General features: G+C 45.3%; 8 non-coding genes across 8 annotated transcripts; all 8 read right to left on the minus strand.

Annotated features, from left to right (window-relative positions):
• Window positions 1-2,738: 2,738 nt before the first annotated feature.
• trnak-uuu (transfer RNA lysine (anticodon UUU)) lies at window positions 2,739-2,811 on the minus strand. Its single transcript has one exon. It is a non-coding gene; the product is annotated as a tRNA-Lys (tRNA).
• Window positions 2,812-9,306: 6,495 nt separating this feature from the next.
• trnak-uuu (transfer RNA lysine (anticodon UUU)) lies at window positions 9,307-9,379 on the minus strand. The gene has a single exon. It is a non-coding gene; the product is annotated as a tRNA-Lys (tRNA).
• Window positions 9,380-14,055: 4,676 nt separating this feature from the next.
• trnak-uuu (transfer RNA lysine (anticodon UUU)) lies at window positions 14,056-14,128 on the minus strand. The gene has a single exon. It is a non-coding gene; the product is annotated as a tRNA-Lys (tRNA).
• A 6,492-nt stretch (window positions 14,129-20,620) lies between these two features.
• On the minus strand, window positions 20,621-20,693 carry trnak-uuu (transfer RNA lysine (anticodon UUU)). The gene has a single exon. It is a non-coding gene; the product is annotated as a tRNA-Lys (tRNA).
• Window positions 20,694-25,368: 4,675 nt separating this feature from the next.
• trnak-uuu (transfer RNA lysine (anticodon UUU)) lies at window positions 25,369-25,441 on the minus strand. The gene has a single exon. It is a non-coding gene; the product is annotated as a tRNA-Lys (tRNA).
• A 4,675-nt stretch (window positions 25,442-30,116) lies between these two features.
• On the minus strand, window positions 30,117-30,189 carry trnak-uuu (transfer RNA lysine (anticodon UUU)). Its single transcript has one exon. It is a non-coding gene; the product is annotated as a tRNA-Lys (tRNA).
• Window positions 30,190-36,168: 5,979 nt separating this feature from the next.
• trnak-uuu (transfer RNA lysine (anticodon UUU)) lies at window positions 36,169-36,241 on the minus strand. The gene has a single exon. It is a non-coding gene; the product is annotated as a tRNA-Lys (tRNA).
• Window positions 36,242-61,432: 25,191 nt separating this feature from the next.
• Window positions 61,433-61,505, minus strand: trnak-uuu (transfer RNA lysine (anticodon UUU)). Its single transcript has one exon. It is a non-coding gene; the product is annotated as a tRNA-Lys (tRNA).
• Between the last annotated feature and the right edge of the window lie 10,584 nt (window positions 61,506-72,089).

Raw genomic sequence — 72,089 nt, forward strand, 5'->3', positions numbered from 1 at the left:
CGCTCTACTCGGAAATCCTTCATGGCAAACGAGCCAAAGGTGAGCAGAGGAAACGTTACAAGGACACCCTCAAAGCCTCCTTGATAAAGTGCAACATCCCCACCGACACCTGGGAGTCCCTGGCCAAACACCGCCTTAATTGGAGGAAGTGCATCCAGGAGGGCGCTGAACACCTCGAGTCTCATCGCCGAGTGCATACTAAAAGCAAGCGTAGGAAGCGGAAAGAACGTGTGGCAAACCAGTCCCACCCTCCCTTACCCTCAATGACTATCTGTCCTACCTGTGACAGGGACTGTGGCTCTCGTATTGGACTGTTCAGCCACTTAAAAACTCATTCTAAGAGTGGAAGCAAGTCTTCCTCGATTCCAAGGGGTTGCCTCTGATGACTACCACAATCATTTATAATTTTGAACACCTCTCTCAAATCTCCTCTCAACCTTCTCAGCACTAAGAAGAACAAACCAGCTTCATTTAATCATAGATTATATCGGATTACATCGGATTACACAGGATATACAGTGCAGAAACCGGCAATTCAGCCAAACTAGTCCATGCCACCGGTTATGCATCACTCGACTCTCCTCCCGTCTTTCCTCATCTCAAAATATCTATGCCGGCACTCCAGTGCAGTGCTGAGGGAGTGCTACACTGTCGGAGGTGCCGTCTTTGTAACGTTAAACGGAGGCCCCCGTTTGCCCTCTCAAATGAACGTAAAAGATCCCATGGCACTACTTCGAAGAAGAGAAGAAGGCCAATATTTATCACTCAATCAACATAACAAAAACAGATTATCTGGTCATTGCTGTGTGTGGGAGCTTGCTGTGTGCAAATTGGCTGCCGTGTTTCCCACATTACAACACTGACTACACTCCAATTACTTCATTGGCTTAAAAGTGCTTGAGACGCCCAGTGGTCGTGAAAAATGCTATATATATCCAAGCCTTTTCTTCTTTCTTTAAATGTAGGGGGTATTATTAAGATATTTGCAGATAATACAAAAATTGGTCATGTTTTATACAGATCAAGCAATAAAGGCGAATAAAGGAAAGCATTCTGTATACCTTCTTAACCACCTTATACACCTCTCCTGCTACCTTCAGGGATCTGTGGACATGCACTCCAAGATCCCTCTGTTCCACTAATGGAGCATCAGGAATTATTATGAGGGTCTCGGTTCCAAGTCCCTGTGTGACTGCTCCTTTTCTCAATGAAGACAACACCCAATTTACACTTGAAAGCAGTGACATTAGAAAATACCCTCTATTTAAAAGAAAATTGGGCAGTGACAAATAGAAACATAGAAACATAGAATATAGGTGCAGGAGTAGGCCATTCGGCCCTTCGAGCCTGCACCACCATTCAATAAGATCATGGCTGATCATTCACCTCAGTACCCCTTTCCCGCTTTCTCTCCATCTCCCTTGATCCCTTTAGCTGTAAGGGCCATATCTAACTCCCTCTTGAATACATCCATTGAACTGGCATCAACAACTCTCTGCGGCAGGGAATTCCACAGGTTAACAACTCTCAGAGTGAAGAAGTTTTTCCTCATCTCAGTCCGAAATGGTCTACCCCTTATCCTAAGATGGTGTCCCCTGGTTCTGGACTTCCCCAACATCGGGAACATTCTTCCCGCATGTAACCTGTCCCGTCCCGCCAGAATCTTATACGTTTCTAAGAGATCCCCTCTCATCCTTCTAAACTCCAGTGTATAAAGACCCAGTTGATCCAGTCTCTCCTCATATGTCAGTCCAGCCATCCCTGGAATCTGTCTGATGAACCTTCGCTACACTCCCTCAATAGCAAGATCGTCCTTCCTCAGATTAGGAAACCAAAACTGAACACAATATTCCAGGTGAGGGCTCACCAAGACCCTGTGCAATTGTAGTAAGACCTCCCTGCTCCTATACTCAAATCCCCTCGCTATGAAAGCCAACATGCCATTTTGCCTTCTTCACCACCTGTTGTATCTGCATGCCAACTTTCAATGACTGATGAACCATGACACACAGGTCTCGTTGCACCTCTCCTTTTCCTAATCTGCCGCCATTCAAATAATATTCTGCGTTCGTGGTTTTGCCACCAAAGTGGATAACCTCACATTTATCCACATTATACTGTATCTGCCATGCATTTGATCACTCACCTAACCTGTCCAAGTCACCCTGCAGCCTCTTAGCATCCTCCTCGCAGCTCACAGCGCCACCCAGTTTCGTGTCATCTGCAAACTTGGAGATATTACACTCAATTCCTTCATCTAAATCATTAATGTATATTGTAAATAGCTGGGGTCCCAGCACTGAGCCCCTCCACTAGTCACTGCCTACCATTCCAAAAAGGACCCATTTATCCCAACTCTCTGCCAAGCAATTCTCTATCCACGGCAGTACATTACCCCCAATGCCATGTGCTTTTGATTTTGCACACCAATCTCTTATGTGGGTCCTTGTCAAAGGCCTTTTGAAAGTACAAATACACCGTTTCTCCCTTGTCCACTCTACTTGTTGCACCCTCGAAAATTCCAGAAGATTTGTCAAGCATTATTTCCCTTTCATAAATCCATGCTGACTTGGACCGATCATGTCACTGCTTTCCAAATGCGCTGCTATTTCATCCTTAATAATTGATTCCAACATTTTCCCCACTACTTGAAGATACATTAATGATATCAGCGTGAAAGGCACATCTTTTGTGGGGTTGCCTGAAAGAGAGAATTGAGAACATTGAATTAAAAGCATCGCCCGAATAGGGACTTGAACCCTAGACCCTCAGATTAAAAGTCTGATGCTCTACCGACTGAGCTATCCGGGCTCTTAGGTGAAGTGAGACACAGCGACCTTCTCTAGCTGATATTGCACATTACATCTTTCACATCTTTCCATACTGATCCGATTTCTCTCAGACACCCACACTTTTACAAATACTCTCTGGTTACCCACCCTACTGCCTTGCCACTGGAGACAATTTCTCTTTATTTACTCTATCAAAACCATTCATAATTTTCAACACCCCGATCAAATCTCCGCTGAGCCTTCTCAGCAGTAAGGAGAATAATCCCAACTTCATGTAATGATAGATTACATAGAATTACATAGGATATATGGCACAGAAGAGGCCATTCGGCCCAACATGTCCATGTCGGCATTTATACTCCAATCGAGCCTCCTCCCGTCTTTCCTCATCTAAAAAAACTACACTGTCTTTCAGATGAGATGGTAAACCGAGGCCCCATCTGCTCTCTCGAGTGGACGTAAAAGATCCCAAGGCACTATTTCCAAGAAGAGCACCGAAGATATCCCTGGTGTCCTGGCCAATATTTATCGTTGTATCCAGATAACAAAAGAAACGGATTACCTGGTCATTAACACATTGCTGTTTGTGGGAGCTAGCTTGTGCACTAATATGGCTGCCGTCTTTCCCACATTCCAACAGTGATTACACTCCAAGTACTTCATTAGCTGTAAAGCGCTTTGAGACGTCTGCAGGTCATGAAAGGCGCTATATAAATGTAAGACTTTCTTTTCTTTAAATGTAGGGGGTATAATTAAGAAGTTTGCAGCTGATACAAAAATTGGCCGTGTGGTTGAGTCATAGAGTCATCGAAAAATTACAAAACAGAAGGAGGCCATTTGGCCCATCGTGTCCGTGCAGGTCGAAGTAGAGATACCCAGCCTAATCCCACCTTCCAGAACTAGGTCCATAGCCCTGTAGATGACAGCGCTTTAAATGCACATCCAAGTTCTTTGTAAATGTGATGATTCTTGATGCCTCTCAACCAGCGAGTTCCAGAGTCCCACAACCTCTGGGTGCAGACACTTTTCCTCAGCTCCCCTTTAATTATTCTGTCAATCACTTTAAATCTATGCCCCCTGCTTATTGACCCCTCTGGTAAAGGAAATATATCCTTCCTATCCACTCTATCCAGACCCCATTTCTCAAGCTCCTCAGTTCGAAAGAAAACAACCTCCACCCATCCAATCTTTCCTCATAGCTAAAATTCTCCAGTCCAGGCAACGGCCTCGTAAATCTCCTCTGTACCCTCTCCAATAGTGGAAGGTCAAGTAACCAAAGGCAAGAAACAAAAAGGGCCACACTACATCATAATTCTAAAAGGACAAAGGGTGTTAAAAAAAACAAGCCTGAAGGCTTTGTGTCTTAATGCAAGGAGTATCCGTAATAAGCTGGATGAATTAACTGTACAAATAGATGTTAACAAATATGATGTGATTGGGATTACAGAGATGTGGCTCCCGGATGATCAGGGCTGGGAACTCAACATCTGGGGGTATTCAACATTCAGGAAGAATAGAATAAAAGGGAAAGGAGGTGGGGTAGCATTGTAGGTTAAAGAGGAGATTAATGCAATAGTTAAGAAGGACATTAGCTTGGATGATGTGGAATCTATATGGGTAGAGCTGCAGAACACCAAAGGGTAAAAAACGTAAGTGGGAGTTGTGTACAGACCTCCAAACAGTAGTAGTGATGTTGGGGAGGGCATCAAACAGGAAATTAGGGGTACATGCAATGAAGGTGCAGCAGTTATCATGGGTGACTTTAATATGCATATAGATTGGGCAAACCAAACTGGAAGCAATACGGTGGAGGAGGATTTCCTGGAGTGCATAAGGGAAGGTTTTCTCGACCAATATGTCGAGGAACCAACTAGGGGGGAGGCCATCTTAGACTGGGTGTTGTGTAATGAGAGAGGATTAATTAGCAAACTCGTCATGCGAGGCCCCTTGGGGAAGAGTGACCATAATATGGTGGAATTCTACATTAGGATGGAGAATTAAACATTTAATTCAGAGACCATGGTCCAGAACTTAAAGAAGGGTAACTTTGAAGGTATGAGGCGTGAATTGGCTAGGATAGATTGGCGAATGATACTTAAGGGGTTGACTGTGGATGGGCAATGGCAGATATTTAGAGACCGCATGGATGAACTACAACAATTGTACATCCCTGTCTGGCGTAAAAATAAAAAAGAGAAGGTGGCTCAACCGTGGCTATCAAGGGAAATCAGGGATAGTGTTAAAGCCAAGGAAGTGTCATACAAATTGGCCAGAAATAGCTGCGAACCCGGGGACTGGGAGAAATTTAGAACTCAGCAGAGGAGGACAAAGGGTTTGATTAGGGCAGGGAAAATGGAGTACGAGAGGAAGCTTGCAGGGAACATTAAAATGGACTGCAAAAGTTTCTATAGATATGTAAAGAGAAAAAGGTTAGTAAAGACAAACGTAGGTCCCCTGCAGTCAGAATCAGGGGAAGTCACAACGGGGAACAAAGAAATGGCAGACCAATTGAACAAGTACTTTGATTCGGTATTCACGAAGGAGGACACGAACAACCTTCCGGTTATAAAAGGGATTAGAGGGTCTAGTAAGGAGGAGGAACTAAGGGAAATCATTATTAGTTGGGAAATTGTGTTGGGGAAATTGATGGGATTGAAGGCAGATAAATCCCCAGGGCCTGATGGTCTGCATCGAAGAGTACTTAAGGAGGTGGCCTTGGAAATAGCGGATGCATTGACAGTCATTTTCCAGCATTCCATAGACTCTGGATCAGTTCCTATGGAGTGGAGGGTAGCCAATGTAACGCCACTTTTAAAAAAAAGAGGGAGAGAGAAAACAGGGAATTATAGACCGGTCAGCCTGACATCGGTAGTGGGTAAAATAATGGAATCAATTATTAAGGATGTCATAGCAGCGCATTTGGAAAGAGGTGACATGATAGGTCCAAGTCAGCATGGATTTGTGAAAGGGAAATCATGCTTGACAAATCTTCTGGAATTTTTTGAGGATGTTTCCAGTAGAATGGACAAGGGAGAACCAGTTGATGTGGTATATTTGGACTTTCAGAAGGCTTTGGACAAGGTCCCACACAAGAGATTAATGTGCAAAGTTAAAGCACATGGGATTGGCGGTAGTGTGCTGACGTGGATTGAAAACTGGTTGGCAGATAGGAAGCAAAGAGTAGGAGTAAATGGGTACTTTTCAGAATGGCAGGCAATGACTAGTGGGGTACCGCAAGGTTCTGTGCTGGGACCCAGCTGTTTACATTGTAAATTAATGATTTAGACGAGGGGATTAAATGTAGTATCTCCAAATTTGCGGATGACACTAAGTTGGGTGGCAGTGTGAGCTGCGAGGAGGATGCTATGAGGCTGCAGAGTGACTTGGATAGGTTAGGTGCGTGGGCAAATGCATGGCAAATGAAGTATAATGTGGATAAATGTGAGGTTATCCACTTTGGTGGTAAAAACAGAGAGACAGACTATTATCTGAATGGTGACAGATGAGGAAAAGGGGAAGGTCAACGAGACCTGGGTGTCATGGTACATCAGTCATTGAAGGTTGGCATGCAGGTACAGCAGGCGGTTAAGAAAGCAAATGGCATGTTGGCCTTCATAGCGAGGGGATTTAAGTACAGGGGCAGGGAGGTGTTGCTACAGTTGTACAGGGCGTTGGTGAGGCCACACCTGGAGTATTGTGTACAGTTTTGGTCTCCTAACTTGAGGAAGGACATTCTTGCTATTGAGGGAGTGCAGCGAAGGTTCACCAGACTGATTCCCGGGATGGCGGGACTGACATGTCAAGAAAGACTGGATCAACTGGGCTTGTATTCACTGGAGTTCAGAAGAATGAGAGGGGATCTCATAGAAACGTTTAAAATTCTGAAGGGTTTAGACAGGTTAGATGCAGGAAGAATGTTCCCAATGTTGGGGAAGTCCAGAACCAGGGGTCACAGTCTGAGAATAAGGGGTAAGCCATTTAGGACCGAGATGAGGAGAAACCTCTTCACCCAGAGAGTGGTGAACCTGTGGAATTCTCTACCATGGAAAGTTGTTGATGCCAATTCACTAAATATATTCAAAAAGGGGTTAGATGTAGTTCTTACTATGTTGGGGATCAAGGGGTATGGTGAGAAAGCAGGAATGGGGTACTGAAGTTGCATGTTCAGCCATGAACTCATTCAATGGCAGTGCAGGCTAGAAGGGCCGAATGGCCTACTCCAGCACCTATTTTCTCTGTTTCTATGTTTTTCCTCGATTCCGAGGGACTGCCTATGATGATGATGAAGATCTAATCCATCACAACCATTCATCATTTTCAACGCCTCTATCAAATTTCCTCTCAACCTTCTCAGCACTAAGGAGAACAACCCCAGCTTCATGCAATCATAGATTACATAGGATTGCATTGGATATACGGCACAGAAACAGGCCATTCGGCCCAACTAATCCAAGCCGACATTTATGCTACACTCGAGCCTCCTCTCGTCTTTCCTCACCTGAACAAATCTCAGCTGACACTCCAGTGCAGGGCTGAGGGAGCGCTGCACTGTTGGAAGTGCCAAATTTCAGATGAGACGTTAAAGCGAGACCCCATCCGCTCTGTAAAGTTCACGTAAAAGATCCCATGGCAATATTTCGAAGAAGAACAGGGGAGTTATCCCCGGTGTCCTGGCCAATATTTATCTCTCAATCAACATAACAAAAACAGATTATCCTGTCATTATCACATTGCTGTTTGTGGGAGCTTGCTGTGCGCAAATTGGCTGCCACATTTCCTACATTACAACAGTGACGATAGTCCAAGTACTTCATTGGCTGCAAAGCGCTTTGAGATAGACGCTGGTGGTGAAAGTCGCTATAGAAATCCAATCTTTCTTTCTTTAAATGAAGGGGATATTTGCAGATGATACCAAAATTGGCCGTGGGGTTGAATCATAGAATCATAGAATCATAGAAAAATTACAATATAGAAGGAGGCCATTTGGCCCAGCGTGTCCGTGCCGGTTGAGAAAGAGCTACCCAGCCTAATCCCACCTTCCAGCACTTGGTCCATAGCCCTGCCGATTACAGCGCTTTAAGTGCACATCCAAGTTCTTTGTAAATGTGATGATAGTTGATGTCTACCACCCTTTCAGGCAGTGAGTTCCAGACCCCCACAACCCTCTGGGTGAAGACATTTTTTCTCAGCTCCCCGATAATCCTTCGATCAACTACTTGAAATCTATGCCCCCTGCTTATTGACCCCTCTGGTAAAGGAAATATGTCCTTCCTATCCACTCTATTTCTCAACCTCCTCAGTTCCAAAGGAAACAACCGGAGCCTATCCGATCTTTCCTCATAGCTATAATTCTCCAGTCCAGGCAGCATCCTTGTAAATCTCCTCTGCACCCCCTCCAGTGCAATCGCATCTTTCCTGTAACGTGGTGATCAGAACTGCACGCAGCACTCTAGCTGTGGTCTAACTAGTGTTTTGTACAGTTCAAGCATAACCTCCTTGCTCTTGTATTCTATGCCTCGTCTAATAAAGGCAAGTATCCCGGATGTCTTCTCAACCACCTTATCGACCTGGCCTGCTGCCTTCAGGGATCTTTGGCATGCACTCCAAGGTCCCTTTGTTCGTCTACACTTCTCAGTGTCCTAACATTTAATGTTTATTCCCTTGCGTTGTTAGCCCTCCCCAAATGCATTACCTCGCACATCTACAGATTGAACAGTTTGAAGAATGGCATTTCTTGCCAATTTTTTGAAGTTCAGCATATTAATATATTCCATGGGCTTCAGACTGAACTTTCTGAAGCTGCCAATTGGTAAAGAAAATGTTGTGCAATATAACGGAATCAAACAATGTTGTTAATATCATGTATCCTACATGTTTACTGCTTGTACTATTATATATGATGTGCCACCAGAGGGCACTACTATGGGAAATTTGTACAGCAGCTGCTTTTTTCACTAAGGTATGCCACCAGAGGGCACTGCAGTGGGAGACTTGTAGCTTACCTGTACAGGTGTGCCTGGCTGAGTGTAAAAGGCAGGCCACCAGGTGTGATCCTCACTCTGGAGTTATGAATAAAGGACTAAGATCACTACAGTTCAAGTACAACACATTGCCTCGTGGAGTCATTATCAGAGCATCTAAAGACATAACAATTAATATCTTTCATCACGACATTATTAGCTGTAGCTAAAAACTAGTAAAGGAATAATTGTATGATACAAACGGATGAATACCAGGTTGTAAACCTGTTTAATGTTGAATACATCCAGTAATACAGCATCAGGATTTATTATGAGGGTCTCAGTTCCAAGTCCCTGTGTTAGCCGTTGCTTTTCTCAATGAAGACAACACCCAATGTACACGAGAAAGCTGTGACATTAGAAAATACACTCGATTTAAAAGAAAAATTGGGCTGTCATAAAACTTTAAGAAACATGAATGAGATCAGCGTGAAAGGCTCATCTTTTGTGGTGTTGTCTGAAAGAGGGAACTGAGAATATTGAATTAAAAGCAACACCCAAATAGGGACTTGAACCCTAGACCCTCAGATTAAAAGTCTGATGCTCTACCAACTGAGCTATCCGGGCTCATGGAAGAAAGGAGACAGCATTACATCGTTCTCCTTCTGCACTGATCCCGTCTGAACAGCACATTTCACTCACACACCCACACTTCACAAATACTCCCTGGTTACAGACCCTCCGGGCACTGGAAACAGTTTCTCTTTATTTACTTTAGCGCAGCATTCGGTCGCCTGAGAAGAAGAGTGTTTTGAAGACCAGGCCCTCCAATCTACCACCAGGCTCATGGTCTACAGGGCTGCAGTAATACCGCACTCCTGAATGGCTCAGAGACATGCACCATGTACAGTAGACACCTCAAGTCGCTGGAGAAATACCACCAACGATGCCTCCGCAAGGTGCTACAAATTGCCTGGCAGGACAGATGCACCAACATTAGCTTCCTCGACCAGGCCAACATCCATAGCATTGAAGCACTGACCACACTTGGTCAGCTCCGCTGGGCAGGCCACATAGTTCACATGACAGACATGAGACTCCCAAAGCAAGTGCTCTACTCGGAACTCGTCTCGGAAAGGAGACGTCTTTGAGACGTTAAACAGAAGCCCCATCTTCCCTCTCAAATGAACGTAAAAGATCCCATGGCACTATTTCGAAGAAGAGAAGAATGCCAATATTTATCTCTCAATCAACATAACAAAAACAGATTATCTGGTTATTGCTGTGTGTGGGAGCTTGATGTCTTCTCAACCACCTTATCTACCTGGCCTGCTAACTTCAGGGATCTGTGTACCTGCACGCCAAGGTCCCTTTGTTTCTCCACACTTCTCAGTGTCCTATCATTTATTGGTTATTCCCTTGCCTTGTTAGCCCTTCCGAAATGTATTACCTCACACATCTACAGATTGAACAGTTTGAAGGATGGCATTTCTTGCCCAGTTTTTGAAGTTCAGCTTATTGATATATTCCATGGGCTTCAGACTGAACTTTCTGAAGCTGCTAATTGGTAAAGAAAATGTTGCACACTATAACGGAATAACACATTGTTGTTAATATCTTTCATCACGACATTATTAGCTTTAGCTAAAAACTTGTAAAGGAATGATTGTATGGTCCAAACGAATGAATACCAGGATGTAAACCTGTGTAATGTTAAATACATCCACTCATGGAGCATCAAAATTTATTGTGACGGTCTTGGTTCCAAGTCCCTGTGTCGGCCGTTGCTTTTCACAATGAAGACAACACCCAATTTACACGAGAAAGTTGTGACTTGAGAAAATACCCTCTATTGTAAAGAACAATCGTGTTATGACAAATCTTGAAGATACATTAATGAGATCAATGTGATAGTCCCATGTTTCATGGAGCAGCCTGAAAGCAGGAATTGAGACTTTTAATTTAAAAGCATCACCTGAATAGGAACTTGAACCCTTGCACTCTCAGGTTAAAAGTCTGATGTTCTACCGACTGAGCTATCCAGACCCTTGACAGAAAGGAGACAGCGCCCTTCACTTGCTGACATTGCACATTACATCGTTCTCCTTCTGTACTGATCCCATCTGAACAGCACATTTTTCTCACACACCCACAATTCACAAATACCCCCTGGTTACACGCCCTCCGGCCACTGGAAACAGTTTCTCTTTATTTACTCTCGCGCAGCCTTCGGCCGCCTGAGAAGCAGAGTGTTTGAAGAGCAGGCCCTCCAATCTACCACCAAGCTCATGGTCTACAGAGCTGTCGTAATACTGCCCTCCTATATGGCTCAGAGACATGGACTATGTACAGAAGACACCTCAAGTCGCTGGCAAAATACCACCAACGTTGTCTCCGCAAGATCCTACAAATCCCCTGGGAGGACAGACGCACCAACATCAGTGTCATCGTCCAGGCCAACATCCCCAGCATTGAAGCACTGACCACACTTGATCAGCTCCACTGGGCAGGTCACAGAGTTCGCATGCCAGACACGAGACTCCCAAAGCAAGCACTCTGCTTGGAAATCCTTCATGGCAAACGAGCCAAAGTTGAGCAGAGGAAACGTTACAAGGACACCCTCAAAGCCTCGCTGATAAAGTGCAACATCCCCACCGACACCTGGGAGTCCCTGGCCAAAGACAGCCCTAATTGGAGGAAGTGCATCCGGGAGGGCACTGAGCATCTCGAATCTCATCGCCGAGTGTATGCAAAAAGAAAGAACGTGTGGCAACCCTGTCCCAATCTCCCTTACCCTCAACGACTGTCTGTCCCACCTGTGACAGGGACTGTGGCTCTCTTATTGGACTGTTCAACCACCTAAAGACTCATTCTAAGAGTGGAAGCAAGTCTTCCTCGATTCGGGGGGATTGCTTATGATGACTGTCACAACCATTTATAATTTTGAACACCTCTATCAAATCTCCTCTCAAACTTCTCAGCACTAATAAGAACAACCCCAGCTTCATTTAATCATAGATTACATCGGATTACACAGGATATACAGCACAGAAACTGGCAATTCAGCCAAACTAGTCCATGCCACCGGTTATGCATCACTTGAGCCTCCACCCGTCTTTCCTCATCTCAAAATATCTAATTCCGGCACTCCAGTGCAGTGCTGACGGAGTGCTGCACTGTCGGAGGTGCCGTCTTTGAGACGTTAAACCGAGGCCCCGTCTGCCCTCTCAAATGAACGTAAAAGATCCCATGACACTACTTCGAAGAAGAGAAGAAGGCCAATATTTATCACTCAATCAACATATCAAAAACAGATTATCTGGTCATTGCTGTGTGTGGGAGCTTGCTTTGTGCAAATTGGCTGCCGTATTTCCCACATTACAACAGTGACTACATCCTGTTACTTCATTGGCTTTAAAGCGCTTGAGACGCCCAGTGGTCGTGAAAAATGCGATATATATCCAAGCCTTTCTCTTCTTTCTTTAAATGTAGGGGTATTATTAAGATGTTTGCAGATGATACAAAAATTGGCCGTGTTTTATACAGTTCAAGCATAACCTCCCTGCTCTTGTATTCTATTCTCAGCTAATAAAGGAAAGCATTCTGTACACCTTCTTAACCACCTTATCCACCTGTCCTGCTACCTTCTGGGATCTGTGGACACGCACTCCAAGATCCCTCTGTTCCACTAATGGAGCATCAGGATTTATTATGAGGGTCTCGATTCCAAGTCTCTGTGTGACTGCTCCTTTTCTCAATGAAGACAACACCCAATTTACACTTGAAAACAGTGACATTAGAAAATACCCTCTATTTAAAAGAAAAATTGGGCAGTGACAAATAGAAACATAGAAACATAGAAAATAGGTGCAGGAGTAGGCCATTCGTCCTTCGAGCCTGCACCACCATTGAATAAGATCATGACTGATCCTTCACCTCAGTACCCCTTTCCCGTTTTCTCTCCATATCCCTTTATCCCTTTAGCCGCAAGGGACATATCTAACACCCTCTTGAATACATCCATTGAACTGGCATCAACAATTCTCTGCGGCAGGGAATTCCACAGGTTAACAACTCTCAGAGTGAAGAAGTTTCTCCTCATCTCAGCCCGAAATGGTCTACCCCTTATCCTAAGATGGTGTCCCCTGGTTCTGGACTTCACCAACATCGGGAACATTCTTCCCGCATGTAACCTGTCCCGTCCCATCAGAATCTTATACGTTTCTATGAGATCCCCTCTCATCCTTCTAAACTCCAGTGTATATAGGCCCAGTTGATCCAGTCTCTCCTAAATTGTCAGTCCAGCCATCCCTGGAATCTGTCTGATCAAACTTCGCTACACTCCCTCAACAGCAAGAACGTCCTTCCTCAGATTAGGAAAACAAAACTGAACACAATATTCCAGGTGAGGCCTCACCAAGGCCCTGTGCAATTGCAGTAAGACCTCCCTGCTCCTATACTCAAATCCCCTCGCTATGAAGGCCAACACGCCATTTGCCTTCTTCACCACCTGTTGCATCTGCATGCCAACTTTCAATGACTGATGAACCATGACACCCAGGTCTCGTTGCACCTCTCCTTTTCCTAATCTGCCGCCATTCAGATAATATTCTGCCTTCGTGTTTTTGCCACCAAAGTGGATAACCTCACATTTATCCACATTATACTGTATCTGCCATGCATTTGCTCACTCACCTAACCTGTCCAAGTCAACCTGCAGCCTCTTAGCATCCTCCTCACAGCTCACACCGCCACCCAGTTTCGTGTCATCTGCAAACTTGGAGATATTACACTCAATTCCTTCATCTAAATCATTAATGTATATTATAAATAGCTGGGGTCCAAGCACTGAGCGCTGCAGCACTCCACTACTCACTGCCTCCCATTCCGAAAAGGACCCGTTTATCCCAACTCTCTGCCAAGCAATTCTCTATCCACGGCAGTACATTACCCCCAATGCCATGTGCTTTTGATTTTGCACACCAATCTCTTATGTGGGTCCTTGTCAAAGGCCTTTTGAAAGTACAAATACACCACATCCACCGTTTCTCCCTTGTCCACTCTACTTGTTGCATCCTCGAAAATTCCAGAAGATTTGTCAAGCATTATTTCCCTTTCATAAATCCATGCTGACTTGGACCGATCATGTCACTGCTTTCCAAATGCGCTGCTATTTCATCCTTAATAATTGATTCCAACATTTTCCCCACTACTTGAAGATACATTAATGATATCAGCGTGAAAGGCACATCTTTTGTGGGGTTGCCTGAAAGAGAGAATTGAGAACATTGAATTAAAAGCATCGCCCGAATAGGGACTTGAACCCTAGACCCTCAGATTAAAAGTCTGATGCTCTACCGACTGAGCTATCCGGGCTCTTGGGTGAAGTGCGACACAGCGACCTTCTCTAGCTGATATTGCACATTACATCATTCACATCTTTCCATACTGATCCGATTTCTCTCAGACACCCACACTTTTACAAATACTCTCTGGTTACCCACCCTACTGCCTTGCCACTGGAGACAATTTCTCTTTATTTACTCTATCAAAACCATTCATAATTTTCAACACCCCGATCAAATCTCCGCTGAGCCTTCTCAGCAGTAAGGAGAACAATCCCAACTTCATGTAATGATAGATTACATAGAATTACATAGGATATATGGCACAGAAGAGGCCATTCGGCCCAACATGTCCATGTCGGCATTTATACTCCAATCGAGCCTCCTCCCGTCTTTCCTCATCTAAAAAAACTGCACTGTCTTTCAGATGAGATGTTAAACCGAGGCCCCATCTGCTCTCTCGAGTGGACGTAAAAGATCCCAAGGCACTATTTCCAAGAAGAGCACCGAAGATATCCCTGGTGTCCTGGCCAATATTTATCGTTGTATCCAGATAACAAAAGAAACGGATTACCTGGTCATTAACACATTGCTGTTTGTGGGAGCTAGCTTGTGCACTAATATGGCTGCCGTCTTTCCCACATTACAACAGTGATTACACTCCAAGTACTTCATTAGCTGTAAAGCGCTTTGAGACATCTGCAGGTCATGAAAGGCGCTATATAAATGTAAGACTTTCTTTTCTTTAAATGTAGGGGGTATAATTAAGAAGTTTGCAGATGATACAAAAATTGGCCGTGTGGTTGAGTCATAGAGTCATCGAAAAATTACAAAACAGAAGAGGCCATTTGGCCCATCGTGTCCGTGCAGGTCGAAGTAGAGATACCCAGCCTAATCCCACCTTCCAGAACTAGGTCCATAGCCCTGTAGATGACAGCGCTTTAAATGCACATCCAAGTTCTTTGTAAATGTGATGATTCTTGATGCCTCTCAAGCAGCGAGTTCCAGAGTCCCACAACCTCTGGGTGCAGACACTTTTCCTCAGCTCCCCTTTAATTATTCTGTCAATCACTTTAAATCTATGCCCCCTGCTTATTGACCCCTCTGGTAAAGGAAATATATCCTTCCTATCCACTCGATCCAGACCCCATTTCTCAAGCTCCTCAGTTCGAAAGAAAACAACCTCCACCCATCCAATCTTTCCTCATAGCTAAAATTCTCCAGTCCAGGCAACGGCCTCGTAAATCTCCTCTGTACCCTCTCCAATAGTGGAAGGTCAAGTAACCAAAGGCAAGAAACAAAAAGGGCCACACTACATCATAATTCTAAAAGGACAAAGGGTGTTAAAAAAACAAGCCTGAAGGCTTTGTGTCTTAATGCAAGGAGTATCCGTAATAAGCTGGATGAATTAACTGTACAAATAGATGTTAACAAATATGATGTGATTGGGATTACAGAGATGTGGCTCCCGGATGATCAGGGTTGGGAACTCAACATCCAGGGGTATTCAACATTCAGGAAGAATAGAATAAAAGGGAAAGGAGGTGGGGTAGCATTGTAGGTTAAAGAGGAGATTAATGCAATAGTTAAGAAGGACATTAGCTTGGATGATGTGGAATCTATATGGGTAGAGCTGCAGAACACCAAAGGGTAAAAAACATAAGTGAGAGTTGTGTACAGACCTCCAAACAGTAGTAGTGATGTTGGGGAGGGCATCAAACAGGAAATTAGGGGTACATGCAATGAAGGTGCAGCAGTTATCATGGGTGACTTTAATATGCATATAGATTGGGCAAACCAAACTGGAAGCAATACGGTGGAGGAGGATTTCCTGGAGTGCATAAGGGAAGGTTTTCTCGACCAATATGTCGAGGAACCAACTAGGGGGGAGGCCATCTTAGACTGGGTGTTGTGTAATGAGAGAGGATTAATTAGCAAACTCGTCATGCGAGGCCCCTTGGGGAAGAGTGACCATAATATGGTGGAATTCTACATTAGGATGGAGAATTAAACATTTAATTCAGAGACCATGGTCCAGAACTTAAAGAAGGGTAACTTTGAAGGTATGAGGTGTGAATTGGCTAGGATAGATTGGCGAATGATACTTAAGGGGTTGACTGTGGATGGGCAATGGCAGATATTTAGAGACCGCATGGATGAACTACAACAATTGTACATCCCTGTCTGGCGTAAAAATAAAAAAGAGAAGGTGGCTCAACCGTGGCTATCAAGGGAAATCAAGGATAGTGTTAAAGCCAAGGAAGTGTCATACAAATTGGCCAGAAATAGCTGCGAACCCGGGGACTGGGAGAAATTTAGAACTCAGCAGAGGAGGACAAAGGGTTTAATTAGGGCAGGGAAAATGGAGTACGAGAGGAAGCTTGCAGGGAACATTAAAATGGACTGCAAAAGCTTCTATAGATATGTAAAGAGAAAAAGGTTAGTAAAGACAAACGTAGGTCCCCTGCAGTCAGAATCAGGGGAAGTCACAACGGGGAACAAAGAAATGGCAGACCAATTGAACAAGTACTTTGATTCGGTATTCACGAAGGAGGACACGAACAACCTTCCGGTTATAAAAGGGATTAGAGGGTCTAGTAAGGAGGAGGAACTGAGGGAAATCATTATTAGTTGGGAAATTGTGTTGGGGAAATTGATGGGATTGAAGGCAGATAAATCCCCAGGGCCTGATGGTCTGCATCGAAGAGTACTTAAGGAGGTGGACTTGGAAATAGCGGATGCATTGACAGTCATTTTCCAGCATTCCATAGACTCTGGATCAGTTCCTATGGAGTGGAGGGTAGCCAATGTAATGCCACTTTTTAAAAAAAGAGGGAGAGAGAAAACAGGGAATTATAGACCGGTCAGCCTGACATCGGTAGTGGGTAAAATAATGGAATCAATTATTAAGGATGTCATAGCAGCGCATTTGGAAAGAGGTGACATGATAGGTCCAAGTCAGCATGGATTTGTGAAAGGGAAATCATGCTTGACAAATCTTCTGGAATTTTTTGAGGATGTTTCCAGTAGAGTGGACAAGGGAGAACCAGTTGATGTGGTATATTTGGACTTTCAGAAGGCTTTGGACAAGGTCCCACACAAGAGATTAATGTGCAAAGTTAAAGCACATGGGATTGGTGGTAGTGTGCTGACGTGGATTGAAAACTGGTTGGCAGACAGGAAGCAAAGAGTAGGAGTAAATGGGTACTTTTCAGAATGGCAGGCAGTGACTAGTGGGGTACCGCAAGGTTCTGTGCTGGGACCCAGCTGTTTACACTGTAAATTAATGATTTAGACGAGGGGATTAAATGTAGTATCTCCAAATTTGCGGATGACACTAAGTTGGGTGGCAGTGTGAGCTGCGAGGAGGATGCTATGAGGCTGCAGAGTGACTTGGATAGGTTAGGTGCGTGGGCAAATGCATGGCAAATGAAGTATAATGTGGATAAATGTGAGGTTATCCACTTTGGTGGTAAAAACAGAGAGACAGACTATTATCTGAATGGTGACAGATTAGGAAAAGGGGAGGTGCAACGAGACCTGGGTGTCATGGTACATCAGTCATTGAAGGTTGGCATGCAGGTACAGCAGGCGGTTAAGAAAGCAAATGTCATATTGGCCTTCATAGCGAGGGGATTTGAGTACAGGGGCAGGGAGGTGTTGCTACAGTTGTACAGGGCCTTGGTGAGGCCACACCTGGAGTATTGTGTACAGTTTTGGTCTCCTAACTTGAGGAAGGACATTCTTGCTATTGAGGGAGTGCAGCGAAGGTTCACCAGACTGATTCCCGGGATGGCGGGACTGACATGTCAAGAAAGACTGGATCAACTGGGCTTGTATTCACTGGAGTTCAGAAGAATGAGAGGGGATCTCATAGAAACGTTTAAAATTCTGAAGGGTTTAGACAGGTTAGATGCAGGAAGAATGTTCCCAATGTTGGGGAAGTCCAGAACCAGGGGTCACAGTCTGAGAATAAGGGGTAAGCCATTTAGGACCGAGATGAGGAGAAACCTCTTCACCCAGAGAGTGGTGAACCTGTGGAATTCCCTACCACAGAAAGTTGTTGATGCCAATTCAGTAAATATATTCAAAAAGGGGTTAGATGTAGTTCTTACTATGTTGGGGATCAAGGGGTATGGTGAGAAAGCAGGAATGGGGTACTGAAGTTGCATGTTCAGCCATGAACTCATTCAATGGCAGTGCAGGCTAGAAGGGCCGAATGGCCTACTCCAGCACCTATTTTCTCTGTTTCTATGTTTTTCCTCGATTCCGAGGGACTGCCTATGATGATGATGAAGATCTAATCCATCACAACCATTCATCATTTTCAACGCCTCTATCAAATTTCCTCTCAACCTTCTCAGCACTAAGGAGAACAACCCCAGCTTCATGCAATCATAGATTACACAGGATTGCATTGGACATACGGCACAGAAACAGGCCATTCAGCCCAACTAATCCAAGCCGACATTTATGCTTCACTCGAGCCTCCTCCCGTCTTTCCTCACCTGAACAAATCTCAGCTGACACTCCAGTGCAGGGCTGAGGGAGCGCTGCACTGTTGGAAGTGCCAAATTTCAGATGAGACGTTAAACCGAGACCCCGTCCGCTCTGTCAAGTTCACGTAAAAGATCCCATGGCAATATTTCGAAGAAGAACAGGGGAGTTATCCCCGGTGTCCTGGCCAATATTTATCTCTCAATCAACATAACAAAAACAGATTATCCTGTCATTATCACATTGCTGTTTGTGGGAGCTTGCTGTGCGCAAATTGGCTGCCACATTTCCTACATTACAACAGTGACGATAGTCCAAGTACTTCATTGGCTGCAAAGCGCTTTGAGATAGACGCTGGTAGTGAAAGTCGCTATAGAAATCCAATCTTTCTTTCTTTAAATGAAGGGGATATTTGCAGATGATACCAAAATTGGCCGTGGGGTTGAATCATAGAATCATAGAATCATAGAAAAATTACAATATAGAAGGAGGCCATTTGGCCCAGCGTGTCCGTGCCGGTTGAGAAAGAGCTACCCAGCCTAATCCCACCTTCCAGCACTTGGTCCATAGCCCTGCCGATTACAGCGCTTTAAGTGCACATCCAAGTTCTTTGTAAATGTGATGATAGTTGATGTCTACCACCCTTTCAGGCTGTGAGTTCCAGACCCCCACAACCCTCTGGGTGAAGACATTTTTTCTCAGCTCCCCGATAATCCTTCGATCAACTACTTGAAATCTATGCCCCCTGCTTATTGACCCCTCTGGTAAAGGAAATATGTCCTTCCTATCCACTCTATTTCTCAACCTCCTCAGTTCCAAAGGAAACAACCGGAGCCTATCCGATCTTTCCTCATAGCTATAATTCTCCAGTCCAGGCAGCATCTTTGTAAATCTCCTCTGCACCCCCTCCAGTGCAATCGCATCTTTCCTGTAACGTGGTGATCAGAACTGCACGCAGCACTCTAGCTGTGGTCTAACTAGTGTTTTGTACAGTTCAAGCATAACCTCCTTGCTCTTGTATTCTATGCCTCGTCTAATAAAGGCAAGTATCCCGGATGTCTTCTCAACCACCTTATCGACCTGGCCTGCTGCCTTCAGGGATCTTTGGCATGCACTCCAAGTCCCTTTGTTCGTCTACACTTCTCAGTGTCCTAACATTTAATGTTTATTCCCTTGCGTTGTTAGCCCTCCCCAAATGCATTACCTCGCACATCTACAGATTGAACAGTTTGAAGAATGGCATTTCTTGCCAATTTTTTGAAGTTCAGCATATTAATATATTCCATGGGCTTCAGACTGAACTTTCTGAAGCTGCCAATTGGTAAAGAAAATGTTGTGCAATATAACGGAATCAAACAATGTTGTTAATATCATGTATCCTACATGTTTACTGCTTGTACTATTATATATGATGTGCCACCAGAGGGCACTACTATGGGAAATTTGTACAGCAGCTGCTTTTTTCACTAAGGTATGCCACCAGAGGGCACTGCAGTGGGAGACTTGTAGCTTACCTGTACAGGTGTGCCTGGCTGAGTATAAAAGGCAGGCCACCAGGTGTGATCCTCACTCTGGAGTTATGAATAAAGGACTAAGATCACTACAGTTCAAGTACAACACATTGCCTCATGGAGTCATTATCAGAGCATCTAAAGACATAACAATTAATATCTTTCATCACGACATTATTAGCTGTAGCTAAAAACTAGTAAAGGAATAATTGTATGATACAAACGGATGAATACCAGGTTGTAAACCTGTTTAATGTTGAATACATCCAGTAATAGAGCATCAGGATTTATTATGAGGGTCTCAGTTCCAAGTCCCTGTGTTAGCCGTTGCTTTTCTCAATGAAGACAACACCCAATGTACACGAGAAAGCTGTGACATTAGAAAATACACTTGATTTAAAAGAAAAATTGGGCTGTCATAAAACTTTAAGAAACATGAATGAGATCAGCGTGAAAGGCTCATCTTTTGTGGTGTTGTCTGAAAGAGGGAACTGAGAATATTGAATTAAAAGCAACACCCAAACAGGGACTTGAACCCTAGACCCTCAGATTAAAAGTCTGATGCTCTACCAACTGAGCTATCCGGGCTCATGGAAGAAAGGAGACAGCATTACATTGTTCTCCTTCTGCACTGATCCCGTCTGAACAGCACATTTCACTCACACACCCACACTTCACAAATACTCCCTGGTTACAGACCCTCCGGGCACTGGAAACAGTTTCTCTTTATTTACTTTAGCGCAGCATTCGGTCGCCTGAGAAGAAGAGTGTTTTGAAGACCAGGCCCTCCAATCTACCACCAGGCTCATGGTCTACAGGGCTGCAGTAATACCGCACTCCTGAATGGCTCAGAGACATGCACCATGTACAGTAGACACCTCAAGTCGCTGGAGAAATACCACCAACGATGCCTCCGCAAGGTGCTACAAATTGCCTGGCAGGACAGATGCACCAACATTAGCTTCCTCGACCAGGCCAACATCCATAGCATTGAAGCACTGACCACACTTGGTCAGCTCCGCTGGGCAGGCCACATAGTTCACATGACAGACATGAGACTCCCAAAGCAAGTGCTCTACTCGGAACTCGTCTCGGAAAGGAGACGTCTTTGAGACGTTAAACAGAAGCCCCATCTTCCCTCTCAAATGAACGTAAAAGATCCCATGGCACTATTTCGAAGAAGAGAAGAATGCCAATATTTATCTCTCAATCAACATAACAAAAACAGATTATCTGGTTATTGCTGTGTGTGGGAGCTTGATGTCTTCTCAACCACCTTATCTACCTGGCCTGCTAACTTCAGGGATCTGTGTACCTGCACGCCAAGGTCCCTTTGTTTCTCCACACTTCTCAGTGTCCTATCATTTATTGGTTATTCCCTTGCCTTGTTAGCCCTTCCGAAATGTATTACCTCACACATCTACAGATTGAACAGTTTGAAGGATGGCATTTCTTGCCCAGTTTTTGAAGTTCAGCTTATTAATATATTCCATGGGCTTCAGACTGAACTTTCTGAAGCTGCTAATTGGTAAAGAAAATGTTGCACACTATAACGGAATAACACATTGTTGTTAATATCTTTCATCACGACATTATTAGCTTTAGCTAAAAACTTGTAAAGGAATGATTGTATGGTCCAAACGAATGAATACCAGGATGTAAACCTGTGTAATGTTAAATACATCCACTCATGGAGCATCAAAATTTATTGTGACGGTCTTGGTTCCAAGTCCCTGTGTCGGCCGTTGCTTTTCACAATGAAGACAACACCCAATTTACACGAGAAAGTTGTGACTTGAGAAAATACCCTCTATTGTAAAGAACAATCGTGTTATGACAAATCTTGAAGATACATTAATGAGATCAATGTGATAGTCCCATGTTTCATGGAGCAGCCTGAAAGCAGGAATTGAGACTTTTAATTTAAAAGCATCACCTGAATAGGAACTTGAACCCTGCACTCTCAGGTTAAAAGTCTGATGTTCTACCGACTGAGCTATCCAGACCCTTGACAGAAAGGAGACAGCGCCCTTCACTTGCTGACATTGCACATTACATCGTTCTCCTTCTGTACTGATCCCGTCTGAACAGCACATTTTTCTCACACACCCACAATTCACAAATACCCCCTGGTTACACGCCCTCCGGCCACTGGAAACAGTTTCTCTTTATTTACTCTCGCGCAGCCTTCGGCCGCCTGAGAAGCAGAGTGTTTGAAGAGCAGGCCCTCCAATCTACCACCAAGCTCATGGTCTACAGAGCTGTCGTAATACTGCCCTCCTATATGGCTCAGAGACATGGACTATGTACAGAAGACACCTCAAGTCGCTGGCAAAATACCACCAACGTTGTCTCCGCAAGATCCTACAAATCCCCTGGGAGGACAGATGCACCAACATCAGTGTCCTCGTCCAGGCCAACATCCCCAGCATTGAAGCACTGACCACACTTGATCAGCTCCACTGGGCAGGTCACAGAGTTCGCATGCCAGACACGAGACTCCCAAAGCAAGCACTCTGCTTGGAAATCCTTCATGGCAAACGAGCCAAAGTTGAGCAGAGGAAACGTTACAAGGACACCCTCAAAGCCTCGCTGATAAAGTGCAACATCCCCACCGACACCTGGGAAAGACTGGCCAAAGACAGCACTAATTGGAGGAAGTGCATCCGGGAGGGCACTGAGCATCTCGAATCTCATCGCCGAGTGTATGCAAAAAGAAAGAACGTGTGGCAACCCTGTCCCAATCTCCCTTACCCTCAACGACTGTCTGTCCCACCTGTGACAGGGACTGTGGCTCTCTTATTGGACTGTTCAACCACCTAAAGACTCATTCTAAGAGTGGAAGCAAGTCTTCCTCGATTCGGGGGGATTGCTTATGATGACTGTCACAACCATTTATAATTTTGAACACCTCTATCAAATCTCCTCTCAAACTTCTCAGCACTAATAAGAACAACCCCAGCTTCATTTAATCATAGATTACATCGGATTACACAGGATATACAGCACAGAAACTGGCAATTCAGCCAAACTAGTCCATGCCACCGGTTATGCATCACTTGAGCCTCCACCCGTCTTTCCTCATCTCAAAATATCTAATTCCGGCACTCCAGTGCAGTGCTGACGGAGTGCTGCACTGTCGGAGGTGCCGTCTTTGAGACGTTAAACCGAGGCCCCGTCTGCCCTCTCAAATGAACGTAAAAGATCCCATGACACTACTTCGAAGAAGAGAAGAAGGCCAATATTTATCACTCAATCAACATATCAAAAACAGATTATCTGGTCATTGCTGTGTGTGGGAGCTTGCTTTGTGCAAATTGGCTGCCGTATTTCCCACATTACAACAGTGACTACATCCTGTTACTTCATTGGCTTTAAAGCGCTTGAGACGCCCAGTGGTCGTGAAAAATGCGATATATATCCAAGCCTTTCTCTTCTTTCTTTAAATGTAGGGGTATTATTAAGATGTTTGCAGATGATACAAAAATTGGCCGTGTTTTATACAGTTCAAGCATAACCTCCCTGCTCTTGTATTCTATTCTCAGCTAATAAAGGAAAGCATTCTGTACACCTTCTTAACCACCTTATCCACCTGTCCTGCTACCTTCTGGGATCTGTGGACACGCACTCCAAGATCCCTCTGTTCCACTAATGGAGCATCAGGATTTATTATGAGGGTCTCGATTCCAAGTCTCTGTGTGACTGCTCCTTTTCTCAATGAAGACAACACCCAATTTACACTTGAAAACAGTGACATTAGAAAATACCCTCTATTTAAAAGAAAAATTGGGCAGTGACAAATAGAAACATAGAAACATAGAAAATAGGTGCAGGAGTAGGCCATTCGTCCTTCGAGCCTGCACCACCATTGAATAAGATCATGACTGATCCTTCACCTCAGTACCCCTTTCCCGTTTTCTCTCCATATCCCTTTATCCCTTTAGCCGCAAGGGACATATCTAACACCCTCTTGAATACATCCATTGAACTGGCATCAACAATTCTCTGCGGCAGGGAATTCCACAGGTTAACAACTCTCAGAGTGAAGAAGTTTCTCCTCATCTCAGCCCGAAATGGTCTACCCCTTATCCTAAGATGGTGTCCCCTGGTTCTGGACTTCACCAACATCGGGAACATTCTTCCCGCATGTAACCTGTCCCGTCCCATCAGAATCTTATACGTTTCTATGAGATCCCCTCTCATCCTTCTAAACTCCAGTGTATATAGGCCCAGTTGATCCAGTCTCTCCTAAATTGTCAGTCCAGCCATCCCTGGAATCTGTCTGATCAACCTTCGCTACACTCCCTCAACAGCAAGAACGTCCTTCCTCAGATTAGGAAAACAAAACTGAACACAATATTCCAGGTGAGGCCTCACCAAGGCCCTGTGCAATTGCAGTAAGACCTCCCTGCTCCTATACTCAAATCCCCTCGCTATGAAGGCCAACACGCCATTTGCCTTCTTCACCACCTGTTGTATCTGCATGCCAACTTTCAATGACTGATGAACCATGACACCCAGGTCTCGTTGCACCTCTCCTTTTCCTAATCTGCCGCCATTCAGATAATATTCTGCCTTCGTGTTTTTGCCACCAAAGTGGATAACCTCACATTTATCCACATTATACTGTATCTGCCATGCATTTGCTCACTCACCTAACCTGTCCAAGTCAACCTGCAGCCTCTTAGCATCCTCCTCACAGCTCACACCGCCACCCAGTTTCGTGTCATCTGCAAACTTGGAGATATTACACTCAATTCCTTCATCTAAATCATTAATGTATATTGTAAATAGCTGGGGTCCAAGCACTGAGCGCTGCGGCACTCCACTACTCACTGCCTCCCATTCCGAAAAGGACCCGTTTATCCCAACTCTCTGCCAAGCAATTCTCTATCCACGGCAGTACATTACCCCCAATGCCATGTGCTTTTGATTTTGCACACCAATCTCTTATGTGGGTCCTTGTCAAAGGCCTTTTGAAAGTACAAATACACCACATCCACCGTTTCTCCCTTGTCCACTCTACATGTTGCATCCTCGAAAATTCCAGAAGATTTGTCAAGCATGATTTCCCTTTCATAAATCCATGCTGACTTGGACCGATCATGTCACTGCTTTCCAAATGCGCTGCTATTTCATCCTTAATAATTGATTCCAACATTTTCCCCACTACTTGAAGATACATTAATGATATCAGCGTGAAAGGCACATCTTTTGTGGTGTTGTCTGAAAGAGGGAACTGAGAATATTGAATTAAAAGCAACACCCAAATAGGGACTTGAACCCTAGACCCTCAGATTAAAAGTCTGATGCTCTACCAACTGAGCTATCCGGGCTCATGGAAGAAAGGAGACAGCATTACATCGTTCTCCTTCTGCACTGATCCCGTCTGAACAGCACATTTCACTCACACACCCACACTTCACAAATACTCCCTGGTTACAGACCCTCCGGGCACTGGAAACAGTTTCTCTTTATTTACTCTAGCGCAGCATTCGGTCGCCTGAGAAGAAGAGTGTTTTGAAGACCAGGCCCTCCAATCTACCACCAGGCTCATGGTCTACAGGGCTGCAGTAATACCGCACTCCTGAATGGCTCAGAGACATGCACCATGTACAGTAGACACCTCAAGTCGCTGGAGAAATACCACCAACGATGCCTCCGCAAGGTGCTACAAATTGCCTGGCAGGACAGATGCACCAACATTAGCTTCCTCGACCAGGCCAACATCCATAGCATTGAAGCACTGACCACACTTGGTCAGCTCCGCTGGGCAGGCCACATAGTTCACATGACAGACATGAGACTCCCAAAGCAAGTGCTCTACTCGGAACTCGTCTCGGAAAGGAGACGTCTTTGAGACGTTAAACAGAGGCCCCATCTTCCCTCTCAAATGAACGTAAAAGATCGCATGGCACTATTTCGAAGAAGAGAAGAATGCCAATATTTATCTCTCAATCAACATAACAAAAACAGATTATCTGGTTATTGCTGTGTGTGGGAGCTTGATGTCTTCTCAACCACCTTATCTACCTGGCCTGCTAACTTCAGGGATCTGTGGACCTGCACGCCAAGGTCCCTTTGTTTCTCCACACTTCTCAGTGTCCTATCATTTATTGGTTATTCCCTTGCCTTGTTAGCCCTTCCGAAATGTATTACCTCACACATCTACAGATTGAACAGTTTGAAGGATGGCATTTCTTGCCCAGTTTTTGAAGTTCAGCTTATTAATATATTCCATGGGCTTCAGACTGAACTTTCTGAAGCTGCTAATTGGTAAAGAAAATGTTGCACACTATAACGGAATAACACATTGTTGTTAATATCTTTCATCACGACATTATTAGCTTTAGCTAAAAACTTGTAAAGGAATGATTGTATGGTCCAAACGAATGAATACCAGGATGTAAACCTGTGTAATGTTAAATACATCCACTCACGGAGCATCAAAATTTATTGTGACGGTCTTGGTTCCAAGTCCCTGTGTCGGCCGTTGCTTTTCACAATGAAGACAACACCCAATTTACACGAGAAAGTTGTGACTTGAGAAAATACCCTCTATTGTAAAGAACAATCGTGTTATGACAAATCTTGAAGATACATTAATGAGATCAATGTGATAGTCCCATGTTTCATGGAGCAGCCTGAAAGCAGGAATTGAGACTTTTAATTTAAAAGCATCACCTGAATAGGAACTTGAACCCTGCACTCTCAGGTTAAAAGTCTGATGTTCTACCGACTGAGCTATCCAGACCCTTGACAGAAAGGAGACAGCGCCCTTCACTTGCTGACATTGCACATTACATCGTTCTCCTTCTGTACTGATCCCGTCTGAACAGCACATTTTTCTCACACACCCACAATTCACAAATACCCCCTGGTTACACGCCCTCCGGCCACTGGAAACAGTTTCTCTTTATTTACTCTCGCGCAGACTTCGGCCGCCTGAGAAGCAGAGTGTTTGAAGACCAGGCCCTCCAATCTACCACCAAGCTCATGGTCTACAGAGCTGTCGTAATACTGCCCTCCTATATGGCTCAGAGACATGGACTATGTACAGAAGACACCTCAAGTCGCTGGCAAAATACCACCAACGTTGTCTCCGCAAGATCCTACAAATCCCCTGGGAGGACAGACGCACCAACATCAGTGTCATCGTCCAGGCCAACATCCCCAGCATTGAAGCACTGACCACACTTGATCAGCTCCACTGGGCAGGTCACAGAGTTCGCATGCCAGACACGAGACTCCCAAAGCAAGCACTCTGCTTGGAAATCCTTCATGGCAAACGAGCCAAAGTTGAGCAGAGGAAACGTTACAAGGACACCCTCAAAGCCTCGCTGATAAAGTGCAACATCCCCACCGACACCTGGGAGTCCCTGGCCAAAGACAGCCCTAATTGGAGGAAGTGCATCCGGGAGGGCACTGAGCATCTCGAATCTCATCGCCGAGTGTATGCAAAAAGAAAGAACGTGTGGCAACCCTGTCCCAATCTCCCTTACCCTCAACGACTGTCTGTCCCACCTGTGACAGGGACTGTGGCTCTCTTATTGGACTGTTCAACCACCTAAAGACTCATTCTAAGAGTGGAAGCAAGTCTTCCTCGATTCGGGGGGATTGCTTATGATGACTGTCACAACCATTTATAATTTTGAACACCTCTATCAAATCTCCTCTCAAACTTCTCAGCACTAATAAGAACAACCCCAGCTTCATTTAATCATAGATTACATCGGATTACACAGGATATACAGCACAGAAACTGGCAATTCAGCCAAACTAGTCCATGCCACCGGTTATGCATCACTTGAGCCTCCACCCGTCTTTCCTCATCTCAAAATATCTAATTCCGGCACTCCAGTGCAGTGCTGACGGAGTGCTGCACTGTCGGAGGTGCCGTCTTTGAGACGTTAAACCGAGGCCCCGTCTGCCCTCTCAAATGAACGTAAAAGATCCCATGACACTACTTCGAAGAAGAGAAGAAGGCCAATATTTATCACTCAATCAACATATCAAAAACAGATTATCTGGTCATTGCTGTGTGTGGGAGCTTGCTTTGTGCAAATTGGCTGCCGTATTTCCCACATTACAACAGTGACTACATCCTGTTACTTCATTGGCTTTAAAGCGCTTGAGACGCCCAGTGGTCGTGAAAAATGCGATATATATCCAAGCCTTTCTCTTCTTTCTTTAAATGTAGGGGTATTATTAAGATGTTTGCAGATGATACAAAAATTGGCCGTGTTTTATACAGTTCAAGCATAACCTCCCTGCTCTTGTATTCTATTCTCAGCTAATAAAGGAAAGCATTCTGTACACCTTCTTAACCACCTTATCCACCTGTCCTGCTACCTTCTGGGATCTGTGGACACGCACTCCAAGATCCCTCTGTTCCACTAATGGAGCATCAGGATTTATTATGAGGGTCTCGATTCCAAGTCTCTGTGTGACTGCTCCTTTTCTCAATGAAGACAACACCCAATTTACACTTGAAAACAGTGACATTAGAAAATACCCTCTATTTAAAAGAAAAATTGGGCAGTGACAAATAGAAACATAGAAACATAGAAAATAGGTGCAGGAGTAGGCCATTCGTCCTTCGAGCCTGCACCACCATTGAATAAGATCATGACTGATCCTTCACCTCAGTACCCCTTTCCCGTTTTCTCTCCATATCCCTTTATCCCTTTAGCCGCAAGGGACATATCTAACACCCTCTTGAATACATCCATTGAACTGGCATCAACAATTCTCTGCGGCAGGGAATTCCACAGGTTAACAACTCTCAGAGTGAAGAAGTTTCTCCTCATCTCAGCCCGAAATGGTCTACCCCTTATCCTAAGATGGTGTCCCCTGGTTCTGGACTTCACCAACATCGGGAACATTCTTCCCGCATGTAACCTGTCCCGTCCCATCAGAATCTTATACGTTTCTATGAGATCCCCTCTCATCCTTCTAAACTCCAGTGTATATAGGCCCAGTTGATCCAGTCTCTCCTAAATTGTCAGTCCAGCCATCCCTGGAATCTGTCTGATCAACCTTCGCTACACTCCCTCAACAGCAAGAACGTCCTTCCTCAGATTAGGAAAACAAAACTGAACACAATATTCCAGGTGAGGCCTCACCAAGGCCCTGTGCAATTGCAGTAAGACCTCCCTGCTCCTATACTCAAATCCCCTCGCTATGAAGGCCAACACGCCATTTGCCTTCTTCACCACCTGTTGTATCTGCATGCCAACTTTCAATGACTGATGAACCATGACACCCAGGTCTCGTTGCACCTCTCCTTTTCCTAATCTGCCGCCATTCAGATAATATTCTGCCTTCGTGTTTTTGCCACCAAAGTGGATAACCTCACATTTATCCACATTATACTGTATCTGCCATGCATTTGCTCACTCACCTAACCTGTCCAAGTCAACCTGCAGCCTCTTAGCATCCTCCTCACAGCTCACACCGCCACCCAGTTTCGTGTCATCTGCAAACTTGGAGATATTACACTCAATTCCTTCATCTAAATCATTAATGTATATTGTAAATAGCTGGGGTCCAAGCACTGAGCGCTGCGGCACTCCACTACTCACTGCCTCCCATTCCGAAAAGGACCCGTTTATCCCAACTCTCTGCCAAGCAATTCTCTATCCACGGCAGTACATTACCCCCAATGCCATGTGCTTTTGATTTTGCACACCAATCTCTTATGTGGGTCCTTGTCAAAGGCCTTTTGAAAGTACAAATACACCACATCCACCGTTTCTCCCTTGTCCACTCTACATGTTGCATCCTCGAAAATTCCAGAAGATTTGTCAAGCATGATTTCCCTTTCATAAATCCATGCTGACTTGGACCGATCATGTCACTGCTTTCCAAATGCGCTGCTATTTCATCCTTAATAATTGATTCCAACATTTTCCCCACTACTTGAAGATACATTAATGATATCAGCGTGAAAGGCACATCTTTTGTGGGGTTGCCTGAAAGAGAGAATTGAGAACATTGAATTAAAAGCATCGCCCGAATAGGGACTTGAACCCTAGACCCTCAGATTAAAAGTCTGATGCTCTACCGACTGAGCTATCCGGGCTCTTGGGTGAAGTGAGACACAGCGACCTTCTCTAGCTGATATTGCACATTACATCTTTCACATCTTTCCATACTGATCCGATTTCTCTCAGACACCCACACTTTTACAAATACTCTCTGGTTACCCACCCTACTGCCTTGCCACTGGAGACAATTTCTCTTTATTTACTCTATCAAAACCATTCATAATTTTCAACACCCCGATCAAATCTCCGCTGAGCCTTCTCAGCAGTAAGGAGAACAATCTCAACTTCATGTAATGATAGATTACATAGAATTACATAGGATATATGGCACAGAACAGGCCATTCGGCCCAACATGTCCATGTCGGCATTTATACTCCAATCGAGCCTCCTCCCATCTTTCCTCATCTAAAAAAACTGCACTGTCTTTCGGATGAGATGTTAAACCGTGGCCCCATCTGCTCTCTCGAGTGGACGTAAAAGATCCCAAGGCACTATTTCCAAGAAGAGCACCGAAGATATCCCTGGTGTCCTGGCCAATATTTATCGCTGTATCCAGATAACAAAAGAAACGGATTACCTGGTCATTAACACATTGCTGTTTGTGAGAGCTAGCTTGTGCACTAATATGGCTGCCGTCTTTCCCACATTACAACAGTGATTACACTCCAAGTACTTCATTAGCTGTAAAGCGCTTTGAGACGTCTGCAGGTCATGAAAGGCGCTATATAAATGTAAGACTTTCTTTTCTTTAAATGTAGGGGATATAATTAAGAAGTTTGCAGATGATACAAAAATTGGCCGTGTGGTTGAGTCATAGAGTCATCGAAAAATTACAAAACAGAAGGAGGCCATTTGGCCCATCGTGTCCGTGCAGGTCGAAGTAGAGATACCCAGCCTGATCCCACCTTCCAGAACTAGGTCCAGAGCCCTGTAGATTACAGCGCTTTAAATGCACATCCAAGTTCTTTGTAAATGTGATGATGGTTGATGCCTCTGCCATCCTTTCAGGCAGTGAGTTCCAGATCCCCACAACCCTCTGGGTGAAGACATTTTTCCTCAGCTCCCCTATAATCCTTCTACCAATTACTTTAAATCTATGCCCCCTGCTTATTGACCCCTCTGGTAAAGGAAATATGTCCTTCCTATCCACTCTATCCAGGCCACATTTCTCAAGCTCCTCAGTTCCAAAGGAAACAACCTCCACCCATCCAATCTTTCCTCATAGCTAAAATTCTCCAGTCCAGGCAACAACCTCGTAAATCTCCTCTGTACCCTCTCCAGTGCAATCACATATTTCCTGCAATGTGGAGACCAGAATTGCACACAGCACTCTAGCTGTGGTCTAACTAGTGTTTTGTACAGTTCAAGCATAACCTCCTTGCTCTTGTATTCTGTGCCTCGGCTAATAAAGGCAAGTATCCCGTATGTCTTCTCAACCACCTTATCGACCTGGCCTTCAGGGATCTGTGGACCTGCACTCTAAGGCCCCTTTGTTCCTCTCCACTTCTCAGTGTGCTGCCATTTAATGTTTACTCCCTTGCCTTGTTAGCCCTCCCCAAATGTATTACCTCAAACATCTACAGATTGAACAGTTTGAAGAATGGCATTTCTTGCCCAGTTTTTGAAGTTCAGCATGTTAATATATTCCATGGGCTTCAGACTGAACTCCCTGAAGCTGCTAATTGGTAAAGAAAATGTTGCCCACTATAACGGAATAAAACATTGTTGTTAATATCTTTCATCACGACTTTATTAGCATTAGTGCCAAACGAATGAATGTCAGGTTGTAAACCTGTGTAATGTTGAATACATCCACCAATGGAGAATTAGGATTTATTTTGAGAGTCTCGGTTCCAAGTCCCTGTGTCGGCCGTTGCTTTTCTCAATGAAGACAACACCCAATTTACACGAGAAAGTTGTGACTTGAGAAAATACCTCTCTTGTGAAGAACAATCATGTTGTGACAAATCTTGAAGATACATTAATGAGATCAATGTGACAGTCCCACGTTTCATGGAGCAGCCTGAAAGCAGGAATTGAGACTTTTAATTTAAAAGCATCACCTGAATAGGGAGTTGACCCCTAGACCCCCAGATTAAAAGTCTGATGCTCTACCGACTGAGCTATCCAAGACCTTGAGTGAAAGGAGACAGCACCCTTCACTTGCTGACATTGCACATTACATCGTTCTCCTTCTGTCCCGATCCTGTCTGAACAGCACATTTCTCTCACACACCCACACTTCACAAATACCCTCTGGTTACACGCCCTCCTGCCACTGGAAACAGTTTATCTTTATTTACTCTAGCGCAGCCTTCAGCCGCCTGAGAAGAAGAGTGTTTGAAGACCAGGCACTCCAATCTACCACCAAGCTCATGGTCTACAGAGCTGTCGTAATACTGCCCTCCTATATGGCTCAGAGACATGGACCATGTACAGAAGACACCTCAAGTCGCTGGAAAAATACCACCAACGATGCCTCCGCAAGATCCTACAAATCCCCTGGGAGGACAGACGCACCAACATCAGTGGCCTCAACCAGTCCAACATCCCCAGCATTGAAGCGCTTACCACACTTGATCAGCTTGCCAGACTCGCATGCCAGACTCGAGACTCCCAAAGCAATCACTCTACTCGGAAATCCTTCATGGCAAACGAGCCAATGGGGAGCAGAGGAAATGTTATAAGGATACCCTCAAAGCCTCCCTGATAAAATGCTCCATGCTCGGTCCTATCCAATTGCCCCAGTCTGCCTGGAGAACTATGTGCCGCATTAACAATGTTGACTCTCTGTCCATTTGCTGCATTTAAACCAAGATTTTTGTCAAACATCATTCTGGTCTCTTCCTCCCCTGAGATAAATATCTGGGCCATCAAAGCCGCCGTTTCCAGGTTCAAGTATTTTGTCTCAAACAGTTTCCTGAAAACCCCAGCGTGCCCGATGCCCTCAATAAAAAAGTCTCACAGCATCTCCGCTCTGCATTTATCTGGGAACTTACATAGGCTCGCCAGTGGCCGGAGGTCTGCCACAAAGTCTGGAACGCTTTGTCCTTCTCACCGCCGGTGCGTGTAAAACCGGTGTCTCACCATGTGCATGCTGCTCGCCGGTTGAAAGTGTTCCCCGATCAACTTACTGAGCTCTTCAAAGGTCTTGTCCGCTGGCTTCTATGGCACTGGAAGGTCCTTCATCAGGGAGTACGTCCTGGATCCACAAACCGTCAGGAGATAGGCCCTGCGTTTGTCGGCCGAATCCTGTCCCAGCCATTCCTTAGTGATGAAACTTTGCTGTCGTCTCTCAATAAAATCGGCCCAATCATCACCAACACATTACCTCTCGTCTGTGCTGGTAGTGGCCATGCTCACGTGGTTTAAACCCTAGTTTCTCGTCGCCGATAATATGTCCTTACTATAAAGTACAAATGCACATGAGGCCCATACGAGAGAGAAGGTCACTCTGTGACCAGTCCTTTTTTTAGCCAGCACTGAAGTGATGAAGGTGGGTGGAGCTTCCCCTTTTAGACCTGAAAGTCCAGGTTAGGAATGTCTCCCACAAGTTCACCACCTAGTGGTCAGTGTTCTCACGATGTACAAATTAGGTTAGTTTATACATGGATTACAATGACAGTTGAATACATGACAGCAGATACAGCACAGGGTTACATACAGAGTAAAGCTCCCTCTACACCGTCCCATCAAACACTCCCACGCCAGGTACAGCATGGGGTTACATACAGAGTAACGCTCCCTCTACACTGTCCCATCAAACACTCACAGGGCAGGTACAGGGGGTTAGATACAGAGTATAGCTCCCTCTACACCGTCCCATCAAACACTCCCAGGCCAAGCACAGCACGGGGTTACATACAGAGTAAAGCTCCCTCTACACTGTCCCATCAAACACTCACAGGGCAGGTGCAGCACGGGGTTAGATACAGAGTAAAGCTCCCTCTACACTGTCCCATCAAACACTCACAGGGCAGGTGCAGCACGGGGTTAGATACAGAGTAAAGCTCCCTCTACACTGTCCCATTAAACACTCCCAGGGCAGGTACAGCACGGGATTAGATACAGAGTAAAGCTCCCTCTACACTGTCCCATCAAACACTCCCAATGCAGGTACAGCACGGATTAGACACAGAGTAAAGATCCCTCGCTCACAGTCTTAAGATACGGGGCAGGAAAGTTAAGACCGAGATGAGGGGAAAATTTTCATTCAGAGGGTGGTGAACCTGTGGAATTCTCTACCACAGAAGGCTGTGGAGGCCAAGTCACTGAATATACTTAAGAGGGAGATAGATAGATTTCTAGAAACAAAAGACATCAAGGGGTATGGGGTAAAAAGCGGTCTATGGTGTTGAGCTAGAGGATCAGCCATGATCATATTGAACGGTGGTGCAGACTTGAAGGGCCGAATGGCCTACTACTGCTCCTATTTTCTATGTTTCTATGTTTCTAAAGAATCATAGAAATTTACAGCACGGAAGGAGGCCATTTCGGCCCATCGTGCCCGTGCCGGTTGACAAAGAGCTACCCAGCCTAATCCCACTTTTCAGCTCTTGGTCCGCAGCCCTGAATTTTACACCATGTCAATTGCATATCCAAGCATCTATAAATGTGGTGAGAGTATCTGCCTTTGCCATCCTTTGAGGCAGTGGGTTCCAGACCCCCACAACCCTCTGGGTGAAAACATTTCCTCCCAAATCCCCTCTCAACCTTCTACCAATTACTTTAAATCTATGCCCCCTGGTTGTTGACCCCTCTGCAAAGGAAACAGGTCCTTCCTATCCACTCTATCCAGGTCCCTCATAATTTTATACAGCTCAATCAGGACTCCCCTCAGCCTCCTTTGTTCCAAAGAAAACAACCCCAGCCGATCCAATCTTTCCTCATAGCTACATTTCTTCAGTCCAGGCAACATCCTCGCAAATCTCCTCTGTACCCTGTCTCGTGCAATCACATCTTTCCTATAATGTGGTGACCAGAACTGCACGCACTACTCCAGCTGTGGCCTAACTTGCATAACCTCCCTGCTCTCGTATTCTATGCCTCGGCTAATAAAGGAAAATATCGCGTAAGCCTTCTTATCCACATTATCATGCTGCCCTGATACCTTCAGAAATCTGCGAAATGCACTCTAAGGTCCCTCTATTCCTCTACACTTCTCAGTGTCCTGTCATTTATTGTGTATTCCCTTGCCTTGTTAGCCCTCACCAAATACATTACCTCACACTTCTCTGGATTGAATGGCATTAAGAATTGCATTTCTTGACCAGTTTTTGAAGTTCAACATATCAATATATTCCATGGGCTTCAGACTGAACTTTCTGAAGCTGCTAAACGGTAAAGGAAAGGGTGTACAGTATTGCAGAATAAAACATTGTTGTTAATATCTTTCATGATGTCTTTAATATCTTTAGCTAAGAACTAGTCAAGGAATGATTTATGGACCTGTTTAATGGTGAATACATCCACGAATGGAGCATCAGGATTTATTATGAGGGTCTGATCATCATCATAGGCGGTCCCTCGAAGCGAGGATGACTTGCTTCCATGCCAAAAAGGAATGCATTCACAGGAGAACCTAATATTCCAGATCCCAAACTAAATCTTGAAGGGTGGAAGATGCCTGTGCGTGGATTTTTTTAACGTGTGGTGGTCGTTGCACACCAGCCACCACATGGGCTTGACAGAGCGAGGTCTTGGTCCAGTGGCAAAGATTGCCCAAGATGACTGGAGACCTGCTCTGCTGCACGGATCGAGTGCACACACATATTGCAGCATGCCCCTGGGCCCGAACTCATGGGTCCCGATCTCGGCTCCAGTTGCTGCTTTTCTCAATGAAGACAACACCCAATTTACACTTGAAAGCAGTGACATTCGAAAATACTCTCTGTTGAAAAGAATAATGAGGCAATGACAAATCTTGAAGATACGTTCATGAGATCAGCATGAAAGACTCATTTTTAACATGGTTGCCTGAAAGAGAGAATTGCGAATTTTGATTTAAAAGCATCGCCCGAATAGGGACTTGAACCCTAGACCCTCAGATTAAAAGTCTGATGCTCTACCGACTGAGCTATCCGGGCTCTTGCATGGAATATAACACAGTGACCCTCACTGGCTGACATTGCACATTACATCATTCACATTATTCTGCACTGATCCCGTCTGAACAGTGCATTTCTCTCACACACCCACACTTCAAATATACCACCTGGTTACAGACCCTCCGGCTATTGGAAACAAATTCTCTTTATTTAACTCGCAAAACCATTCATCATTTTCAACAGCTCTATCACATCTCCTCTCAACCTTCTCAGCACCAAGAAAAAAAATACACACTTGCATTTACATAACGCCTTTCATCACCACCGGACGTCTCAAAGCGCTTTACAGCCAATGAAGTACTATTGGAGTGTAGTCACTGTTGTAATGTGGGAAACGCGGCAGCCAATTTGTGCACAGCAAGCTCCCACAAACAGCAATGTGATAATGACAGGATAATATGTTTTTTTGTTATGTTGATTGAGAGACACTGGAGATAACTCCCCTGTGCTTCTTCGACATACTGCCATGGGATCTTTTATGTCCACTTGAGAATAACAAACCCCAGCTTCATATGGTCAGAGATTATATAGGATTACACAGGATATAGGGCACAGAAACAGGCCATTTGGCCCAACCAGTCCATGCCGGCATTTATGCTCCATTTGAGCCTGCTCCCATCTTTCCTCATTAAATCTATCAGCATAACCCTCTATTCCCTTCTCCCTCATACGCTTGTCCAGCCTCCCCTTAAATGCATCTATACGACACGCTTTAACCACTCCCTGTGGTAGCGAGTTCCACATTCACACCAGTCTTTGAGTAAAGCTGTTTCTTCTGAATTCCTCATTGGATTTCTTGGTGACTATAATATATTGATGGCCTCTAGTTATGCTCTTCCCACAAGTGGAAACATTCTCTCTGTATCCACTCTGTCAAAACCTTTCATAATTTTAAAGATCCTTTTATATCATCCCTCAGCCTTCTATCTTCAAGAGAAAAGGGACGCCCCTGTTCATCCTTTCCTGATATGAATACCATTGCGTTGAAGAACCACAGCAATATTTAGAAGGAGATCATTCAGCCCACCGTGTCCGTGCTAGCCGACAAAGAGCTATCCTGACTAATCCCACTTTTCAACCCTTGGTCCGTAGCATTGCAGGTTACAGCACTTCAAATATGTATTCAAGTACTCTTTAAATCTGATGAGGGTTTTTGCATCTGCCACCCTTTAAGGCAGTGAGTTCCACACTCCCACCACCCTCTGGGTGAAGATATTTCTTCTCAAATCTCTTCTAAACCTCCTATGAATTACTTTAAATCTATGCCCCTTCCTTATTGACCCCTCTGCTCAGGGAAACAGGCCCTTCCTATCCACAATATCTAGGTCCCTCATAAATGTATACACCTCAATTAGATCTCCACTCAGCCACCTCTGTTTCAAAGAAAACAACCCCCACCCATCCAATCTTTCCTCATAGCTAAAATTCTCCAGTCCAGGCAACATCCTTGTAAATCTCCTCTGTACCCTCTCTCGTGCAATCACATCTTTCCTGTAATGTGGTGACCAGAAATGCATGCAGTACTCCAGCTGTGGCCTAACTGGCATAACCTCCTTGCTCTCATATTCTATGCCTCAGCTAATAAAGGAAAATATCGCGTGTGCCTTCTTATCCACATTATCTTACTGCCCTGCTACCTTCAGAAATCTGTGAACTGCACTCCAAGGTCCCTCTGTTCCTCTACACTTCTCAGCGTCCTACCATTTAATGTGTATTCCTTTGCCTTGTTAGCCCTCCCCAAATGCATTACCTCACACTTCGCTGAATTGAATGGCATTAAGAATGGCATTTCTTGACCAGTTTTTGAAGTTCTACATATTAATATATTCCATGGTCATCAGACTGAACTTTCTTAAGCTGCTAAATGGTAAAGGAAAGTGTGCACAGTATAGCAGAATAAAACATCGTTGTTAATATCTTTCATGATGTCAAATAGCTTTAGCTAAAAACTAGTAAAGGAATGGTTGTGTTATGTCTTGGATAAAGAGTCAGACTAGATGCTGCAAGCTCAAAGTAAGTGTGGCCATAGTCCTTTATTGAAGATCTCAGAGTGTCTCTCCAGCCTGTGAGGCCTCCTTATATTCAGGTTCTCCCAAGGGTTTGTGGGATCCCTTGGGAATCCAGCGGATAAGCCCTCTGGTGATTAGACATGGTAATTGCACGTTTTCATACATAACAACACTTCCCCCGCCCCGTGTAACTATTTACAATGTGAGTCGATTTGGGGCCTTCATTTCCCTGACTGATCGTCACGGTGCAAACGCTGGTGTTGGTGAGTCACTTGTTGGGCCTTCACTGGGCTGCTGCACAGCTGGCCTTGCTGGACTGCTGGGGGCGGTGAGCCTTGCTGGGCTGCTGCAGGTGATGGGTTCTGCTTCGTGGTCAACCGCTGGGTCGGTTGCTACTTGTGTGTGTGTTGGAGGTGAAAGGGGCAAAATTCGTAGAAAACCGCGCCACTGCCACCTCCCCCCCCCCCCCCCCCCCCCCGCTCCAGTGTTTGGCCTCTTTGGAAAGGAAATTGAATTTGGAACCATCTACCAGAATGTTTGAAATCCTAAAGTGCTTATGGAAGAAACTACGAACTTTAATCGAATTCGGGATTTTACAAAACAAATTTAGCCTGTGTGGGCAGGGCTAGAGAACTAAAGAAACCAGTTTGATTATTGGAGCTGTCTGGGGTATTGAAACTAAAATAAATTGTCTGGAGAATGGATACTCGAAACCCCTTATCCACAAGAGACATGAACATAGCAACAATTAACCCAGAGATAGCTAGCCATCAACCTGAAGCTGGAAAGCCATTTCAGCATATACATAAAAACAAATGACCCAATCCAGCCCACATGCAAAACCTAAGCACAAAAGGACATTGCAAATACCAAGCTAATATTTCCATCAAGAAACAGATTTAGAAGATCAACGCACCCGAGACAAGTTAACAGTTTAACGAGCCCGCCAAAATATGACAAAGAAATATCGAGCCTGCCAAACTTGGAACAAAGAATCCAGACTGATTGGGCGCGAAGATTAGAACAGCTCCAACTGTACAACTGGGCCCTGCTTTAACGAAGGTATGCGGATGCTCGTGCTTCGCTTGCTCTGCATCAGATCAAGAAGGGAGAGAGACCAGCGCAGCTGTTGTAAACTAACTTCTCCAGCCTCGACGTCCAGAAATCGAAAAGGAAGGAAGAACACCACCATCGTGACAGCAATCGACCACAGCCAACGTGGTACCACCAAAAACACAGCGATTGACCAACTTCGAATCAAAACTCCACAAGGAAGAAACCGAAGAATGGAAAGTTTCCACTCTACAACCTAGGCCTGACTACCAACAGGTGAAAACATTTTCTAAAAAAACTTTGAAACCTATTTCTAACAAAAGAAAACGGGTACTTACCCCATAAGTCCAAAACGTGCTCAACTGCATCAGCGGATTCAACCCAACTGAAGATTGCGCAGTAAGAAGTCTTCTCCGACGTTCGGGGTACGGCAAGCAGAACCTGCAGAATTCAGCGAACCCCGAAATCGCGAACTACCGGTAACTGACCATGCAGGATTGCTGAGCATAATCCCTGTTTGCCCTGGAGTGTAACCTAGTCGATATTAGGTATTGGGAGCTGGGAGATGTATTATTCACTTTAATCCCTTTTGAATGTGTGATGTACTGTTCTTTATTAGAGTAATTATAAGTCTGTCATTATATTTTCTTGTCTTTAATAAAACCAAAGTTCTTTTGCACCAAACCAGTTGTCTCTTGCACTTTATCACCTCCCCCAAATAAATCCAGAGTCTAGAACCCAGGGAGTGGGAGCGATTCGAACTGCTCAGAAGGTCAGAGGTGACCCTGACACCCGGGGCCATCGCTAACAGAGGGTCGAAAAAGGTAGAGTCTATTGTGGGTTGTTCTGGATAGTCCGTATATCTGAGTTTGGTTTGGTCCAAGTATTTTCTGCAGGTGAGTCGATTTGCGAGTTTGGTCACAAACACCCTGCTACCCTCTTTAGCCAAAACTTTACCGGCAATCCACTTGGGACCTTATCCATAGTTCAACACAAATAGAGGATCTTTTACTTCAATTTCACGTGACACATTTGCGTGATCATGACATGTATTCTGTTGAAGCCGCCTGATCTCTACCTGTTCATGTCGATCAGAGTGGACTAATGAGAGCCTTGTCTTAAGTGTCCTTTTCATGAGCAGTTCAGCGGGAGGGACCCCGGTGAGCGAGTGGGGTCTTGTGCGGGAACTAAGCAGGATTCGGGATAAACGATTCTGCAGTGAGCCTTCAGTTATCCTTTTCAAGCTCTGCTTGATTATTTGAATTGCTTGTTCTGCCTGACCGTTGGATGCTGGCTTAAACGAGGCAGGCGTGACAGGTTTGACCCCGTTGTGGGTCATGAATTCCTTGAATTAGGCACTGGTAAAGCACGGCCCATTGTCACTTACAAGGACCTCAGGCAGGCCGTGCGAGGCAAACATGGCCCGTAGGCTTTCAATGGTGGCAGCGGACATGCTTGCCGACATTATCACACATTCAATCCATTTGGAGTACACATCCACAACCACTAAAAACATTTTTCCAAAGAATGAGTCTGCATAGTCAACATGAACCTTAGACCATGGTTTGGAGGGTCAAGACCATAAACTTAGTGGCGCCTTACTGCGTGCATTTTTAAACTGGGAACATGTATTACATTTGTGCACACAGGACTCTAAGTCTGCATCGATACCAGGCCACCACGCGTGGGATCTGGCTGTCGCTTTCAGCATTACAACACCTGGGTGGGTACTGTGGCGGTCACTAATCAAATGTCCCTGCCCTTTTTTGGCACAACTACCCAATTGCCCCATAGGAGGCAGTCTGCCTGTATCGACATTTCATCTTTGCGCTGCTGGTACGGCTTTATTTCTTCCTGCATCTCGAATGGAACACTGGACCAACTCACGTGGAGCACACAGTTTTTTACTGAGGAAGGTAAGGGGTCCTGGCCCATCCAGGTTCTAATTTCTCGGGTGATAACAGATAATTGCTCACTCCAGAATGCTTCCATTACCATAACTAAATCTGTGGGCTGTGCCATCTCCACCCCGGTGGTGGGCAATGGTAGCCTACTGAGTGCATCGGCACAGTTTTCTGTGCCTGGCCTGTGGCGGGTGGCGTAGTTGTATACGGACAACGTGAGCGCCCATCTCTGGATGCGGGCCGATGCATTCGTATTTCTCCCCTTATTTTCAGAAAAAAGGGATATAAGCAGATTATGGTCGGTTTCCAATTCAAATTTGAGCCCGAACAGATATTGATGCATTTTCTTTACCTCGTAAACAAACGCTAATGCTTCTTTTTCGATCATACTGTAGGCCCTCTCGGCCTTAGACAGACTTTTGGATGCATAAGCAACCGGTTGCAATTTCCCAAATTCATAAGCTTGATGCAATACACACCCGACCCCGTATGATGACGCATCACAGGTTAGTACCAAACGTTTACATGGATCGTACAACACAAGCAATTTGTTTGAACATAACAGCTTCCTAGCTTTCTCAAAGGTATTTTCTTGGCTGTTACCTGTAAAGTCCTGTCCCCTCGGTCCAGATTCACACGAGGCATCTAGTGAAGTCAAGGTCACTCTGGACCTGCACCTTTATTTCACAGCTCTGGAATGCTGCACTTGCCTGAGACCTGTCCTTATATACCTGTCTCTTGCAAGTGCACCCCTGGTGGTAAGGTATGCTGGTGGTTACAGGTAATATCTTATTATAGTCATGTATAGCATGTTAGGATACAGTTATATATAATAATGTAAGATACATGACATCACCCTCCCCCAAGGTCTTATTGTCTTTATAGGTTCAGTCTCTCAGGTGGTCTATGCTCTCGCATGGAGCGTCTGAGTTGTGGTTCAGTTGTTTGCCTTGGTGTCTGTTTTTCTTTGGGTGTGGTTGCTGGGATCTTGCCTGGGCTGTCTGTTTCGATTGGTGTGATTGTTGTTGACTCGCCTAGGCTGTCTGTTGGGATTGCCCTTTCCTCAGGTTGTTCCCTCTGTCTGCCCACCAGGTGTGGTGCGAGTTCCACATTTTAGTCTTCCTCTGGTTCCGCAGTGTTGTTGGTAAATCTGCTTTTGACTTGGTCGACATGCCTCTGGCAGGTTTTGCCATTGTGCATTTGTATTACCAGTAGCCTGTTTCCTTCCTTGCCCATTACTGTCTCTGCAAGCCATTTGGGACCCCTGTCATAGTTTAATACAAACACTTTGTCCCCTATCTCATTCCACCTCCCCCTAGAATTTCTGTCACGGCACTCAGTCAGCTTACAGTGCTTTGCCTCAATGATTTTGTGCATGTCTGGGAGGATTAATGATAGCCTTGTTTTTAAAGTCCTTTTCATCAACAGTTGTGTGGGGGGCATCCCAGTCAGTGAGTGCGGACGAGATCTGTATGCCAGCAGCAGTCACGACAGGCGACCCTGCAGCGTGAGACCTTAGATTTTAAGCATGCCTTGTTTAATGATTTGCACTGCTCTCTCCGCCGGGCCGTTGGAGGCTGGATTGAACGGTGCCGTCTTGACGTGATTTATGCCGTGGTCAATTATAAAGTCTTGGAATTCTGCACTGGTGAAGCACGGATCGTTGTCACTGACGAATATGTCAGGGATTCCGTGCGTTGCAAACATGGTTGCGAGGCTCTCCACAGTGGTGGAGGTTGTGCTTGAGTTTCAAATGGTGCATTCGATCCACTTTGAAAATGCATCTACAACTACGAGGAATATTTTGCCCATGAATGGGCCCGCATAGTCTACGTGCACCCGCGACCACGGTTTGCTAGGGCAGGGCCAGGGGCTCAGTGGAGCCTCACTGGTGGCATTGCTGAGTTGGGCACAAATGGTGCACCTTCGGACGCAGAGCTCCAAGTCCGCGTCAATACCAGGCCACCAGCCGTGGGATCTGGCTATGGCCTTCATGAGAACGATCCGCTGGTGCTCGCAGTGGAGCTCCCGGACAAATGCCTCTCTGCCTCGCAGAGGCATGACTACTCGGCTGCCCCACATCAGGCAGTCTGCTTGTAGTGATAGCTCATGCATGCGCCTCTGAAAGGGTTTTAATTCCTCGGGGCATCGCGAGCCTCTACCCAGTCACCGATTAGGACACATCTTTTTACTAAGGATAACGTGGGGTCGCTGGCTGTCCAGGCTCTGATTTGGCGAGCCGTCATGGGCGAACCTGTGGACTCAAAGGCATTGATGGCCATGACTATCTCACAGTCCTGTTCGTCAGACCCTTCCGTCGTCACCAGGGGTAGCCTGCTGAGCACGTCGGCACAATTGTCTGTGTCTGGTCTGTGCCTTATGGTATAGTCGTAGGATGCCAGCATGAGTGCCCACCGTTGAATTCACGGCGAGGCGTTGCCGTTTATTGCCTTGCTCTCGGATAGGAGAGACGTGAGGGGCTTGTGGTCGGTTTCAAACGCGAACTTGGCCCCGAAAAGGTATCGGTGCATCTTTGTGACACCGTATACGCATGCGAGTGCCACCTTCTCTACCATTCCGTACCTGCGTTCTGCCTGCGAAAGTGACCTGGAGGCATAAGTTATGGGTTGTAATTTGCCCGCACTATTGACATGTTGCAAAACGCACCCGACTCCATACACTGACGCATCGCATGTGAGAACTAGCTTTTTACCTGGGTCAAAGAAAGTCAAAACACTGTTGGAACACAGAAGGTTGCGTGCCTTATTGAAGGCACGTTCCTGGGCATCCCCCCAAAACCAATCGCACCCCTTCCTGAGTAGCACATGGAGAGGCTCCAGCAGCGTGCTTAAGTTCTGCATAAAGTTCCCAAAGTAATTGAGTAGCCCGAGAAAGGCGCGCAGTTCTGAGACATTCCGGGGCCTGGGTGCCAAGTGAATTGCTTCTTTTTTGGACTCTGTTGAGCGGATTCCATCAGCGGCAATCCTTCTGCCCAAAAATTCAACCTCGGGTGCGAGAAACAGGCACTTGGATTTCTTGACTCGTAGGCCTACCCGATTCAACCGCTTTAGTACTTCCTCCAAATTACGGAGATGGGAGCCAGTGTCCCTGCCTGTGATAAGTATGTCGTCTTGAAATGCAACCATCCCCGGGATGGACTTGAGCAGACTCTCCATGTTGTGCTGGAATATGGCAGCTGCCGACCTGATGCCGAACGGGCATCGATTGTACATGAAAAGGCCTCGATGTGTGTTGATGGTGGTGAGTAGCTTGGATTCCTCGGTCAATTCTTGCGTCATATACGCAGATGTGAGGTCTAGTTTTGAGAAAAGTTTACCTCCAGCCAATGTGGCAAATAAGTCCTCCGCTCTGGGCAGCGGGTACTGGTCCTGTAGAGAGATTCTGTTTATGGTAGATTTGTAGTCCCCACAGATTCGTACGGATCCATCAGGCTTCATGACTGGGACGATGGGACTTGCCCAGTCGCTAAATTCCACAGGTGATATAATGTCTTCCCGTAGAAACCTGTCTAGTTCGTGTTCAATCTTTTCCCTCATCACATAGGGTATAGCTCTGGCCTTGCGATGGACTGGTCTAGCATTCTGTGTGATGTAGATTTTGACTTTGGCCCCTTTGAAAGTGCCCACACCTGACTGAAAGAGATGTTCAAATCGCTTTATAACTGTTGAGCAGGAGGTCCGTTCCTCTAATGACATGGCATGGACATCATCCCATTTCCAGTTTAGTTTTGCCAGCCAGCTTCTCCCCAGCAGTGCTGGGGGGTCTCCGAGGACAATCCACAGAGGAAGTCGGTTCACTGTCTCTTTGTGTGTGATAGAGAGCATGGCGCTGCCGAGGACTGGTACGATTTCTTTGGTATAGATCCTTAGTTTGGTGTCGACCCTTGTGAGTTTTGGTCTGTCTCTTTTATGCGGCCACAGTTGTTCAAATTGTTGAGCGCCCATGAGAGATTGACTCGCTCCTGTATCCAGCCCCATGTTGACAGATATCCCATTGAGTAGGACCCTCATCATTATAGGAGGCATCCTGTTGTAAGAGCAGCGGCCATTGATTGTGTTGACCCGCTGTACATTGGTGTCCTGGGTACTGTCCCCACCGTCTTCTCGTCCGCTTTCCGACCCATCTGACTCGTATACCAGCCGAGCTGCCGTTTTTTTGCACATGCGGGCCAAATGCCCTGTATCGTCACAATTTGTGCAAACAGCCTGCTGAAATCCACATCCCCTTGACAAGTGCCCACCCCCACACCTCCAGCACAGACCTGTTCCATTGTTCAAAGTGTTTCCAAAGAATGAGCTGCGTCTGGCTGATCTCTCTTCAGCTTCTCTCAGTTTGTAGTTGATTGCTCGCAATGTGGGTTGATGAGATGTGAACGGCCGTTCCTGTGGCCCTTGATGACTTCTGCCTGCTGTCAAGAGCCTGTTCTCCCGGTTTTGTCTGTGTGTGGGGGTAGCAGCTTGTTTAGTGCTGTGAACTTCTTGTTCCGATATTTCGTTAGTTGTCGTACCTGCAATGTAAATCAACCTCGTTTCTTCTTCCCCGACCAAGAATGTCTGTGCAACCAGTGCTGCTGCCTCTAAGGTCAGGTTCTTGGTCTCTATGAGCTTTCGGAATATGCCTGCGTGGCCTATTCCTTCAATGGAAAAGTCTCTCAGCATTTCTCTCCTCAGTTCATCGGAGAACTCACATAAACTAGCCAACCTCCGAAGTTCCGCCACGAAGTCGGGTATGCCCTGGCCCACACAGCGTCTGTAGTTGTAGAACCTGTGACTGGCCATGTGTAGGCTGCTCGCTGGCTTCAGGTGGTCTCTTACAGTGTGCTCAATTCTTCAAACGACTTGCTTGCTGGTTTCTCGGGTGCCAACAGATCCTTCATTAAAGCGTATGTTTTCGAGCCACAGCTGGTCAAGAGATGCACTCTTCTCTTGTCTGCCTTATCGTTGCCTAACCAGTCTTTGGTTACAAAGCTTTGCTGGAGCCGTTCTATAAAGTTCTCCAAATTGTCTCCTGCATTGTACTTTTCATCTGATCCGTTGTTCACCATTCTGTGGATTCTGTAATCCCGTAACTCGTCGCCACTGTAAAGTCCTGTCCCCTCAGTACAGATTCACACGAGGCATATAGTGAAGTCAAGGTCACTCTGGACCTGCACCTTTATTTCACAGCTCTGGAATGCTGCACTTGCCTGAGACCAGTCCTCATATACCTGTCTCTTGCAAGTGCACCCCTGGTGGTAAGGTATGCTGGTGGTTACAGCTCATATCTTATTACAGTCATGTATAGCATGTTAGGATACAGTTATATATAATAATGTAAGATACATGACATTACCCCATACCTATTCATCTCCCTTATGCAGTAAAGAGTGCAGGGCTTCGAACAACGTGCTAAGACCCGGTAAGAAGTTATCAAAATAGTTCAGGAGTCCGAGAAATGACCGCAGCTCCGTCACATTCTGTGGTCTCGTTGCGTTCTTGAATGCCTCCGTCTTCGAATCAGTGGGCCTGATGCCGTCCACCGCGATTCTTCTCCCTAGGAACTCCACTTTAGGTGCTAGGAAAACGCACGTCGAACATTTTAGCCTGAGCCCCACACTATTAAGCCGACTATGAACCTCCTCCAGTATCTGCAGATGCTCGATGGTGTCCAGATCTGTATCCAAAATATCGTCCTGGAAGACCACGGTGCACGGGACCAACTTCAGCAAACGTTCCATGTTCCTCTGGAATATTGCCACGGCCGATCGAATCCCAAAGGGTATCTCTTGTAAACGAAAAGACCTTTGTGCGTGTTGATGAAAGTGAGGCCTTTCGAAGATTCCTCCAGCTCCTGCATCATGTAGGCCGAGGTCAAGTCCAGCTTCGTGATGGTTTTCCCTCCCGCCAGCGTAGCAAATAGCTTGTCTTCCTTTTGTAGCGGGTATTGATCCTGCAGCGAGAAACGATTGATAGTTACTTTGTAATCACCACAGATTCTGACGGTGCCGTCTCCCTTGAGGACTGGAACAATCAGACTGGCCCACTCATTGAATTCGATTTGCAAAATGATGCCCTCTCGTTGCAGCCTGTCCAACTCGGTCTCCACCCTCTCATCATGTAAAGCACGCTCTCGCCTTGTGATGGATGGGTTGCGCCCCCGGAATCGAATGGATCTGCACTTTTGCTCCTTGGAACTTCCCGATGGCTGGTTCAAACAGCGAGGAGAACTTGCTAAGGACCTGGGCACATGAGGTGTCATCGACGGACGAAAGCGCTCAGACGTCGTAGCAGTTCCAGCGTATCTTTCCCAGCCAGCTGCTGCCGAATAGTGTGGGGCCATCGTCTGGTACCACCCAGAGTGGTAACTTGTGCACCGTTCCATTGTAGGAGACCTTTACAGTAGTACTGCAAATTAAGGGAATCAGTTCCTTTTTGAATTTTCTGAGTTTGGTACGAATGGGAGTCAGGACTGACCTTGAAGCCTTGTTGCACCACAACTTATCGAAAGTCTTTTTACTCATTATGGACTGGCTGGCGCCCGTGTCCAGCTCCATGGACACCAGGAGTCCATTTAATTCAATCTTCAGCATTATCAGGGGATACTTTGTGGTAAATGCGTGCACCCCATATACCTCTGCCTCCTCGGTCTGAGGCTCTGGTTAGTCATGATCCACCGTGGATCTGTCCACCTCTGCAACATGGTGGTTTGCAGGATTAGCAGGGTTTGCAGCTTGCCTGCACATACGTTGGAGGTGTCCCATTGTTCCACAGCCATTGCAAACATACCCTTTGAAGCGGCATGAATGGAATCGATGATCACCCCCGCAGCGCCAACAAGGTGTTAATTGCCTTGTATTCACCACCTTTGATGGCAGACTCTGAGTCATCTGCGGACTTGCAGCTACAGGTGTGTAAGTCCTGCCAAGTACATTTCAATTCGAAAACAACGTTACTTTGTTCACAGTACTTGCAGCAGCACTAGGGTAATTTGTTTGGTATTGTGACTGGTGGAGATGAACACCTGGGCTATCGTTATGGCTTTACTCAAGGTTGGGGTCTTTACAGTCAAAAGTTTGCGAAATATTACTTCATGGCCAATGCCAGGTACAAAGAAGTCCCTGAGCGTATGCACCAAGTTTCCTTCAAATCCGCAATGTCCTGCGAGGTGCCTTAGCTCGGCAACGTAGCTCGCCACTTCCTGGCCTTCAGTCCTCTTGTACGTGTAGAACCGATACCTCGCCATCAGAACGCATTCCTTCAGGTTTAGATGCTCCCGGACCAGTGTGCACAACTCATCGTATGACTTGTCTGTGGGTTTTGCTGGAGCGAGTAGGTTTTTCATGAGGCCATACATTGATGCCCTGCAAACGGTGAGGAGGATCGCCCTTCGTTTGGCAGCGTTCGCTTCTCCTTCCAGCTTGTTGGCCACGAAGTATTGGTCAAGTCGTTCCACGAAGGTTTCCCAAACACCTCCCTCTGAAAATTTCTCCAGCATGCCCACAGTTCTCTGCATTGTTGCATTGGGGTTCGTTATTTATCTCGTCGCCAGTTGTTGTGTCTTGGATAAAGAGTCAGACTAGATGCTGCAAGCTCAAAGTAAGTGTGACCGTCGTCCTTTATTGCAGATCCCAGAATGCCTCTCCAGCCTGTGAGGCCTCCTTATATACAGCTGCTCAATCCCACAATCCCTTGGGACTCCAGGCAATAAGCCCTCTGGTGGTTAGACATGATAATTACAGCTTTACATACATAACGGATTGTATGGTCCAAACGAATGCATATCAGGTTGTAAGCCTGTGTCATGTTGAATATCTCCACGAATAGAGCATCAGGATTTATTATGAGAGTCTCGGTTCCAAGACCCGGTGCGACTGCTGCTTTTCTCAATGAAGACAACAGACAATTTACACTTGAAAGCAGTGACATTAAAAAATACCCTCGATTGTAAAGAATAATCGTGCTGTGACAAATGTTTGCGATACATTAATGAGATCAGGGCTGCCTGAAAGAGAGAATTGAGTCTGTCGATTTAAAAGCATCGACCGAATAGGGACTTGAACCCTTGAGTCCCGATTCGAGACTGAGCTATCCGGGCTCTTGCATGAAACATAACACAGTGAGCCTTACTGGCTGACATTGCACATTACATCATTCACATTACTCTGCACTGATCCCGTCTGAACAGTGCATTTCCCTCACACAACCACACTTCACAAATACCCTTCTGGTTACAGACCCTCCGGCTACTGGAAACAATTTCTCTTTATTTAACTCGCAAAACCATTCATCATTTTCAACAGCTCTATCAAATCTCCTCTCATCCTTCTCAGCACGAAGAAAAAAAATAAACACTTGCATTTACATCACGCCTTTCATGACCACCGGACATCTCAAAGCGCTTTACAGCCAATGAAGTACTATTGGAGTGTAAGATGGGAAACACAGCAGCCAATTTGTGCACATAAGAGCATAAGAATTAGGAACAGGAGTAGGCCATCTAGCCCCTCGAGCCTGCTCCGCCATTCAACAAGATCATGGCTGATCTGGCCGTGGACTCAGCTCCACTTACCCGCCCTCTCCCCGTAACCCTTAATTCCCTTATTGGTTAAAAATCTATCTATCTGTGACTTGAATACATTCAATGAGCTAGCCTCAACTGCTTCCTTGGGCAGAGAATTCCACAGATTCACAACCCTCTGGGAGAAGAAATTCCTTCTCAACTCGGTTTTAAATTGGCTCCCCCGTATTTTGAGGCTGTGCCCTCTAGTTCTAGTCTCCACGACCAGTGGAAACAACCTCACTGCCTCGATCTTGTCTATCCCTTTCATTATTTTAAATGTTTCTATAAGATCACCCCTCATCCTTCTGAACTGCAACGAGTAAAGACCCAGTCTACTCAATCTATCATCATAAGGTAACCCCCTCATCTCCGGAATCAGCCTCGTGAATCGTTTCTGTACGCCTCCAAATCCAGTATATCCTTCCTTAAGTAAGGTGACCAAAACTGCACGCAGTACTCCAGGTGCGGCCTTACCAATACCCTATACAGTTGCAGCAGGACCTCCCTGCTTTTGTACTCCATCCCTCTCGCAACGAAGGCCAACATTCCGTTCGCCTTCCTGATTACCTGCTGCACCTGCAAACTAACTTTTGGGATTCATGCACAAGGACCCCCAGGTCCCTCTGCACCTCAGCATGTTGTAATTTCTCCCCATTCAAATAATATTCCCTTTTACTGTTTTTTTTCCAAAGGTGGATGACCTCACACTTTCCGACATTGTATTCCATCTGCCAAAACTTAGCCCATTCGCTAACCTATCCAAATCTCTTTGCAGCCTCTCTGTGTCCTCTACACAACCCGCTTTCCCACTAATCTTAGTGTTAGCTGCAAATTTTGTTGCACTACACTCTGTTCCCTCTTCCAGGTCATCTATGTATATTGTAAACAGTTGTGGTCCCAGCACAGATCCCTGTGGCACACCACTAACCACTGATTTCCAACCTGAAAAGGACCCATTTATCCCGAATCTCTGCTTTCTGTTCGCCAGCCAATTCTCTATCCATGCTGATACATTTCCTCTGACTCCGCGTACCTCTATCTTCTGCAGTAACCTTTGTGTGGCACCTAATCGAATACCTTTTGGAAATCTAAATACACCACATTCATCGGTACACCTCCATCCACCATGCTCGTTGTATCCTCAAAGAGTTCCAGTAAATTAGTTAAACATGATTTCCCCTTCATGAATCCATGCTGCGTCTGCTTGATTGCACTATTCCTATCTAGATGTCCCGCTATTTCGTCCTTAATGATAGTTTCAAGCATTTTCCCTACTACAGATGTTAAACTAACCGGCCTATAGTTACCTGCGTTTTGTCTGCCCCCTTTTTTAAACAGAGGCGTTACATTAGCTGCTTTCCAATCCGCTGGTACCTCCCCAGAGTCCAGAGAATGTTGGTAGATTATAACGAATGCATCTGGTATAACTTTCACCGTCTCTTTTAATACCCTGGGATGCATTTCATCAGGACCAGGGGACTTGTCTACCTTGAGTCCCATTAGCCTGTCCAGCACTACCCCACTAGTGATAGTGATTGTCTCAAGGTCCTCCCTTCCCACATTCCTGTGACCAGCAATTTATGGCATGGTTTTTATGTCTTCCACTCTGAAGACCGAAACAAAATAATTATTTTAGGTCTCAGCCATTTCCACATTTCCCATTAGTAAATCCCCATTCTCATCTTCTAAGGGACCAACATTTACTTTCGTCACTCTTTTCCGTTTTATATATATGTCTGTAAAAGCTTTTACTATCTGTTTTTATGTTTTGCGCAAGTTTACCTTCGTAATCTATCTTTCCTTTTTGCTTTTTTAGTCATTTTTTGCTGTTGCTTAAAATTTTGCTGTTGTTTAAAATTTTCCCAATCCACTAGTTTCCCACTAACCTTGGCCACCTTATATGCATTGGTCTTTGATTTGATACTGTTAGCGTTAGTGTTTTCTTAGAAGAATCACTCAACACTCAGGGTCGGTTCCAATGCTGAAGCAGCTTTTATTACGCTCAGCGGGAAGGAAAAACTCAGGACCGTATCCAGGTTTCTCTTCACAGAACAAAGGATTACATGCACCTTTATATGTTTCACAACAGTTACAAAACAGTTTACTACAGCTACACAGCCCATCACGGCTGGACACAAGCCAATCACAATGATTATAGATTACATATAGGTTATTTTAACCCAATAGAATTCCCCTTATGTCTCAGGAACCATGTGTTCGTCTTTTGTCAGCTTGGGCTGATTGATATAGGTTCTCTCACTAGTTCTTTCTTCTTGGAGAAATAATTGGTTTCTAACCTTGTTTACAGGAGATGGGTTCTCTTATCTCTTTCTTCCTGGGGAATTAATTGGTTTATGGCCTTGAATATGGGAGATGGGTTCTCTCCTCATTATTCTTATCCTGCATCCAAGGCATTCCTATAGTGGGCCTCACAGGGTTATTGATCGGTCATTGAACATTCAACAGTTCACAGCTTGACTACCTGATTTCCCATCATGCCTGGGCAGCCATTTTATGTGTGGCCACTTAAGCTTATGTGAGTTCTAAATATCCAGCAGGTGCCTAATGCCTAAGTCTATATATATCTTTCGACTCTCTACAACAATTCCCCCTTTCGGTAAAGGGACTAGTCCTAGTCCCCTTTTAACCGAAATACTGCCTTTATCTGATATTTGTGCACGGCCCGGTACTCCTTGCCTCAACGTGCTGGCCAGTCACGCGGTTTCAGGAGTTCCGGTTGCTTAAATCAAATTAACAAAGGCTAGCTCCTCCCGTCCCCTTATCAAACAGGCCTGTTTAATATCCAGGGAACGGTGATTAGTCTGTTTCCGCCGTTTGTGGCGCCTGCATACCTGGCAGGCCATCACGCCCCATGTTATTGCTAAGATTAATTGTATTCCGACCAGTGTGTGTGAAATAATTCGGATCCATGGGTGGATGTTCACATTTATTCCCCAGTCCCAGACCTTTCTCCACCAACTCTGACTTTGTAAGTCTACCTCGGTATCTTCTTTGATTTTAGTTTGTAGCTGGTGATAGAGTTTTACAGATTGACCCACTCTGAGCCTCAACTCCCGTAATACTTCGGTTAGATGTGGGATAGGGACCTGCTCTGGCTCGTCATAATCCTGCAAATGATCATGGAGCTGATCAGTTACTTCAATAACTTCGGACTTCCGGCGCCTAACCTGGGTGATATGCGCTTGCCCGATCGCGACAGGTCGTAGTGGTGTAAAGCAAAAGTTTGGCTGCGGTATAGGGCACTGCAGGTCATTATACTGGTATGAACGCTCAGTAGTAGAGACGCAGTATCTTCCCCTCCCTCCGTAGCCTGCCCTCGCGAAGTGCATGTGTGCGGGCACTATTTCTAGTACACACCCGTTGGTTCGGTTAAACCCGCACTCGTCTAGTTCCCCTTGGCCCACCGGGTGAGGGCATACTGTGATTTCCCCCCTTTGCTTGCAATCTGCTAGGGAAATCCCAGTAAGTATGTTGTTTCGACGAACGGCAGAGGTGGTGGTTAGGTAGTAGCGTATGGAGACATTTTCCCGTATTACTCCGATATTCTCTAGTTGGTATAAGGGGAACGGCCCTGAGTCCGGCGTTGCTATGGGGATCAACAGGACTATCCCTATCCCGGTAGTCCTACCCATCTGGCAATCTGGAATTGCGGGGTATACTCGGGTCAGTCCCTTCAGAGTACAATTATCCAGTGTCCCCCTTTGGTTCGCCAACTGAGCCAAATGTGAACTGTCTATCCAATCGGGTACTTCCCCGCGTTGGATCTGGTCGAGGTTGTGGCGGATCTGTCCCACCATCCACAGACCATAAGCATGACAGAGTTGCCCCTGTCTTTGCTTTATTGTATCTTCTTGTTCTCTATCAATGAGGTGATTGATGGTTTTAGCGTGAGCTTCCAGGACTGAGATGCCATCCAACTGGATTTCGGCACCCTCCTTTCCTAGGTTGGCCTGGTCTTCCTGGTTTTGCTCCACCCTCTCCAATAACCCCTTCATCACCCCTTTAAGCTGTTCTACCCTCTCATTTAGCCCTTGTATGTCTATCGAGTTCACTACGGAGGTTCCTGTATTGAAAACGGTAGCAACATCATTTACTATTTCCCTCTTCACCCTGGGTGCTAACCCCTGTCCCCGGAACTTACTGGCACCCATGGCATCGGCAGCCTGCTGCATTACGACTTTACTTAATACATTGTACATCTTCCTTGACTGTTCGGTACAATATTCCGGCATCTGGATGCCTGAAATATTGATCAGAACAGGCACAATTTCATGTTTAACATTATCATACAATAATTCCCCTTCGTTGTACATTGCAATCCCATTTTCTGGTCCCTTAGTAGTTATGGGACAAGGCAGTTTTTCGGGCAATGTAGTGATTCTTATGGGGCGCGGTGTCGGAGGGGCTGAGAAACATACATACAATTATATTGCAGCCGCCCCCGCCTCCTCGTAATACCCACACAGCCCCATTCCCTTCTTGCGGATGACTGATTGCTGGGATTGTCCCGGAGGCGCGCAAATTATGCCGAAAGTACATTCATCAGGCCCTTTGACATCCCTCCGTTTAATGCATCTGCTCCTTATACCCGTGGAGCACTGTACACATACTCTTATTCTTATTAGGATTCTTATTAGGATTCACTTGTAACCATGCATTAAAATAAGTCCTGTCCTTGCTCCAGTCCTTGGCTGCTGGGATGCACATTCCGTCCGTTAAATTAAACAAGACTCCATAGTTCATATAGTTGTTTATTTCCAGCGTGCTCTGCTGTCCGTCGGTGTTGCCCAGGGTACGTGCATGTCGCAGGGCTATCCATATTACGAGTAGCGCCTTTCGTATTCCCATTCCGGTAAGTATTATCTGTAATTTTAAACAGACGGCCTGGTCGTCACCAGGGGTTAAGTTTTTTTGCTCTACGAGTGTCCCTGTCACCCTGCAAAATCAGAAGGACAAGGTTATAATCGAACCATTTCGAGCTGAATCTGTAGGGCGTGCGCCTGTGTCTTTACCCACTTAAATATTACCCAAACTCCTATTATGACCAAGGCCAAAGCTATTCCTCCAAACATCGCTGTCTGCTTTACCGTTAGGTTGGGTTTGTGGACTACACCTACCCACCGTGGAGTACATTGGCTCTATTGCCAGAGGTGATGGTGCTATGGCTGCGCACTGCACTATCCGTCTAGACCCGTTATCTCTTCCAGCCTGTTTATCTTAGCTTTTAACTCTTCAATTTGTTTTATTGAGTATCTATTTCTTTATTGTATCAGGCAAGTATTATTACATAAGCTAGTTCTGTTTTTATTTTTGTTTCCTCTGTTAGGTGAGTCTTTTTTTTTCTATTAAGAAATCCAAATTAATAATGTTCAGTATAAAACGGCTGTCAATGGAAAGGGTTAACTCCTTTCCAGGTTTGTAAGAAGACCTGATGTCATTACGTGACTTCACGTAATCATCTGAAAAAAAAGTCTTTGTGCCTTCAAAACTGGCTTCGAAATTAGGAATCCGTTACAAACAGCATTAATCATTAGAGTAAACTCCAATGTTTTCTTAACTTCTAATTCAAGTACTTGCCAAAGAATTTTTTTTTTTTAATTGTTTTAAAACAAGACCACACATACAATAGCAATTTTGTTTACTGAAATTCAATTCTGTTTTTTTTTATTTCTCTCTTTCTCCTCGTTATCTTCAAAACCCTCCTGCTTGTTTAGACTGTTCGGGACATTTTGGAAATCTTTTCAAACTGCATTGAAACTTTTTCATAATTGAAAATTCGAATCCATGTAGAGTGTTTTTTTTTACTTATTCCAATTTTTTTTTCTCTTCTAATTAAACCAATATCTTTTTCACAGCAAACATCAACTAGTATTTAGTAAGTTATGTCTTTTTCCATTTAGTCTGTTACATCTTTTTTTTTCTTTCTTCAAATTAGGTTTTGTATTTTACACGGAGGGTTCGTAACTCCATAAAGTTGTTAATTTAAAATCATTTGTTTACTTTCAAAGTGGCGTCTTTATCTTTTTCTTTTTCTCCATAACTGGAATGGAGTCCAGCTTTTGAGTGCTGCCTTTCGTTATCTCAAAATGCTCCAGTTTCAAAGTCGTTACTAAAGCTTGTTGTTTTTTTAACATTTTCCAAAAGTTCCTTTTACACCTTCGCAGATAGCTCGCCACTTGCCCAGGAGTTTGACCTGATCAGATTTAATTTAATCTTTCTCTTTTTTTTTTAAATCCACCTCAGTATTTCCTGTGCCTTCTCTGAATATCTCAAAATCCCAATTCAAACTTTGTAATTTCAATCTTTATTTAAAACTTTTTTTTTTTTTTAGAAGCTCTTTTTTTTAAAGCATTCTTTATCTCATTCCGAGACTAAATTTATGTCTTTCAACCCAATCAATCATTGCATGTTTTCTTTCGGCAAGTAAGTGAGCATGTCAAATAAAGATTTTGCTCAACAAACCTATTCTTTATTTGTTTATTCTCCTAGCTCCGTAACTTATCATCCGAATAAATCCACACCTGCGTTTCTAACTTAAATGTCTTAAAACTTCCCACATACAGGACAACATTACAAAGGGTTTAAAAAAAGACTTTCACTCTGTTTCTAAAATAAACAGACACTTGCATTCCTCTTCCAACCAGGCTTTCGGAACATGAAAACATAAAAAATTCATTCTGCAGTCAAAAATCACACAGATACTTCTCACTCAACGATCAGACATTTACAACAGTCTCTCTTCTTGTTTTGGCTGGCTCTATTTTTGGATCCATGACCTTTCAGGGAATTCGTAGTTTTATCTAAATAATTCCTCACATAACTAATTCCTGAGGATTCCACCCTGCTTTAATCATTTTTTCAATTAGCTTCTTTTGTTTTTCCGCCAGGTGGCGGGTAAGCGACCCTTCTGGTCTCCACTCGAGTTTACTTGTTTTCATGGCCATTCCTGGGTAGGACTGGTATCGTTAGGAATCTACTCTCAGAGGTCCGCTTTCTTTCTAGCGCGACTTGTAGTAAACTGTCTCTTGGCTACTGTCAGGTCACAAGTTCTGCTGTTACACAAACTTATACAATTCTTAAAAACGCGTTTAAGCAATTCCCGCAGTGCTCTACGTATCCTTAACGACTACCTACCACCGCTCAGCCCGTTGGTCCGACCCTGTTCACAGGTTTGGATTCCGTTAGCCGCTGTACACCGCTTGGTTCTACCCCGGGGTATTTCAAATTTCACTACTGGGTCCGGAAGATGTCTCTCGGTATCACGATCCCACGGTCTAAGTGTGTTCCCTACGCCTACTTGGTTCCTGGCCGTCACGTGGGACAAAAGTCCTCTTAATTCAGGCTCATGCTAGGCGTTTGAGATATTAGACCGTCTCCTCATGTCCATCAACCAGCTTCCACCTTCCGCACCCTTTATACTTAAAAATTGTTTTTTATACTCACCCGGGTTTTTTCCAAGGGCGTCCAGCGACTCCGGGAAATCCTGCCGACTACGCCATTGTTAGCGTTAGTGTTTTCTTAGAAGAATCACTCAACACTCAGGGTCGGTTCCAATGCTGAAGCAGCTTTTATTACGCTCAGCGGGAAGGAAAAACTCAGGACCGTATCCAGGTTTCTCTTCACAGAACAAAGGATTACATGCACCTTTATATGTTTCACAACAGTTACAAAACAGTTTACTACAGCTACACAGCCCATCACGGCTGGACACAAGCCAATCACAATGATTATAGATTACATATAGGTTATTTTAACCCAATAGAATTCCCCATATGTCTCAGGAACCATGTGTTCGTATATATATCTTTCGACTCTCTACAACAGATACTCTCCTTTATTTCCTTGGTTATCCACGGCTGGTTATCCCTTCTCTTACCGCCCTTCTTTTTCACTGGAATATATTATTGTTGCGCACTATGAAAGAGCTCCTTAAAAGTCCTCCACTGTTCCTCAAGTGTGCCACCGTTTAGTCTGTGTTTCCAGTCTACTTTAGCCAACTCTGCCCTCATCCCACTGTAATCCCCTTTGTTTAAGCATAGTACGCTCGTTTCTGACACAACTTCCTCACCCTCAATCTGTATTACAAATTCAACCATACAGTGATCGCTCATTCCGAGAGGATCTTTTACGAGGAGATTGTTTATTTTTCCTGTCTCATTACACAGGACCAATTCTAAAATAGCTTGTTCCCTTGTAGGTTCTGTTACATACTGTTCGAAGAAACAATCCCGTATGCATTCTATGAATTCCTCCTCTAGGCTACCCCGTGCGATTTGAGTTGACCAATCGATATGTAGGTTAAAATCCCCCATGACTACTGCCGTTCCTTTTTCACATGTCTCCATTATTCCCTTGATTATTGCCCGCCCCACCGTGAAGTTATTATTTGGGGGCCTAAAAACTACGCCCACCAGTGACTTTTTCCCCTTACTATCTCTAATCTCCACCCACAATGATTCAACATTTTGTTCATTAGAGCCAATATCGTCTCTCACAACTGCCCTGATATCATCCTTTATTAACAGAGCTACACCACCTCCTTTCTCTTCTTGTCTATCTTTCCGAATCGTCAGATACCCCTGTATGTTTAATTCCCAGTCTTGGCCACCCTGCAACCATGTTTCTGTAATGGCCACCAAATCATACCCATTTGTAATGATTTGTGCCGTCAACTCATTTACTTTATTTAGAATGCTGCGTGCAATTAAGTAGAGTGTTTTAATCCTAGTTTTTAAACCATGATTTTTAGTTTTGACCCCTCCTGCAGCCCCTTTATATTCAGTGGCCCTTTTTGTTTTTTGCCTTGGGTGTCTCTGCCCTCCACTTTTACTCATCTCCTTTCTATTTTTTGCTTTTGTCTCCTTGTTGTTTCCCTCTGTCTCCCTGCATTGGCTCCCATCCTCATGCCATATTAGTTTAACTCCTCCCCAACAGCACTTGCAAACACTTCCCCTAGGGCATTGGTTCCGGTCCTGCCCAGGTGCAGACCGTCCGGTTTGTACTGGTCCCACCTCCCCCAGAACCTGTTCCAATGCCCCAGGAATTTGAATCCCTCCCTGCTGCACCACTGCTCAAGCCACGTATTCATTTGTGCTATCCTGCGATTCCTACTCTGACTAGCACGTGGCATTGGTAGCAATCCCGAGATTACTACTTTTGAGGTCCTACTTTTTAATTTAGCTCCTCGCTCCTTCAATTCGTCTCATAGGACCTCATCCCTTTTTTTTACCTATGTCGTTGGTACCAATGTGCACCATGACAACTGGCTGTTCTCCCTCCCTTTTTAGAATGTCCTGCACCCGCTCCGAGACATCCTTGACCCTTGCACCAGGGAGGCAACATACCATCCTGGAGTCTCGGTTGCGGCTGCAGAAACGCCTATCTATTCCCCTTACAATTGAATCCCCTATCACTATCGCTCTCCCACTCTTTTTCCTGCCCTCCTGTGCAACAGAGCCCGCTAAGGTGCCATGAACTTGGCTGCTGCTGCCCTCCCCTGATGAGTCATCCCCCTCAACAGTACTCAAAGCAGTGGATCTGTTTTGCAGGGGGATGACCGCAGGGGACCCCTGCACTACCTTCCTTGCACTGCTCTTCCTGCTGGTCTTCCATTCCCGAGCTGGCTGTGGATCCTTCACATCTGCGGTAAGACTAACTCACTACACGTGCTACTCACGTCATTCTCAGCAGAGTGAATCCACCCTCAGCTCCAATTCTGCAACGCGGTCCATCAGGAGCTGGAGGCGGATACACTTCCCGCACACATAGTCGTCAGGGACACTGGAGTCGTCCCTGAGTTCCCACATGGTACAGGAGGAGCATATCACATGACCGAGCTCTCCTGCCATGACTTAACCCTTCGATACGCTTGAATTGGCAACAACAATGTTAACAGCTTACTTACTGATATAAAAAAGAAAATGAAAAGCTACTCACCAATCACCAGCCAATCACTTACCCCCTCGGTTGTGACGTCACCTTTTGATTTCTTTCTACATCTTTTTTGCCTTCTCTCCCCGCTGCAGCTGCATAAGCTGGGCCTGTCCACGCACCTGGGCCTTTATAGGCCGCTCCGACACCACGGACTCCCGCCTCTCCGACTGCCGCCGCCTCGCACAGCAAGCTCCACATTCTCACCAGTCTTTGAGTAAAGCTGTTTCTTCTGAATTCCCCATTGGATTTCTTGGTGACTATCTTATATTGATGACCTCGAGTTATGCTCTTCCCACAAGTGGAAACATTCTCTCTGTATCCACTCTATCAAAATCTTTCAGCATTTTAAACATCCTTTTATATCATCCCTCAGCCTTCTATCTTCAAGAGAAAAGGGACGCCCCTGTTCATCCTTTCCTGATATGAATACCATCGCGTTGAAGAACCACAGCAATATTTAGAAAGAGATCATTCAGCTCACCGTGTCCATGCTAGCCGACAAAGAGCTATCCTGACTAATCCCACTTTTCAACCCTTGGTCTGTAGCATTGCAGGTTACAGCACTTCAGATATGTATTCAAGTACTGTTTAAATCTGATGAGGGTTTTTGCATCTGCCACCCTTTCAGGCAGTGAGGTCCACACTCCCACAACCCTCTGGGTGAAGATATTTCTTCTCAAATCTTCTCTAAACCTCTTATGAATTACTTAAAATCTATGCCCCTTCCTTATTGACCCCTCTGCTCAGGGAAACAGGTCCTTCCTATCCACTATATCTCGGCCCCTCATAGCTGTATACACCTCAATTAGATCTCCCCTCAGCCACCTCTGTTTCAAAGAAAACAACCCCCACCCATCCAATCTTTCCTCATAGCTAAAATTCTCCGGTCCAGGTAACACCTTCGTAAATCTCCTCTGTACGCTCTCTAGTGCAATTACATCTTTCCTGTAATGTGGTGACCAGAAATGCACACAGTACTCCAGCTGTGGCCTAAATAGGGTTTTGTACACTACAAGTATAACCTCCCTGCTGTTGTATTTTATGTCTCGGCTAATAAAGGCAGGCATTCCATGTGCCTCCTGAACCACCTTATCTACCTGGCCTGCTACCTTCAGGGATCTGTGGACATATATTCCCAGGTCTCACTGTTCCTCTGCACTTCTCAGTATCCTACCATTTATTGTGGATTCACTTCCCTGGTTAGCCCTTCCCAAATCCATTACCTCACACGTTCTCTGGATTGAATGGTATTAAGAATGACTTTACTTGAGCAGTTTTTGAAGTTCAACACATTAATATATTCCATGGGCTTCAGACTAAAGTTTCTGAAGCTGCTAAATGGTAAAGGAAAGTGTGTACAGCAGAGTGGAGTAAAACATTGATGTTAATATCTTTCATGATGTTTTTAATATTTTTAGCTGAAAACTAAAAAAGGAATGATTGTATGGTCCAAACGAATTAATACCAGGTTGTAAACCTGTGTAATGTTGAATACATCCACTAATGGATCATCAGGATTTATTATGAGGGTCTCGGTTCCATGTCCCTGTGCGACTGTTGCTTTTCTCAATGAAGACAACAGTGGCATGAGAAAATACCCTCTCTTGTGAACAATGATCGTGCTGTGACAAAGATACATTAAGATCAGTGTTGCGAGAAAGAGAGAATTGAGAATATTGATTTAAAAGCATCACCTGAATAGGGACTTGAACCCAAGACCCTCAGATTAAAAGTCTGATGCTCTAACGACTGAGCTATCCAGGCTCTTGCATGGAATATAACACAGTGACCCTCACTGGCTGACATTGCACATTACATCATTCACATTATTCTGCACTGATTCTGTCTGAACAGACCATTTCTCTCACACACCCACATTTCACAAATACCCTCTGGTTACAGACCCTCCGGCTACTGGAAACAATTTCTCTTTATTTAGCTCGCAAAACCATTCATCATTTTCAACACCTCTATCAAATCTCCTCTTAACCTTCTCAGTACTAAGAAAAAAAATAAACGCTTGTATTTACATAACGCCTTTCATCACCACCGGACGTCTCAAAGCGCTTTACAGTCAATGAAGTACTATTGGAGGGTAGTCACTGTTGTAATGCAGGAAACGCGGCAGCCAATTTGTGCACAGCAAGCTCCCACAAACAGCAATGTGATAATGATAGAATAATCTGTTTTTTTGTTATGTTGATTGAGAGACACTGGGGATACCTTCCCTGTGCTTCTTCGATATACTGCCATGGGATCTTTTATGTCCACTTGAGGATAACAAACCCCAGCTTCATATGATCATAGATTACACAGGATTATATAGGATATAGGGCACAGAAACAGGCCATTCGGCCCAACCAGTCCATGCCGGCATTTATGCTCCACTCGAGCCTCCTCCTGTCTTTCCTCATCTAAATCTATCAGCATAACCCTCTATTCCCTTCTCTCTCATACGCTTGTCGTGCCTCCCCTTAAATGCATCGATACTATTCGCTTCAACCACTCCCTGTGGTAGTGAGTTCCACATTCTCACCAGTCTTTGGGTAAAGAAGGTTCTTCTGAATTCCCGATTGGATTTCTTGGTGACTATCTTATTTTGGAGGCCTCTGGTTATGCTCTTCCCCACAAGTGGAAATATTTTCTCTGCATCCACTCTTATCAAAACCTTTCATAATTTTAAAGATATCTTTTAGGCCAGCCCTCGGCCTTCATTTTTCAAGAGAAAAGCGACCCAGACTCTCCATCCTTTCCTGATATACATGCCCTCGTGTAGAAGAACCACAGCAATATTTAGAAGGAGATTATTCAGCCCACTGTCTCCATGTCAGCCGACAAAGAGCTATCCTGCCTAATCCCACTTTCCAACTCAGTCCGTACCATTGCAGGTTACAGCACTTCAAATGTGTATTCAAGTACCATTTAAATATGCTGAGGGTTTCTGCCTCTGCCACCCTTTCAGGAAGTGAGTTCCAGATCCCCACCACCCACTGGGTGAAGATATTTCTTCTCAAATCCCCTCTAAACCTCCAATAAATTACTTTATATTTATGCCCTTTCCTTAGTGACCCCTCTGCTCAGGGAAACAGATCCTTCCTATCCACTATATCTAGGCCCCTGATAATCTATACACCTCAATTAGGTCTTCCCTCAGCCGCCTCTGTTCCAAGGAAAACAAACCGCACCCATCCAGTCTTTCCTCATAGCTAAAATTCTCCAGTCCAGGTAGCACCTCATGAATCTCTTCTGTGCCCTCTCTAGTGCAATCATATCTTTCCTGTAATGCGGTGACCAGAACTGCACACAATACTCCAGCTGTGGTCTAACCAGTGTTTTATACAATTCAAGCATAACTTCCCTGGTCTTATATTCTATGCCTCGGCTAATAACAGCGAGTATTCCGTATGCCTTCTCAACTACCTTACCTACCTGCCCAGCGAACCTTCAGGGATCTGTGGACATGCACTCCAAGGTCCCTCTGTTCCTCTACACTTCGCAGTGTCCGACAATTTAATGTGCCTTGCCTTGTTAGCCCTCCCCAAATGCATCACCTCACATATCTATGGAGTGAACAGTTTGAAGAATGGCATTTCTTGACCAGTTTTTGAAGTTCAACATATTAATATATTTCATGGGCGTCAGACTGAACTTTTTGAAGCTGCTAAATGGTAAAGGAAAGGGTGTACAGTATAGCAGAATAAAACATTGTTGTTAATATCTTTCATGATGTCTTTAATATCTTTAGCTAAAAACTAGTAAAGGAATTATTGTGTTATGTCTTGGATAAAGAGTCAGACTAGATGCTGCAAGCTCAAAGGAAGTGTGGCCCATAGTCCTTTATTATAGATCTAAGCATACTTCTCCAGCCTGTGAGACCTCCTTATATACAGGTTCTCCCAAGGGATTGTGGGATCTCTTAGGACTCCAGGGGATAAGCCCTGGTGGTTAGACATGGTAATTACAGGTTTACATACATAACAACATTCCCTCCTCAAAGTCAATAGTGTAACTATTTACAATGTGAGTCGATCTGGGGCCTTCCCTTCCCTGGTTGATCGTCTCAGTGCAAATGCTGGTGTTGGTATGTCATTTGTTGGGCCTTCAGTGGGCTGCGGCGCAGCTGGGCTTGCTGGACTGCTGGGGAAGGTGAGCCTTGCTGGGCTGCTGCAGGTGATAGGTTCTGCTTCGTGGTCAACCGCTGGGTCGGTTGCCACTTTATGTGTGGTGTTGGAGGGTCAAAAAAGGTTGCGTCTATTGTGGGTTGTTCTGGATAGTCCGTAAATCTGAGTTTGGTTTGGTCCAAGTGTTTCCTGCAGGTGAGCCCATTTGCGAGTTTGACCACAAACACCCTACTCCCCTCTTTGGCCAAAACAGTGCCAGCAATCCACTTGGGACCTTGTCCATCGTTCAACATAAAAACAGGATCATTTGCTTCAATTTCTTGTGACACATTTGCGCGATCATGATATGTATTCTGTTGAAGCTGCCTGCTCTCTACCTGTTCCTGTAGATCAGGGTGGACTAACGAGAGCCTTGTCTTAAGTGCCCTTTTCATGAGCAGTTCAGCGGGAGGGACCCCAGTGAGCAAGTGATGTCTTGTGCAGTAACTAAACAGGACTCGGGATAAGCAAGTCTGCATTGAGACTTCATTTACCCATTTCAACCCCAGCTTGATTGTTTGAACGGCTTGTTCGCCTGACCGTTGGACGCTGGCTTAAATGGGGCATACGTGGCATGTTTGACCCCATTGTGGGTCATGAATTCCTTGAATTCGGCACTCGTATCGCATGGCCCATCGTCACTTACAAGGACATCAGGCAGGCCGTGTGTGGCAAACATGGCCCATAGGCTTTCAATGGTGGCAGCGGACGTGCTTGCTGACTTTATCACACATTCAATCCATTTGGAGTACATCTACAACCACTAAAAACGTTATACTCAAGAACGGGCCTGCATAGTCGACATGAACCTTCGACCACGGTTTGGAGGGCCAAGACATTAAACTGAGTGGCATCTCTCTGGGTGCATTGCTTAACTGGGAACATGTATTACATTTGTGCACACAGGACTCTAAGTCTGCATCGATACCGGGCCACCACACGTGGGATCTGGCTATCGCTTTCATCATTACAGTGCCTGGGTGAGTACAGTGGAGATCACTGTTGAAAGTGTCCCTGCCCTTTTTTGGCAAAACTACCAGATTACCCCATACGAGGCAGTCTGCCTGTGTAGACATTTCATCTTTGCGCCGCTGGTACGGCTTTATTTCTTCCTGAATCTCGAATGGGACATGAGACCAACTCCAGTGGAGCACACAGTTTTTTTACTAAGGACAGTCAGGGGTCCTGGCTCGTCCAGGTTCTAATCTGTCGGGCGGTAACAGGTGATTGCTCACCCTCGAATTACCATTACCATAACTAAATCTGCAGGCTGTGCCATCTCCACCCCGGTGGTGGGCAATGGTAACCGTCTGAGAGCATCGGCGCAGTTTTCTGTGCCTGGTCTGTGACGGGTGGCGTAGTTATATACGGACAACATGAGCGCCCATCTCTGGATGTGGGTTGATGCATTCATATTTATCCCCTTATTTTCCGAGAAGTGGGACATAAGCGGCTTATGGTCGATTTCCAAATCAAATATTTGCCCGAACAGATATTGATGCATTTTCTTTACCCCGTAAACACTCTCTAACGCTTCTTTTTCGATCATACTGTCGGCCCTCTCGGCCTTCGACAGACTTCTGGATGCAAAAGCAACCAGTTGCAATTTCCCAAATTCATTAGCTTGTTGCAATACACACCCGACCCCGTACGACGATGCATCACAGGCTAGTACCAATCATTTACATGGATCGTACAACACAAGCAATTTGTTTGAACATAACAGCTTCCTAGCATTCTGAAAGGCATTTTCTTGGCTTTTACCCCATACCCATTCATCTCCCTTACGCAGTAAAGAGTGCAGGGGTTCTAACAATGTGCTAAGACCCGGTAAGAAATTACCAAAATTGTTCAGGAGTCCGAGAAATGACCTCAGCTCCGTCACGTTCTGTGGCCTCAGTGCATTCATGATTGCCTCCGTCTTCGAATCAGTGGGCCTGATGCCGTCCACCGCGATTCTTCTCCCCAGGAACTCCACATCAGGCGCTAGGATAATGTATTTCGAGTGTTTTAGCCTGAGCTCCACATGATTAAGCCGACTAAGAACCTCCTCCAGGTTCTGCAGGTGCTCGACAGTGTCCCGACCTGTAACCAAGATATCGGCCTGGAAGATCCCGGTATGAGGGACCGACTTCAGCAAGCTTTCCATGTTCCTCGGGGATATCGTCGCAGCCGATCAAATCCCAAATGGGCATCTGTTGTAAACGAAAAGACCTTTGTGCGTGTTGCTGCAAGTGAGGCCTTTCGAAGATCCCTCCAGATCCTGCATCATGTAGGCTGAGGTCAAATCTAGCTTCGTGAATGTTTTTCCTCCCACCAGCATCGCAAATAGGTCGTCTGCCTTTTGTAGCGGGTATTGATCCTGCAGCGAGAAACGACTGATAGTTACTTTGTAATCACCACAGATTCTGATGGTGCCGTCTTCCTTGAGGACTGGAATGATTGGACTGGGCCACTCATTGAATTCGATCAGTGAAATGATGCCCTCTCATTGCAGACTGTCCAGCTCGATCTCCACCCTCTCTCTCATCATGTAAGGTACCGCTCTCGCCTTGTGATGGATGGGTCGTGCCCCCGGAATCAAATGGATCTGCACTTTTGCTCCTTGGAACTTCCCGATGCCTGGTTCAAACAGCGAGGGAAACTTGCTTTGGACCTGGGCACATGAGGTGTCGTCGACGGACGAAAGCGCTCAGACGTCGTCCCAGTTCCAGCGTATCTTTCCCAGCCAGCTCCTGCCGAAACAGTGTGGGGCCATCGCCTGGTACCACCCAGAGGTAACTTGTGCACCGCTCCATCATAGGAGACCTTTATGGTAGCACTGCCAATTACAGTAATCAGTTCCTTTGTGTACGTTGTGAGTTTGGTACGAATGGGAGTCAGGACTGGCCTTGAAGCCTTGTGGTACCACAACTTATCGAAAGTCTTTTTACTCATTATGGACTGGCTTGTGCCTGTGTCCTGCCCCATGGACACCAGGAGTCCATTTAATTGAACCTTCAGCATTATCGGGGGACACTTTGTGGTAAATGTGTGCATCCCATACACCTCTGCCTCCTCAGTCTGAGGATCTGGTCCGTCATGTTCCACCGTGGATCTGTGCTCCTCTGCTACATGGTGGTTTGCAGGATTAGCAGGGTTTGCGCTCGCCTGCACATGCGTTGGAGGTGTCCCATTGTTCCACAGCCCTTGCAAACGTATCCTTTGAAGCGGCATGAATGGAATCGATGATCACCCCCGCACAGCCAACAAGGTGCTAATGGCCTTGTGTTCACCACCCTTGATGGTGGACTCTGAGTCATCTGTGGACATGCAACTACAGGCGTGTAAGTCCTACCATGTACATTTCGATTTGAAAACAACGTTACTTTGTTCTCAGTACTTGCAGCAGCACTAGTGTGCTGTGAAATTTGTTTGGTATTGTCACTGGTGGAGATTAACACCTGGGCTATCGTTATGGCTTTACTCAAGGTTGGGGTCTTTACAGTTCATGGCCAATGCCAAGTACAAAGAGGTCCCTGAGCATATGCTCCAAGTGTCCTTCACATTCGCAATGTCCTGCGAGGCGTCTTAGCTCGGCAACGTAGCTCGCCACTTCCTGGCCTTCAGTCCTCTTGTACATGTAGAACCGATACCCCGCCATCAGCACGCTTTCCTTCGGGTTTAGATGCTCCCGGACCAGTGTGCACAATTCATCGTATGACTTGTCTGTGGGTTTTGCTGGAGCGAGCAGGTTTTTCATGAGGCCATACATTGATGTCCCGCAAACGGTGAGGAGGATCGCCCTTCGTTTGGCAGCATTCGTTTCTCCTTCCAGCTTGTTGGCCACGAAGTATTGGTCAAGTTGCTCCACGAAGATTTCCCAAACACCTCCCTCTGAAAATTTCTCCAGGATGCCTACAGTTCTCTGCATTGTTGCATTGGGGTTCGTTATTTATCTCGTCGCCAGTTGTTATGTCTTGGATAAAGAGTCAGACTAGATGCTGCAAGCTCAAAGTAAGTGTGACCGTCGTCCTTTATTGCAGATCTAAGAGTGCCTCTCCAGCCTGTGAGGCCTCCTTTTATACAGGTGCTCAATCCCACAATCCCTTGGGACTCCAGGTGATAAGCCCTCTGGTGATTAGACATGGTAATTACAGGTTTACAGACATAACAGATTGTTGTATGGTCCAAACGAATGCATACCAAGTTGTAAACCTGTGTAATGTTGAATACATCCACTAATGGAGCAACAGGATTGATTATGAGGGTCTCGGTACCAAGTCCCCGTGCAAATGCTGCTTTTCGCAATGAAGACAACATACAATTTACACTTGAAAGTAGTGACATCAGAAAATACCCTCTGTTGGAAAGAATAATTGTGCTGTAATAAATTTTTATGATACATTAATGAGATCAGGGTTGCCAGAAAGAGAGAATTGAATATATCAATTTAAAAGCATCACCCAAATAGGGACCTGAACCCTAGACCCTCAGGTTAAAATTCTGATGCTCTACCGACTGAGCTATCCGGGCTCTTGCATGTAATGTAACACAGTGACTCTCACTGGCTGACATTACATCATTCATATTATTCTGCACTGATCCAGTCTGAACAGTGCATTTCTCTCACACACCCACACTTCACAAATACTCTCTGGTTACAGACCCTCCGACTACTGGAAACAATTTCTCTTTATTTAGCTCGCAAAACCATTCATCATTTTCAACACCTCTATCAAATCTCCTCTCAACCTTCTCAGCACCAAGAAAAAAAATAAACACTTGCATTTACATAACGCCTTTCATCACCACCGGACGTCTCAAAGCGCTTTACAGCCAATGAAGTACTATTGGAGTGTAGTCACTGTTGTAATGTGGGAAATGCGGCAGCCAATTTGTGCACAGCAAGCTCCCACAAACAGCAATGTGATAATGACAGGAGAATATGTTTTTTTGTTATGTTGATTGAGAGACACTGGGGATAACTCCCCTGTGCTTCTTCGATATACTGCCATGGGATCTTTTACGTCCACTTGAGGATAACAAACCCCAGCATCATATGATCATAGATTACATAGGATTCCACAGGATATAGCGCACAGAAACAGGCCATTCGGCCCAACCAGTCCATGCCTCCTCCCGTCTTTCCTCATCTAAATCTATCAGCATAACCCTCTATTCCCTTCTCCCTCATACGCTTGTCCAGCCTCCCCTTAAATGCATCTATACTATTCGCTTCAACCACTCCCTGTGGTAGTGAGTTCCACATTCTCACCAGTCTTTGAGTAAAGAAGTTTCTTCTGAATTCCCTATTGGATTTCTTGGTGACTATCTTATATTGATGGCCTCTAGTTATGCTCTTCCCAAAAGTGGAGACATTCTCTCTGTATCCACTCGAGCAAAACCTTCCATCATTTTAAAGATCATTTTATATCATCCCTCAGCCTTCTATCTTCAAGAGAAAAGGGACGCCCCTGTTCATCCTTTCCTGATATGAATACCCTTGCGTTGAAGAATCATAGCAATATTTAGAAGGAGATCATTCAGCCCATCGTGTCCATGCTAGCCGACAAAGAGCTATCCTGCCTAATCCCACTTTTCAACCCTTGGTCCGTAGCATTGCAGGTTACAGCACTTCAAATATATATTCAAGTACTGTTTAAATCTGATGGGAGTTTTTGCATCTACCACCGTTTCAGGCAGAGAGTTCCACACTCCCACCACCCTCTGGGTGAAGATATTTCTTCTCAAATCCCCTCTAAACCTCCTATGAATTACTTTAAATCTATGCCCCTTCCTTATTGACCCTTCTGCTCAGGGAAATAGATCCTTCCTATCCACTATATCTACGTCCCTCATAAATTTATATACCTCAATTAGGTTTCCACTCAGCCACCTCTGTTTCAAAGAAAACAACCTCCACCCAACCAATCGTTCCTCATAGCTAAAATTATCCAGTCCAGGAAACATCCTCGCAAATCTCTGCTGTACCCTCTCGAGTGCAATCACATCTTTCCTGTAATGTGGTGATCAGAAATGCACGCAGTACTCCAGCTGTGGCCTAAATAGTGTTTTATCCAGTTCAAGCATAACCTCCCTGGTCTTGTATTATTCCTCAGTTAATAAAGGCAAGTATTCCGTATGCTTTCTTAACCACCTTATCTACCTGGCCTGCTACCTTCAGGGATCTGTGGACATACATTCCCGGGTCCCTCTGTTCCTCCACACTTCTGAGTGTCCTACCATTTATTGTGTATTCCTTTGCCTTGTTAGCTCTCCCCAAATGCATTACCTCACATGTCACTGGATTGAATAGCATTAAGAATGGCATTTCTTGATCAGTTTTTGAAGTTCAACATATTCATATATTCCATGGGCTTCAGACTGAACTTTCTGAAGCTGCTAAATGGTAAAGGAAGGTGTGCACAGCATAGTGGAGTAAAACATTGTTGTTAATATCTTTCATGATGGCTTTAATGTCTTTAGCTAAATACTAATAAAGGAATGATTGTCTGGTCCGAACGAATGCATACCATGTTGTAAACCTGTGTAATGTTGAACACATCCACTAATGGAGCATCAGGATTTATTATGAGGGTCTCGGTTCCAACTCCCTGTGCGACTGCTGCTTTTCTCAATGAAGGCAACACCCAATTTACACTTGATGCAGTGACATTAGAAAGTACCCTCTATTTAAAGGAATAATCTGCCTGTGACAAATTTTTAAGATACATTAATGAGATCAGCGTGAAAGGCTCATCTTTCGTGGGGTTGCCTGAAAGAGAGACCATCAGGTCGGGGCCATTAAAGGAGCAGTGAACGGCGACCATAGGCAGCGTGGCGGTGTACCACTGCAAGGTACAGCACGAGCTGGTGCAGGAGGGCGACGGCAGTGAAGAGTGTCGTCATCAAGGTCGGTGATTGGAGGGTGGGCAGATACAGCAGGAGCGGCGAGGTTGGGGCAAAGGAGCGGCGAGAGACTGTAGAGGGACGTGATCGGGGCCCAGGAGAGGCGAGGGCCCAGGGGCAGCACGGGCCAGCCCACACTGCGATATGTGTGCGCGCACTCGGTCCGTGCAGCAGAGCAGGTCTCCAGTCGTCTTGGTTAACCCTTGCCACTGGACCAAGACCTCGCTCTGTCAAACTCGTGTGGTGGCTGGTGTGCAATGGCCACCACACATTAAAAAAATGCACCCTCAGTCATCTTCCACCCTTCAATATATAGTTCAGGATCTGGGTGTACCTGTGAACTCTACACCCTTTTTGACGTGATAGCAACGGGACTGCCTATGATGATGATGAAAGAGAGAATTGTGAATATTGATTTAAAAGCATCGCTTGAATAGGGACTTGAACTCTATACCCTCAAATTCAAAATCTGTTGTTTTACTGACTGAGCCATCCATCCTCTTGCAAGCAATATAACACAGCGACCTTCACTGGCTGATATTGCAGTTGAAATCATTCAAATTCTTCTGCAAAGACCATCTTGCCACTGGAAGCAGTTTCTCTTTATTTACTCTCTCAAAACCATTCATAATTTTCATCACCTCTGTCAAATCTCCTCTCAACCTTCTCAACACTCAGGAGAACAACCCCAGCTTCATGCAATCATGGATTACACAGGATTGCATTGGATATACGGCACAGAAACAGGCCATTCGGCCCGATCAGTCGATGACAGCGCTATCGATCCACTCGAACCTCATCCAGTCTTTCCTGATCTAATTGTAGGGGGTACGATTAAGAAGTTTGCAGACAAAAATTGGCCGTGTGGTAGATAATGAATCAGAAAGCTGTAGACTGCAGGAAGATGTCAATGAACTGGTCAGGTGGGCAGAATAGTGGCAAATGGAATTCAATCCGGAGAAGTGTGAGGTAATGCGTTTGGGGAGGGCGAAACAAGGCAAGGGAATACACATTAAATGATTGGGTACTGAGAAGTGTAGAGGAACAGAGGAACCTTACAGATCCCCGAAGGCAGCAGGACAGGTGGATAAGGTGGTTAAGACGGCATACTGAATGCTTGCCTTTATTAGCCGAGGTATAGAATATAAGAGAGGGGAGGTCATGCTTGAAGAGTATAAAATACCAGTTAGGTCACAGCTACAGTACTGCAAGACATGGACTATGTACAGCAGGCACCTCAAAGCACTGCAGAAGTACCACCAATGCTGCCTCCGCAAGATCCTGCAAATCCATTGGC

Source organism: Pristiophorus japonicus, chromosome 9, assembly GCF_044704955.1.
Source record: "Pristiophorus japonicus isolate sPriJap1 chromosome 9, sPriJap1.hap1, whole genome shotgun sequence".
Lineage (NCBI taxonomy): Eukaryota > Metazoa > Chordata > Chondrichthyes > Pristiophoridae > Pristiophorus > Pristiophorus japonicus.